At 36.1% G+C, this 72089-nt stretch overlaps 1 protein-coding gene and 1 pseudogene across 1 annotated transcript; one reads left to right on the top strand and one right to left on the bottom strand.

Annotated features, from left to right (window-relative positions):
• The first annotated feature begins 52559 nt into the window (after nucleotides 1-52559).
• LOC118276580 (putative nuclease HARBI1) lies at nucleotides 52560-54694 on the top strand (annotated as a pseudogene).
• LOC118276966 (uncharacterized) lies at nucleotides 54690-59085 on the bottom strand. Its single transcript, XM_035595604.2, has 8 exons — nucleotides 58854-59085; nucleotides 58568-58764; nucleotides 57831-58016; nucleotides 57686-57739; nucleotides 57533-57607; nucleotides 57330-57458; nucleotides 57188-57254; nucleotides 54690-55189 (listed from the first exon to the last, which is right to left on the bottom strand). Coding segments are annotated over exons 1-8 (1032 nt in total). The 5' UTR covers nucleotides 58855-59085; the 3' UTR covers nucleotides 54690-54866.
• Nucleotides 59086-72089: the final 13004 nt, after the last annotated feature.

The raw sequence follows: 72089 nt of genomic DNA, 5'->3' as shown, positions 1-72089 counted from the left end.
TGAATAAAATTACCATTAAAACCAAATCCAATCTAAAAATACACACACATACATTTCTACGACTTCCAAAGAAAACATCACAAAAGCAATAACAATATCACAAGCAATAAGTATAAACATTTTCCGAAAAAATTCAAATGAAAACCGAAAACTTCCCCATTTCTCCGAATTTTTTTTAGCCTGGCAACTCTTAACACATTACTAAGGCTGCATGCCCGAGAGAAAAAAAAAACAATATTTCTCAAGTCAACGATTCTTTTAATTCATCCGAGTCCCTAAAGTTTCTCTCATAAAGCTTTCAAAGCATTTGATTAAGATTCTCAAAAGGTTGGATAAACATGAAATGAGAAAACTTTTGTGAACAAGTACAAATTACTTGTGCAGTGGACATTTGAAGAAACAAAGGGCAACACTGAACTTATAATTGACGCTTTCGAAATTTAATTTCGCTGTGACGGAGATATTGTTGTGGTCTCATTCCGTTTTCGCGACATTTTGGCTTATTGTCATTTCGGATAGAATTTGGTAATAATAGAACGGCTTCCATATTGTTAAGCTTTGGTTTCTAGCTGATATAAATTATGTATTTTATTAGACATTTTTTTTTGGATAGAATGGAAGAAGAATAATATGTTAATTAATATACCTACCTACGACTTTGGATTGGAATCTGTAGGGGACAAAGAAGCGTGGTCGAACCCGTCAAACCTGGCGTCGCATAAAGTTGGCAGAAGCGGCGGGCATCACAATAACGTGGAGCCACATGAAGTCGGAAGTTCAAGGCCAGTCGCAATGCAGGACTTCTATGGACGCCCACTCCTCTATCCAGTGGACATAGGACATTATCGCTAAATGTGAGAGAGACATGCTTCGGCATGAATGGGTTGACTCGACCGAAGTGATACCACGGCCTCACAGTAAACCGACGTGAAACAACGCTTACGTTGTTTTTCGTTGTGTGACTGAGGTTACTGTGGAAATCTAATTATCTAACTTCCCCAATCTTCCCAATCCCCGATTCCCCAACAACCCTTTTATAACTCCTAAACGGCCGACAAACACAATTTTAATGCTCCTCGGTTAATGCTTACCATCAGGTGATCCGTTTACACGTTTACCAATTTGTACAATGACGAAAAAACTTTCTCGCTATATTTGTCCGTAGCAACTGTTGATAGCTAACAGTTTACACGAGAGAATTTGTAGGTAAAATCTAGCATATAACAACAAACCTGTAGGCGTAGTTTGCTTATTAAATAGAACACCCAAATAGGACTTTAGAAATTCAGAAGTCCCAACTGAGTCTAGAAAATTAAGGTTGTTTTAGTAAACCCCAGTAAGTTTTGTTTATACACAATTTAACGTGAGCATTGTTTGTTTGGTCCAAATTAAGTTTTTGTCGTAATTTCCAAAAACCGTATATAAACTGAATTAGTTAGTCTAAGTAATGTTAGTTTTGATTGTAGTTGTGAGTTGAAAGTTTCTTTGATATTTTTTTAATTGTTGTCGGTCAAGGTTACTTGTATACACGAGGCAATTACAAATAGTATTTGTGGGCTTACTTGTAGTTGACTAATAAATACACATCCATTTCTCAAATATAAAGGCGGAGGTGCGCGTCACGTTCTGTACTTACCTCAAAAAGCCATCAGACCACCACAGATGGTCTGATGCTGTCCCGGAACTGAGGATTGGCTACGGTTCGAAAAGACGAGTAAGAACGGGGTGGTTTTTAGTCAGTGAGAGTCTGACATTACCTCTTCTGCTCGCTCAACCGCCGACCACAACCATAAGGACACATCGTTGTTCAACCCATGCAGGGCACACCCTGTCTTCCTGACGATCCTAGCAGTGATGATACCCGAGCGTTTCGAAACAGTAACCTCACTCACACAACGAAACACAACGCAAGCGTTATTTCACGTCGGTTTTCTGTGAGGCCGTGGTATCACTCCGATCGAGCTGGTCCATTCGTGCCGAAACATGGCTCTCCCACACGTAGTGTTCTGTTGTTCTATAGAACTAGTATATAGATACATTTATGTGTATAAGCCTGGAACAATGTAAGGATATCTTACGCAGAATCAGTATAAAATAATGGCCAGATAAACTTGATATATGATATCACGTATTTTAGTGTTGTATATGGCTAATATTCTAGTTCTAGATATAGTGTTACTATATTATATGTATACTGTATTGTATTCTGTGAATAACATGAATAGTAGTTGAATCTGATAGGAGTACTCACTTCTACTGTCTGAAGAGCGGACTAAGATCTACACAATAATTTCACAGTCTAAGGCTGCTTTTCCACCAGAGATGTGCTATGCTACGTTGCTGTGGATGCGTTTGGCTTCCACCAATCGTATTCATTGGTACACACACTGTTAAAAAGGGTCTCAGCGAAGCTATGTTTTTTATATGGAACTATGCGTGCTATGAATGTGAGCTATGGATGGCTTCTCTACTATCAATAAATCGCATATTTAACCTGCACATCTTCCTCGCACACCTACTTTGCGACGGCGCATCGTAACTGTGCAAGTAAGATGTGTTATAAACACCCATACATAACTTAGTATATAATTAAATACATAACTTAGTATCAGTGGAACATAGTCACATAGTTTCACAGCTTAGCTGTTACGTCTTCGTAGCAAAGCTACATAGCATACTTCTAATCGAAAGCACCTTAAACCTCATATTCAATGGCGTTACTACCAATAATCAATAATTATAATAAAAAAAGCATTTGATACGTACTGCAAATCGAACGTGAAGTTTCTTACTCAATTAAAACCTCTGACTAAATATATAAATAAATAAATACAAAGTGACATACATATATATATTGATGTATGTATGTCATTAATATATTATTGAACAATAAGAATAAAACAGCATTGAAACTCTGTTTTCACTTAAATTACAAGAATCCTTAGAATCAGTTTCAAACTACAATATCAAATAACATCTGTGGTGTTGCAACATCTCAGAAATCTGTGTAAAGTCTTTGGAAATCCCGGAAATGCTATTAAATCCCGGAAAACGGGAACTGCAAGGCCGGGATTCTTGGTCGTCTAGAACAGCACCGGGTGTACAGTTCTGATAAATAGAAACTACATTGATTGCGCTCATACTCTGTAGGGGATGGTTTCATGCAAGATGTAGCCAAACAATTGATATTAAAATTTTTATATCGCTCTTTTTGAACAGTGCAATGTTGCAAATATACGCAAAATAAATTGGAATCGAAAATTTAATGGTCGATGTTAATTGTATTTTTCGTTAAATTACCTAGCAATATCATATTTTATTGATATCGTGAACACTCCACACAGTCTCTACTGTGTGGAGAGAGTATAACTATAGAATTCAAGAAAACATATCCTCAGGTATGATGAATGTAATTTGTTTAGGAAATCATCCAATGATTTCTCCCGCCTTGGGCGAGGTGAAAGAGAGTGTCAGACTCTTATTAACAAAAAACCAGCCAGTTCCTACTCCTGCTTTTCAAGCCGAAGCCCCGGTAAACCAGCTAGGTAATCCGCAGCTCCGAAAACCAAGAAATAGTACAACTATTTGATTGCTTGATAAAATAAAAACCATCATTTCATCTTAAAAAACAATACTTGAAACGTCAATTCAAAATTTATTACCGTAATAAAACTTACAAAACTGTACTCAATTCTCAAGACAATAGATTTGACATCCCTCTACCATTAATTGACAGGAAAAATCGAACTATATACACACAAGTCCACAACTTTAATCAACAGCAACATATAATACACCATTGCAATTCAAATTTCATTCCTACAAGTTGAAAAATACCAGCCATTATTATAGTCCAACACAAAAAGCCGGACAATAAATTAAAAAATCCCAACAATTGACCGTAAATCGCAAGAATGTCGGTAAATTCGGAATACCTGTGAATGCCGGTCCGAAACTGCAGTGGAGTGCAGCTATAGTAAATATTTACGACATTGATTACAACGCTCACACCGCCTATGGATCGGTTTTTGTGGAAGGGGACCAAGAATTTAGTATTTCAATTTTTTTTTTTATTTAGTTTTCAACAAATGTATAATATGTGTTTCTGCGCGCAATATGGTTTTGTTGAAAATATTGTATCAACTTTGTTTATTAGTAGTTTTAACGATTTAATGTTTAGATTAGATGATTATAATTGTTAAAAGATATCTATACATACAATTTTTTAACGTAGCGCCTTTTATTCCCGAAGAGGTAGACAGAAGTGCACATCACATACATAATAGTGAAGTGAAGAAGTGCATATACAGTATACGGGTAATGCCGCTATGTCACCGACTGCCGACAAGGGGTCTCGGGTCGGATTCCCACAAAACCAACGAGGTAGTCGTAAACACAATTTCATTGAAAGACATTGATCATTTCTTGACTAATAATATCCACGTGTATAAAACATACGATTCATTTCCAACTTGGGATAATAATACAATCACGAAATTAGAAGATCAATTTACCAGAAATAGTCATCCATTTTTACAACCTACTTATTTTTAGACACACATTTCCAAGAGAACAATACTCGAATAAATAAAAAAGCAATTAATGATTTCTCGAAAAGTAATCCTATTCGATTAGAATCGATACTCGATTGTCAGTAGCCGAAACACTCGATATAATGACTCCGAGAACTATGGCATACAGAACCACGATCTATGAAAGTTCGACCTATTAATATCACAATAGCAATCCCCAAATTGCTTCACCAATAACATCGGAAAAACTACTTTTATCCTCGACTTTATGTACCAAAAAAAGTTAGGAGAACATTTCACCTTGTTAGGAAAATATATGAGTTTATTTACTTGTTGATGTGATAATGTTTTGAACATTTTTGTAGGTGTTTTTGAGATGCATACACGTGTAGGAGTCCTTTTAGAGTTGTTTTCTTTAAAGATATGATATAATATTTTTTTAAGGAATAAGGAGTAAATGAGTAGACGGATCACCTGATTGTAAGCAATGACTGTCGCTCATGGATATCCGAAACACCAGAGGCGTAACAAGTGCGTTGCCGGACTTTTAGGGGTTAGGAATTTGAGGGTTGTTGGGAAATCGGGGATAGGGAAGATTTGGAAGAGAGCGTAATTGGGCCTATGATAACCTCACTCATACGATAAAATAGAACGCAAGCGTTGTTTCACATCGGTTTTCTATAAGGTCGTGGTATCACTCCGGTCGAGCCGGCGCATCCGCGCCGAAGCATTATACTCCCACATTTGACGTTAGACGTGACTGGTTTCTTGTATAGGTTGACAAATAATAATGATTATATTTAACATGTACGTTTTATAATGGGTGTGTCTAACAAAAACTCTTTAGTTTGACCTGGTAATTCTTGAAATGAGATAGAAAGATTGCTCCTTGTCACAATTACCTTATCATTTACTTGACTCATTTTTACCAAAACGGTGCGTTAATGATATAAAAAGAACTCCTTTTTTTATAAATAATGGACTTCCACATAACACCATCCACCTCAACAAATAGGTAGGGAGGAATCGGCCAACAAATATTAATTGTGTTTAAACCAAACGCAAATATTCCGAGTGGAACGCATTATTTTGTGTGTCCAATCGATTCTAATGGAAATGAATTTTACTTCTGCATCCATTATTGGTTTTATTTGAAAATGTCGTATAGAAATGATAATTATAAATTATCGAATATATAGAGTGATTTCATTATGAATGTGGTTCATGTCTATAATTGGCATAATAGGAAGAAAGAAAGAAACAAAGAAAAAGCATTTCTTCGGCACATTACATGAACAGTGGTACAGACAAAAATAATAATATGCACATTACCCTGTGTCTTCTTAGTAATAAATAAATAGTGTGTATGAATACTTAAATGACCAATTTGAACAAATCGAGACTTTTCAGTTCTGTGAGCTCAGTAAGCTTTTGGTCTCAGATAATATACCGACCCTTTGGACAATACTTATGGGCAATTGCGAAACCTTAGTCTCACACCATAAGTTACTACACAATATACATAATTGTGATGTCTACTTGTAACACAAAACTAAAGGCAGATAGCAGTTACTGCAACTAAAATACTAACTATAATATCATGCCAAATTTGGTACACATATTTTTTTAAATAAGGATCTCTTTTTACAAAAGGTAGCAGTCGCTGCAACTATATCTATGCTATATCATACCAAATTTGATAAAAATATTTTTAAATACCTATCCCTTTCTGAAATTCCAGGAATAAGGTAACATACATATGCCATATACATACAAAGGTAGGCAAACAACCAAACACACACAGTTACAAAACTTTTCAACAAAATAACATATTAAAACAGTTCAATTTAGAGTTGGGATCCAATTTGCACCAGTTCAATTAAGGCCTGCCGAATGTGCAAAAATAACTGAACTTTTCAAATATGATCCGTTGAATATAACCTTCAAGGTGGGACGTGGGGTATCCCAGTTTTATCTGACAGCCATTCTGTCCCACCTGATCGTAAAAAATAATTGAATGGCACGGGAAACGGTCCGTTATGGCTCTTACCTCCCATGAAGGTTATAGTTAGGTTCAGAAATTGGGTACTGTTTCAATTAGATACAGTGTTAACTGATTCGGTTTTGGAATGGGGTAGGCAGAGGTGTAGGTGGTTGGTTTAAATATAAGATTGATGTTTGTCTTGAAGTTTGTTTTTGAGACTTGTTATACTGGTAGAATTTAATAAAGTATCGTTTTGTAAGGCAAGGTGTTTTTTAAGGACAAGCCCGCGACAACTTCCCAAACCGCTGCAACTCCTGTAAGCCAGAATCTACAGTAGATACAACCATGAAAAAACCGGAACACTAAAGTCCGTTCTAGGGACATGAATAACTGTATTAGATCCCGCATTTGTGACCATTTTATCAAAGAAACATTCGCCGAAAAAGTATTGTCTGAATGTACAATTCGTTCCATAATCACTTTTCAATACGCCGCATCAAATGTGACAAAACAACAAAAAATCTAAAATCCTCTAATTTTGTCCCTAGAATTTCCACTTACAAGAACAAGAAGAAAAACATGGAAAACAAAAGAAAGTCCTACAAGAGAGGAACAAGAAATCCACAAGTTGATAAGTTCGTGATAATAATGGTCTGAATTAAGTTTTTATCGTGAAACTCGAGTTCAGACTGTAGAGGTATTTAAGACGAAGTTACTCGGATGATATTACATGATTATGTGGGTTGTGAGTTGGTGAAAGGGACGTTCATGATTGGATAATTGTTGAGCTACATAGATAAAGATGTGAATAGTTTGGGAATCGATTTCAGAATTATGTAAAGAGTACACATACACATGGCAGGCTTGTAAACTAAGACAATTTGTTTTAAAATGATTTCATTTCGCTAGTGTCGGTAATAAGTATCTTCTCACTTTTCTATACAAAATGATGCCCCACACTAGGATTTTCTCGTGTCTTGTCAAACCTTCAAGTTCATATACACATGATATGACCAAAAAATTGTGGATCATACAAAAAGTTGCTTCGTGCGGGAATTGAACCCGCTACACCGCACTGACCGTGCAATCTTTTAAGTCAACCACTCGTCATAAAGATGTTTAATAATGATCAAATTTAATTTATTGAATCGGCACGATATCCATATATTATGGCTAATTAGAATGGATTTTTTGTATAGTTTCGTTAAACAGCTGAACATCTCAACATATCTAATAACACATCATTATGCCCAATACACAAAGTAACCAAACAAACAACATAACGCCCAAATAAGAAGCTAATACCAGCCAAAAACAACCCAAACAACGCCGCACTCCGTAATTCATCCCCAAAAATCTTGCACCTGAATCCACGCCCAGACAATATAGTAGGCGTAACGCACGCAATAGGCCCCAACCGTCCAAAATTACCTTAGAAACAAGGAAAGTCACTCCGGCAAATTTCCTCCAGTCGACATTTCCCTCAATTAGACAGTTTTAATGGCAAATTATGGACAAACATAGACCCGACTCCCGTCTTGTTTAGTTGACACATTTTTATAGTGGAATTAGGGTGGGAGCTGTCGAAAACTTCTCTTCGTAGCTTAGTTAAGGAGTGTTTTAAGAAGTAAGTAAGTTGTTGTTTTGTTTTTTTGTTTTATTGGTAAATTAAGTATATTAAATTTGAGGAAAAATAAAGGTGGTGTACACAAAATAACATACGTTTTGGGAGTTATTATAAAAATGTTGATTTCGGTGGCTAAGGTAAAATTAATTATAAGTTGTAATAAATCTGAAAGTGTTGTTTGTTTGGATGTTTGTGTATCAATCACTCTAAAACATCAAATCACGTTCAAGTCTTGGGTGATAGGATACTTATTATCCCATGGCAACGCGGGCGAAGCCGGTGACAGAAGCTAAGGTGTAATTTTATTTAAAACATGCATCTTTTAATTTTTTGTTTACGATATAAACCACATTCTATGTTACGGACATTTATTTATTACTAAACTTTAAAAGACACCCAAAATATGCTCAAGAACGGACTAACAAGATACCCTTAGCAGTAAGATCTCATTGGCACCCTCTATACGGCGGACCCTAAAAGGCTTTGTCGCAGCAACAACTTTGGATCTTAGATAAGGGCCTGTAATGTCTCTTTCAGGACTTTTTTCCAATTTATTTGAAAGTTGAAACAGTTCATTCCAATTTAGATTCTGCTAGCGTTTCATTTAGATATTAAATAGCACTTAATTGATTTTATCTTCAAACGCAGCCACAGTTTTGAGGGGACTATCTTTTCTTCTTTAATATGACAGTTTTACGTTAAAATTTGATGACTGGGTTTGTTAGTTAATTGGCTTTTGAATGATATAATTTGTACCATCTATAGTTTTTAGTTTTAGGTCTTGTTTTTTAAAGAAGGGGGGGGGGGAACATCCAATGACTTCTCCCCCCTTGGGCGAGGCGAGAGGGTGTATCACACTCTTACTGACTAAAAACCACCCTGTTTTTTGGTCTACGAATGACAATTTGAAATTAATGCTCAAACTTTCTTCGAGTCAGAAGAAGCCTTTGCTCAACGGTGACCATTGATAGGCTGTTGATGCGAATATTTTGATATAATTACTCCATTCTATTCCATTTTCTAAGTTAAAGTCAAACGACTTAAATGACCTTCAGATGCGGTTGGACACAGTAAAAAAGATGAAAAAAATCTTCCTGGAAAAATAAAATGACATGACCAATTCATTTTTAATAAAGGTTGGTCCAAGGAAATGTTGGACTAGCTTACATTTGACAAGATTTTATTTTTTCATGAAGAAAATTCAGACAACGTCGATGTTAAGCGCTTTTCCAGGAGAAACAATAATTGCTTTATTATATTAAAAGTGGATGTGCGTATAATTTCTTTTCTAATGTTAATATTTCTTGGATGACCTTGTAAGAGTTTATTTTAATGAGGTTATTAATGCCTTGATCAGCAATCAGCGCCGCCCATGGACACCCGCATCACCAGAGGATTTACTAGTTCTTTGCCGGTTTTTTTTAAAAAAAAAAACACATACAAAAATAGGAATTAACCACTAGTCGGACGAACGATTGAATAAAAACGAATGCACAAAATTGAACATAATTTTTGAGTCCTTTTTCTACATGTCCTCTACACAAGAGAGTTTGTCATGATTACCATGCTTACGGAAGTTCCGGCTCGAAAAGCAGGAGTTGGAACGGGGTGGTTTTTAGTCAGTAAGAGTCTGACGCTCCCCCTAGTCTTCACCCAAGGCGTTGTGAGGACCGCCCGGAGGACACGGTAGAACATACGGTGGCGGTGTGCCTTGCGTGGGCTGAGCACCGCCAAGTCCTCAGGGATGTGGTCGGCGACGGCGACCTCTCGCGCCCGGCACTGGTGCCGTCTCCTCCTTCTGCGAAACAGTAAGAGATTACAGTCTCAAGGGTTCAGGTTTGCGTGCGTACGGCGCATGCCTCAAAGAGACATAGATCACCGCAGATGGAGCCTAGTAGGGTTGATGCCGGAGCTACGGACTGTCAAGCGAGTTTCCGAGGCTCCGGCTCGAAAAGCAGGAGTAGCAACGGGGTGGTTTTTAGTCAGTAAGAGTCTGACAGTCCCTCTCGACTCACCCAAGGCGGGAGAAGACATTCGACGATGTTTTCTCCTCAAAAAATTTTTTTCAGGTTCATTACTAATCGTCAGTAGTTTTCGAAAGATTAAGATTTATTAGTGACCGCTAACACCACAAAAATCACAATAGTGACAAATAAAGAAACAAATCATTCATTATTACATGCTTTTACTATTGGTAAGGATTAATACAACATTTCCAGATTTATTTCGATAACGTGAGATAGAATGTTCTCTACTCTTTATTATCCGAAAATGACTTCGGTAGCCATATTTATTATGTCTTCAGTAATTTAGATTGGAAAGCGAAATATAACGAGTATCTTCATTTCGTGTATTGAAAGATCTAAATATATCTTCTATCGGAAATAAGGCGTCTTATGCTCGTATATTACGAAGAACTGTTTTGATCAGTTTTGATGATGGAAATGTTTTTTCGTTAGATTATTATCATTATTTTCTCGAGTTTTCTCTTTTTGGATTAATGTTAAGATGATTTTTCTTTTGACTACAAGTAGACAGTTGGTCAATGGGCTTTGCGTTTGCTTTTAGAGTATTACTGGATGTTTTTCGTAATTAGAATGCTTTTTCATCAGAGATATGCTATGTAGCTATGCTATGAAGATGCGCTGCCACAAAGTAGTTGCACGAGGAAGATGCGCAGATTGAGTCTGTGATGTACCGATAGTAGTGAAGTCGCATCGCATCCATTGCAATCGCATCTTTCCATATAAACAACAGCTCAGCTGAGCCCATTTCCACCAGTGATATCCTATGTGTACCAATGAATATGATTGGTGGAAACGTCAAAAGCCAAACGCATCCACAGCAACGTAGCATAGCATATCTCTGATTGAAAAGCACCCTTATACCATGTAGTTTAGAATCGAAATTTGGCAAAGTACTCCCTCTGTTGGAGAAAAAGGGGTTATCACTAAAAACAATGAAGATCTTTTATCTGACCTAAACATCAAACCCCCATGCGTCCACTGTGCAAACAAAACAATAATATACTTCACCAAAAATAAAAAATAATATCCAAATTTATATTCCAAAATACAAAACATTCTTATCGACTTTTATCTCTCATCCGCGCCTTCAGACGTTCCTTCGATAATAATTTCGTTTTTCAACATTATACAGGGATAAACGATTGAAAAACAAAATTTTGTGAACACGAACGACTCTTAATGGCGTCCCATTATAAATCGTTATTATAATTGGCTTATCGGGAGTAACTGCTATTGAATAAGGTATTCTTTAGGGAAACTAATTGGAGTTCCCTCTTTGTTATGATATTTCGAATGTGTAATTATGTTTTTGCGTTTATTGTTATTCAAATGCCTTGGAAATGGTGTCTTGTTATTCTGAAATAGTCTTAAGTGAAGCCTAGTTAATTGCTTGTCTGGAATACAGCAATAACCTCGCTTTCTATTACGTTAATGACCTATCTGTATAACAATTAGTGAAGCATTAATGCGACCGTCTGTGTGAGGTAGAAGGGAACGCGAAGCGGTGCGGTAACACGTGAATTTAAGGAGATGCGGTGTGACGCGTTTGCTATGTTCTATGTGCATGTGATTCATGTGAATCGTATTGTTTTGTTGCAGTTTTAGTAATTATAAACAACATCGTAAAAATATCAAATCAATCACCGGTCGCATACGCGCCGCGCCGCACCGCGCCGAACCGCATAACGCTTTACGTTTTACGAAATCGAAACGAGAGCGCGCTCGATGCTGTGATTGGTTGGTTTATTTGCTGCGGCCAATCGGAGCTCTGAACGCGCTCTCGTTTCATTTTCGTTCAATATAAAGCAAAGTCGTACTAAGGGTACAGAGCGCCTAACGCGCTCTCCTTTCAAAAACATTAATCGCAAAACAAACTCATACTAAGGGCTTTGGTAGTATCAGCATTTCTATCTTTTATCTATCTTTTTAAAAAAAAACCTTGCCCCACATTAGGATTTTCTCCTGTGTCGTGGGTGCGTTTACAAACATACAAGTTCACATACACATGACACCCAGACCCGAAACAACAATTTGTGGATCACACAAAGAGTTGCTCCGTGCGGGAATTGAACTCGCTACCCGTTGCGCGGCAGCCAGTTGCCCAGCCACCGCACCAATCGTGCAGTCAAATTACAGCATTGACAATGAACTCGTCTTATAGTACTATAATGGAATTAATAATATTGTCGGAGAGTTTGAAAATTTTAAGTAATCCTTCACACTGTTACCTTTCAATCGTTTCTTTGGCTCGGCACTGAACCCGAGTCTTCTTCACCCGTCGAGGCAATTCAGTTTCAATTTTCTTTTTTTTTTTCAAAGAGAAACTTCGTTTGGTTAATTTTTAAAGCTTTTTTTGATGTTAAACTTCAGATGGGGCTCGATAAATTAGATTTGGACACGTTTTCATCTCTTTTTTTTTCTTCCAAATTAGGTGAATGAAAGTTGTGAGTTCATTTGATGTAGCAAAGTTGATGGGGAAGTTTATTTTGAGTATAGCGGACTGTTGAGGAGATTTTTGTATGTATGTGTTCTCAAGTAATCTTAAACAGCCTATTAATGTCTACTGTTGATCAAAGCCTCTTTTCACACGGTGAAGGTTTAAGCATTAATCACCACGCTTGTTCAATGCAGGTTGCGGATTAAAACTAGTAATTAGACATTTCCTACACCGTTTGTCAGTGGTCTGTAAATAATCTTAGAAAGTACATACATATAACTCGAAAGAATTCACATTGGTATTTACCGTTGGTAGGTTTCGAACCAGCAACCTCATGCATGAGAAGTGGGTGCCATAAACCTATGGGTCATCACGACATTATACTTGCGAGACATTTATTACTTTTAAGTCCAATATTTCGTCCGTATATCCTTCATTTATTATTTACCAGCTTTCCCAAAAAAAAAACTTAGCTCTAGTGTATCCTAAATACTGCTTCTTCTTCTTCTTCTTTTTAGATACATTCTGAAAAAATAAGTCTTAACTTGTGTCATAGTAAAGATAGTTATGTGTAACACTAATAAACTAAATCTAACATAATTCCCGTGACCAGCAGTAACAATAGAATCTGACACAATGTTATTATTCTCATTAATATTTATCAATAGTGCATAATTCATGAGGTCGCCGTGAATTTGTGCCATAAAGTTAATTGACCATACACTTATGGTATACTTGTGTTGTCCCCTGGCGTTGGTCTGATGTTTCAACAATATTAATATGGGATGATAATATATGATAGTTGTGTCGGCCAATGCGCTGATCTCTAAAAGCGTCAACAACAATTTAAGGAGGTTTTAATCATCTAATTACTTCTCTCGCCTAAGTCGAGGCAAGAGGGTGTATCAGACACTTACTGACAAAACCATTTCGTTCCTACTCCCGCTTTTCAAGCTGGAGCCCCGATAAACCCGCTAGGTAGTCCGCAACTCCGGATTAGGGATTTAGCTGGGCCCCATCTGTGGTGGTCTGATGGCTCCTTGAGGCGCGCGCGGATCTCGACGCTGATACAGAAAGCGTATCTAGGGAGGCTGGTGTTAGGCGGATGGATCAAGGACCTGATACAGAAGACAGATCTCCTTGAAACGACACTCGACAAGACGACTCCTTAAGTCGCATTGATTTTTGTGCCTAATAAATCGTCTCTAATTTTGACGACTCTGTTTGCAAATACACAAAAAATTTAGCAACTAGTTTCTGCCCGCGGCTTCTCTCGTGTTCCCGTGGGATAAAAATCCTATCACCTAAGTTAGCTCATACCCTGTCTGTATACCAAATTTCATCAAAATCCGTTCAGTAGTTTCAGCGTGATTAACGGACAAACATCCAAACAAACATACTTTCACATTTCAAATAATATATTAGTGTTATTAATGTGATTTAGTAGATTATAACGAACAGACAAATTTTACTTACGTGCCTATATTACTAGTTAGGCTTAGTAAGTGTTATTATGACATGTTTTAATGAAACATACACCTATGTTTCGGCAACATGTTTTGAATTAGAATTAATCATTTAACATAGTTAGTTCCTATGAGTTTATATAAATTTGTACTTGTTTTGTTAACATTGAGATTACATTTTCAGTACCGTAGTAATTTAAACAGACAAATGTTTGTATAAGTAAAAAAATAAAGAGATGTATAATTTTCAAACATGTACGATATGAGTCCTAGATGGAAATATATCCGGAGCTGCGGACTACCTAGCGGGTTAACCGGGGTTCCGGCTAGAAATGCAGGAACGGGGTGATTTTTAGTCAGTAAGAGTCTGACACTCCCTTTCTCCTCGCCCAAGACGGGAGAAGTCATTGGATGATTATACCCTCTCAAAAAAAAGCTATAGCAAAACCTCATTCATTTCCCAACAACGGATCAGATAATCACGGAACAATTTAGTAGAAACCATTCTTATAGAAACAATCGACCAAAAAACGGCAAAACACTGAAATGATCGCTTCATTTTCAATTTACATAATCTTACCTTAAACTCGACGCGACTCAAATTGATAAATTTTCCTCTTAATAAGACGAAAAATTGTTTGTCGAAGGTTCCTTTAGGGCGGGACTCCTCACAAGCGGAGATGAGTGAAAATATATTTTTATTAGACAAAACATCTATAGGACTTGACTGCCTTATTTGGTCAAGTGGTCACAATTACGACTGACCGGGAAACGGGTTTCAGGTTCGATTCTCGTGTTGGCCAAATTCTATCATAAAACATTTCAAATAACAATTTTTTCAATACCGTAAAAAATCGGAGGCCCAGTTCCCTTCTTCCCAATCTTCCCAATCCCCGATTCCCCAACAACCCTTAAATTTCTAACCCCAAAAGGCCGGCAATGCACTTGTAACGCCTCTCGTGTTTCAAGTGTCCATGGGCGGCGGCGATTGCTTGCCATCAGGTGATACGTCTGCTCGTTTACCGGCTGGTTTACCGGCTGGTTTACCGCATGTTCCATAACAAAATAAATATCCGCTGTCATCGATTTTCATCAAAAAGGTTATGTTAAAATTCTATTGGTTATCGCAAAAAATCTTTCCATTCATCTCGTCTCTGCTTTAGTACAGTACAAGCCTTAGTCCATTTTGAAATATGGGAACGTACTCATTGTTTGATTTCAAAAGAGAAAAGGTGGGAGTGTTTTTTGTAATTTTGTTTTGAACTCAAGTGGGGTGCAATGGGTACAGTTGATTTATATCGTTTGTAATTTGATATTAGAATTTCGAATTCTTGAGATTTCGTTTTCTGAAAATTTAATTTTCGTTGTCCGTTGTAATTTGTGAAGTTACGTCGGGCTGAATGTTATATTGGTTGTGTGCTTTGCTATATAGTTTACTTTAAAGCTATTTACTGGCTTCGCCCGCGTTTACGAGGGATAAAAAGGTAGCCTATGTGTTATTCCAGTCCATAATCTACTCCTTCTACAAATTTCATCACGCTCTCTTCAGCCGTTTTCACAAACTTTCGCATTTATAATATTAGATATGTAAACCTACTGCCTATTATCACATCGTATTTGTTTCTAAAGGCTGTCAGAGTTGAAATTGTTTGCCACAAATGTATTCGCAGTCTCTAGTAATATGAGAATGCAGTGATAGGCTGATTTCTTAACACATTGATCGCCGTGGTGGTCACCGGTGACCGACGTTAGCGGAGGATTTGCCTTCAACAGTTTTCTATTGGCAGTCAAATACTTAAGTACCTACAATATTATTGACCACGAGGTATCAAACTAGAATTAGAGATCAGGCACTTTTTGGTACATCCAAATCCTCATACTTAAAGTATTTTCTGAAACGAAAAAAATTAAAGTCCAAAAATTAAAACATAAACCCGAAAATTTCCATTCTCTATTACACCACTTTTGGCAGCGACAATCAAAAGCTTGGAGCGTACTTGTGACACCATCCGAAAGGCCGAGATGTTGTAACCGCAGAAAAAAAAATTAAGAGCGTGGCGTTGGCGATCCTTACCGTGCAATCTGCTACATGTACCCTCGGTCCAAGGGTGCTCGACTCAAGTGCTCATTGTTCTATACTATAATAGGGAACCATTTTGTGTAGCCGGTAATGTTAACAGTTTCTGCCGCGTAATACTTTTTTTATGAGGTAGTTCGTTCGTATTAACATTACGGTCATGAATGATGCATGTTTTTATGATGCTCGCTCTGATTTTATGGCGTGTTCCCTGTGAGGAGACCGTGTTTTGTTTCGTTATATAGGTTTGTTTGAATATTTTTTTGTCACTTGCGATGTAAGGACTTGTGCGCAATTGTTTTTGAATACTTAGCGTGCTTTTCTACAAGAGATGTGCTATGTAGCTATGCTGCGATAATGTAATAACTAAGCTGTGAAACTATGTGACCGTTTTCACTGATACTAAACTATGTAGCTTAGATGTGCTATGAAGATGCACCGTCACTAAGGAACTACTGTAAGTAATCTGTTCTGTACGTAGCTTTACCATACACGATCATCAATAGCATATTCACAGGACTCATCTTTAGCACTTAAAAAAAGTCTCTTTATTTTTCAGATGATAAAAAACAAAGTCGAATGCTCTGCCTCTACAACTAAACTTTCACTCAAAACTTCCAAAACGAATAACCAGTCACTCAAACAAGTAAAGTGTACAAAAACAAAAAGAGGCTACTGAGCCTCCTCTCTCGCTGTAACGAAATAACTGGTTGCAGAAACGTTGTAACCGTTATAAATCACAACAACGCAACGTGTCGAGCTCCGGTACCTACTACATCGGTACACAGCCTCATGAAGCTAAACAAAACCAGTATATCATGATCTCATTTTGTATAATCTTGCTACGTATATTCAAAGGTCAGTTTATATTGGTTGTGTATAGCCTGATGTATGATGATGTACGCGAAATATCGGAACAAACTTGATTGTGTCGGTAAAATGTGTTGTAACGACACGAAAAAGTCAGTTTGGGGTGCTACGTTTTTGTTGGACAGTATTTCTGGTCTTTTGGACATCACTATTAAGTTTGGAAATAAAATAACAACGTTAATTAGTTATTTTTATGGTATAAGCCGGTTAACGAGCAGACCAATCACCTGATGGTAAGTAATCGCCGCCGCCCATGGACAACCGAAACACAAGAGGCATTACAAATGCGTTGCCAGCCTCCGGTAACCTCACATAACGAAACACAACGCAGGCGTTGTTCCACGTCAGTTTTCTGTGAGGCCATGGTATTACTCCGGTTGAGCCGACCCATTCGTGCCGAAACAATGCCCTCCCACACTCTTTAAACACTTCAGCAAAATTTAAGAGCACAGCCGCAAAATTTATGTTTAAAACCAGTAATAAGATTCGAAACTCAATTTATACTAGCATTTCACCGAAAATAGCAATCAGATCAAGTACCTTAGTCTACATAGCTTTACAAAAGAAATATCCATTCTAATTTTCCGTAACGTCATCCAATCTTACAGACAAAGCCTATAACGAAGCTTCCGCGCCATTATTTTTAACTCATTCCTTCCATATGACGTCATCAACCCACATTTGGCCCAATACTGATCTAAAAAGTGTTCCATTATGGAATCCATGACGGTTCCAGCCTCGGAAAATCCAATTCCAAATTTTCCGAGTTTGGAATTACTGAGTACGTTTTCGTGAAAGAAATTGATACTATAATTGTGTAAGAATATTATTCTAAGTGCTATTTTCTAAGGGGATATGGAGGGGTGTCGATTTTTATGATTCTATAAAATGCTACACCGCAATTTTATGGTGGATTCAACTTTTTTGATGCGAAAAGAGTAAAAGAGTTATTGGTGAGTTTAAGATGCTGTTTCGAGATGGAATAAAATTTAAATGTCCGTTTCTTTTACACTAAAATACGTCAATGTACCTTAATCGGTACTTTCGAGGTCCGTGGGAAGAATACGGGTAGTTATTGACATATTGTTCTCACCGTCACTACGGTACAAAGCAAAGCTCATTACATAATTATGACTAGCTATAATCAGAATAGCTTGTTAAACATTCTAACTAATATTATAAATGCGAAATTTTGTGTGTATGTTTGTTACTCAATCACGTCATAGCGGCTGAAAGGATCGGGATGAAATTTGGAAAAGAGATACATTATAGTCTCTAATAACACATAGACTTTATTCCCACAAGAACGCAGATGAAGGCGCGGGCTGAAGTTAGTGTTACGTACACTTTTCACCAATTACTAGGGCCCTTGTAATAACGACTACTCGACCAACGAGGCAGCCAATATAAAAAAAAAGTTAATATAATTCGTTCATACTACTATCTGTCTCGCCAAACAAATTTATGAGCACTGTCTAGTATGTTACGCTGGGTTGTAAGTGATAGCTACCTATGAAAATATATATTCCTTCTTATTTATTATGTTTTACTACAGTACAGTAACATATATTACGTTTTTCTGGCTGAGACACTTCAAACATACATTACATTAGGTCGTATCCAATTATATGTTTTGTAAGTAAATATTTTTGACGTTCAAAAGTGTTTTTGACCTTGACTTTTAAATACAAAGTGAACTGTAATGATTAAATTACATTATGATTATTAATTGATTGCACGGTTAGCGGGTTAGGTGGCAGGGCAACCGGGTGCCGCGCAATGTGTAGCGGTTTCGATTCCCTGGAGTTAATTTCAGGTATGTGTGTCATGTGTATGTCTTGTATGTTTGTAAACGCATTCACGATACGGGAGAAATACCAAGTGTGGTGTATCTAATGTAAAAAAAATGCTGTAAAATTTATTAAAACATTTATTTGATTAAATTTAAAATTACAATATAATCATTAAAAAACTTAGAAAGGAAATAAATTTACGGTTTCATTAAACTAAATTAATTACCCATTATGATGATGATGATGAATGGCCCATTATATTTTATCGAAAATATTGTTAGTACTTATTCCCTTAGTCGATCATTTACTCTCATCCTACACCACAAATGAAACATACTACGTTATTAGAAAAAGCGTAGCGCACCTATTTCGTAGCAATGCGGCGTAGCGAAAGCGTAGCAGGCCGTGCGTGTAGCGTCGTAGGCCTACGCCTACGGAGGCTACATGTTTCAAATACAAATAACATTTCTGGGTGTTATTATGTTGGGAATGGATATACGAACATAACATTATTAAGTTATCTAGCTGATGCCCGCGGCTTCACTTGCGTGGGTTACGGACTTAATAAAAATAGCCTAAGTTAGTAAAGTTGGTTCAACGATTTCAGATTAGCCGGAACAAAGTCACCGACAGACAGACAAAAATTGTAAAAAAAAATATTTTGGTTTGTACGTCAATTTGAATTGTCCGTCAGTCTGTCTGTCAGTGACTAAGTGCTTGTTCCAAAGTGTAGACTTGTTCTTAAGTCGTTTTTTCTATCCTTATTTCCCTTTGTAATCTTAAATCTTTAAAACTACGCAACGGATTTTGATGCGGTTTTTTTTAGTAGATAAGAGTGATTGAAAACGAAGTTTAATCTATACTAATATTATAAAGCTGAAGAGTTTGTTTGATTGTTTGTTTGTTTGTTTGTTTGAACGCGCTAATCTCCAGAACTACTGGTCCGATTTAAATAATTCTTTTTGTGTTGAATAGTGCATTTATCGAGGAAGGCTATAGGCTATAAAACATCACGCTATGGCCACCAGAAGCCAAGCAGAGCGGGTGAAACCGCGCGGAAGTAGCTAGTATTATATATAATGCATGCATAATATATCACCATTGCACCCATGTGAAGCTAGGACGGGTAGCGGCTAGTTAGAAATAAAACCATTATATTCTACTTGTAAGCGTTTTTAAGACTATAAAACTATTTTCAATAGACCAGAAACCAGTATAAAAGTTTAACAGTTATAAAATGTTGGATCGCATGTAAATTGTTTCAGACTCTCGAAGAAAACTCATAAAATATCAGTTCGGAAGTCACAAAACGTAAATGACTGACAAAAAGTACCATCGAACCTTTTTAACGCGAGTTAGGACGCTTGCTCACTGCGGCGTACTAAAAAATGACGTATATATTTTTTTCACTAACTGTCAGTATATTTTTACACGCAAACTCAGTCTTCACCTGGGTATTAGTCACCAACCAAAGTGATTTTAAGTGTGGGAGAGCCAGTTACTCACCAAACGACTGTTAAAATATTTGACAGAGATTAGACATGGAGTTTCTTGCTCGTTCTTATCCATTCGAAGCTGCACTTTGGAACGAGCACCTAGCTTCACTGACAGACAAACTAACGGACAATTCAATTTGACGCTTCAAAAGTGTCTAATTTAGGATTAATTGAAATAAATGCTGTGACGGGCAGCTTCCAAAAGCTGCGGAATTCCTAGCGGGTTACCGGGGCTCCGGCTCGAAAAGCAGGAGTAGGAACGGGGTGGTTTTTTTTAGTCAGTGACAGTCTGACACTGTTTCTCGCCTCACTCAAAAAAAAAAAAAAAAGTTACGGAGCTTTGATCAAATTTTGAAATAATTTCGAAATACATCCTTTATTTGTATTTCGCATCAATGGTTTAACGACTTAACCCTTCAAACGCGAGACATCTGTCCTTGGACATTCGCACCGACGACCGACTCCCCTCGAGTGGCCGTCGAAGGGTTAAGTTCGCGTCACGGGAATCGTTTTACTTTTCAAAAAGTTTCTTTTTTTCCTTTCTGTTGTTGCGGAAATTGTGATCTTTTTAGAATTTTAATGAGGACAGTTGATAAAGACGGGTTGTAATGGGTTAAGTGTATTTTGTTATTAAGGACATTTTATTACAGGATTTTTTCTTATATTTAATTGAATTTCGTGGAGTGCTGGGGGATTTAGTAATTAAGTGTTAGTTGGTTAAAATATTTTATTTTTGTATGTTGTGTAGCATTATGTACTTCTACATTCTGTACGATGACGTCACACTTATTAATACCTAAAGGGGAAAGCAGATCTGCACATGTGCTATGGGGCACAATAGGAATGATGACGGGGTATGAACAATGAACATTAAAAATCTGTTAAGTTCGTCAGTTAGATAATGAAAAAATATTATTTGACATGTACTTATTTTTTACTTTGTTATATATTATAAGATAATAATACTTAGATAAAATGACAAAAAGTTTAGGAGTCGGAGTAAATACGATATCTCTACGTATCAAATGCACTTAGAAGTGACACGACGCAATATTTCAAATCAATATATCTTTGAAAGCATATATTTCGTGGATGTGGATTAATAGGCAGTTTTCTGATCTGTAAATTGAATCCGAGACCTCTAACTTCACAATTGCTCTTACTAAAATAAAGCGTTTTTACTACATAAGGCTACTTGCTAAATAAAGCACTCAAAAACATGACTTCACAAAATAAAATCCCTATTTTAATATACATTCTTAACACTCAATTAATACGCAATTGGCATCACTGCTGGCAATCGCACCACATTATAAGAATAGTAACTTTCTGATCATCTTATACGTATTCTAGGAATCACCATCTGTTCTAGCTAACTGCACTCGATACAAAATGACTAACACGTGATAGTATTTCTAACTGCCTTCCAAGTGTGTTCTAGATCTCCTAGGAAGTCTAAATGGTGTGCTGGGAGTCTGGTTGGGTCTTGTGACTTGATATCGTTTTGTGGTTATCGGTATAGGTATTCTGTCTGTTAAGTTACTTTCGCATGCTTGTCGAGTAATTTTAATTCTTAATATTGTTGACAAGTAGGTACACCAAATAATAAAATCATGCAATGTCATATTAAAATGCGACACTAACTTTTTAGTGTCACATTTAATATACACAATTAATGTTATGTATATGAGAGAGTGAGTGTATAATGGAAATACTTAAGTAAAATGTCACTAATCGGGCATAATTTAAAAAAAAATATATAAACTGAGTTCGTATCATATTTAAGTCCAAAATACGGCCTAATCCAAAACATTATGTACATCATAATAATATCTCGCTAAGATGTATCTTGGCATCATATTTTGTTCTCTTAAGATCTACTGTGCTAAAATTGAACCCGTGACAAGATTCCTAGTAGGCGGTTTCCACGCCACTAATCCAAACATACAATTTAAAATTAGACTTAACTAAAACCAAACACAAAGTTAGTTACCAAAAAAAACATAACTCAAACCACTACAAAAATAAATACGACCAATTCCAATTCATATTTATTTTATGTGCATAAAAATGCACTGCTTCACTTCAAGAGGTTTATGGAACATTTCCTCTATAACTGCAAAACTTAAGGCTTCGAATGTTTTCACGTGAGTGTGCTAGTAATATCCGCTGTAGTACCACAGTTCCTGTGTTTGGAAATGGAAGGTTAGAGGAGCGTGGCGTTATTTATATTGTTTTAAATTCATATAGGGATTTACCTGTTAGATATGTTTATTGGGGAAGGTGGTACAAGATTACCGTTTCACATCAACAGCCTATAAATAGCCACTGCTGACCATAGGCTTTTTCTCGCACGGAGTAGGTTTGAGCATTAATCACCACGCTTGCTTAATACAGGTTGGCGATTTCAAACTTATAATTAGAAATTATAAGCTCAGGTTTCCTTCACCGTTTGTCAGTGGTGTCTAAATAATCTTAGAAAGTAAATACGTGAAAAAAAGTCCCATTCATACTTGCTATTGTTGGTAGGATTCGAACTCGCTCCTTCGTGCATGAGAAGCTAGAATAAAGAAGGGCCAAATTAATAGTACCCTTAACCGATGCCTCAAAAGACTGACGACTCTTGATGAAGTGGATATAGAGGTATGTAAGAATCGTAGCAATTAGCGTTCATAGTATCTGCCTATCCCCATGGGAGACAGACGTGAGGTTATCATCATTACTTAGAAATAAAAAATGGAAGATAGTCATCTCTAGTCTAAAAATCTTCTCCAAATATCCAAGAGATTTTTGAAAAAATAATACCGAACACAAAAGTCCACTTGATAAAAATGGCTTCAGAAAATTGCACTTTCCAAGTCTTTGGACGGATCTCTGACGGGAGAGCGACGGGGTCGGATTTGTCAACCCTCGATTGATGACTGAGGTAGAATAATCCAAGGAAGATTGAAAGGGTCTCGCAAAAATGTTGGATGCATTTTCTTTGCGGATTTTGCAGTTACAAGAGCTTTAATTGGGAAGGATTATTGTGTTGTTTGGTAAAGAATAATTCTGCTGTTGTTTTGTTTTGAAATAAATTCACGTCATTTAACCTCTAAAGGAGATGACATCAATGCGTGTATACAATTAGGTTTTGCGGTTTTGCTCGCGTTAAGAAGCATTATTAAAGAAATTCATCAATATCCTTTCTAAGGGCAAGCTATTACGACGTAGGCATCTGCGGATGCCATTTCAGCCCAATCCGTCCAGTGGTTTGGGCTGTGCGTTGATAGATCACTATGTTAGTCAGTTACTATTTAGATGTAAAACCCATTTTTCCCAGTTGTGTACCGTATTAAGCTGTTGTCATGTACTGGGCGTAGTTTTGACTTGGCTCTATTAAATACATTATTTTGTAAAACTATTTACTTCACAAGCCTTCATCGAATAAATTAAATCTTCAAAAAACTCGACAGTTAAGACATCAGTCTATAATAATCTACGTATGTTAAACGTAACTCAAATAGTTGAAGATAGTTTAATACGAACAACAAAACGAAAATCCTTCCGAATTACTCGGTCCAACAGTAAATTCAGTCCACGGTCCATTCATCAGCTAAATCGAATTTTAATTGATGTTCGCGAGCAAAAACACGATTCATTCCCTAAAATCACTGATTTCGAACACAGTGGAACCTCTTCTGCCTCATTGCACAGTGTTCCGAAATAGAATTATGTAAGGAACAAAAAATAATTGAATAGGTACTGCCTCGTTCTTAGAGCTTTTTATCATCATATCTTTTGAAAAATTGCAGTCATTTTATCATTGAGAACGGTATAATGAATTGAAAAGGGAAAGTTCTCGAAGGTTTCCTAAAAGTGATGGATTGTGTGTCACTGTGATTAAGTGTCCCATGGAAATGGCCTAGGTGAATGAATGGAGAGTGTTGACCTGGATAGGGTAATGTAACATGGCGCCCGCCGATAGCTATGCAAATTGGAACTTTTTAATTTATTTCTTTAAGTTTATTTTTGTATAAAGTTTATTTTTTTGTGTGTAGTGTTTTCGTATGGAGAATTTTAGTTTGTGTCAATGTTAATGGTTGATTATGATTATAATATCGATGGTTGAAAGGCTAATTGATATAAGCGACATTTTTTACGATATAAATTTATATACATATTCGGAATCACCGAATTTTTCTCCATCGAATGATGTATAAAACTCAATATCACAAAAAAATCTCTTAGATCAATTAGCCTCTCAACAGTCGACATATTTTTATGATTTGCATACAATTAATTGAATTCTACGTAATATATAAATGTACAGAAAAGTTCGTTCTTGGAAGTGCTGTATTTTATTTGTGGTGATATTAAAAGGTATGTATATATTTACATGTAATATGGTAGTGTATTCAGTTAAGCAATTATTTAATCGAAGATAATAAAATATTTATTACAACATGCTGAGTAAACCGTTCCGTTGAATTTGTAATAATGTAACTATGTATTATGTACTTGTTTTGTTTGATTCCATTTAATTATAAATTGATGTTTAGTTTCGTTAATATTTTCTCTGTACTATGCTTATACTATTAGCATTTTCTTTATAAAATATACTGTATGACAGAATCATAATAATATTTTACGAGTTAAGAAATACCGTATGGGAAAACCTCTTATGACTTAATTTAAACCACATTTTTGTCTTGACTGACGATGTACGAAAAATGAGCGAGGTAGGTAGTAGTTATATCTTTAGTTCGAAAATTTTCGGTTTTCGTTGAAATATTTAATTGTATTATGCTTCTGTGGACGAGTACTACTTGTACTTTCATTTAAGTCATACAAGTGATCCCCATACTGTATATTATACGACTATAATAACATTGTAGACAATGGTATTTAAACGTATCAATGACACGTATTTAAAAAAAATATAAATAACTCAACGCAGGCCATGAATCAAACGAAAACAAAACCGTACAGACCATTCATTATATGTAACAACAAAGAGATCAAAGAACTTCATCCCCTCGTTTTTTTCCAGACGATCGATAATTTGCACCACAGTTCATTATCAACTGCCTCGTTGGCCGAGTGGTTGCAAGTGCGACTGCCGGGTCGGGCGAAGTATTACTGGGCATTTTTCGGTTTTTCGAAAATTTCTCAGTGGTAGCACGGAGTCTGGAAATGCTCGGTATATGGCAATAGGCTCACACATGGGACTTACAACATAAATTGTCACATGTGGGTATGCATTTGACTGCACGGTTGGTGCGGTGGCTAGGCAACTGGCTGCCGCGCAACGGGTAGCGGGTTCGATTTCCGTACGGAGCAACTCTTTATGTGATCCACAATTGTTGTTTCGGGTCTGGGTGTCATGTGTATGTGAACTTGTATGTTTGTAAACGCACCCACGACACAGGAGAAAATCTTAGTGTCGAGCAACGTTTTTAAAAAAACATTGGTATTATGTGCCATAATGTGCACCTCTGCCTACCCCTTCGGGGATTAAAGGCGTGACGTTATAAAAAAAAAGTTCATTATCAAATAAACAGGGAACACAAGCGCAGTGAGATAAATTTTATCCAATCTGTAACCGCTTATCGTGAAAACGTTGTTTCACTGAATTACTTTCAATCTCTCTCTATAGATAATTAGAAGACTGCGTAAATCAATCCTGGTGAAGTGGTTGGATCTATTCCTTGAGACTCACAGGTCTGTGGATATTAAAGCCTACTACTAGTAGTTTTTCGAAGTTAAGTTAAGTTATTGAACCGGTAAACGAGCAAACAGATCACCTGATGGTAAGCAATTGTAAGTGTAAAGTGAATTTTTGACTGGGCTGATAATGGAAGGCATCCACTGTCAAACAAAGATGTATATCATATAATGGAATGTTTTCCTAATCCCCATGCTTGTCGTAATATGGGATGTCTAAGTATGGGATTGTATATTTTTATTATAACTTTTGTAAGACATACAAAATACACAAAAAAAAAACATTGTGACTCGAAACTATTAAAGTTTTTTTCCATTAATATACGTGAGTAAACCGTGATTTTTAGTTAATATGTGATTGTACTTATATCGTCGAAAATTTAAGGAACCTCTCATTAACTATTTTATGGTATAACTGGGTCGAAGAAATATATTTTTCTCGGTATTTTTACCTGTGGGATCGGACGAGGTAATTCAACTTTTAGTCCAATATATTATTAGAATTCTTCGCCGTTGGGTGTACACCCACTTAATCTGTGAAATGGCATTATCAAAAACAAGGATACCCTCTAGTCGTACACCAATTATAAATTTAAACTAGTACCTTTGACATTTATTTTGTGTAGTCTTTTAATAATATTTATTTATATTCCACTTAATAAATAATACAGTACAATAATGTAACACCCACGTTTTACCAGTAATGTTTTGTGACGTCATAGAAACAGTCTAATTACTGTATACTGAATAGAATTTTTCTTTTGATTATGGCTTAATAAACGAGCAGACGGATTACCTGATGGTAAGCAAATGCCGCCGCCAATGGTCACTCAAAAGTCCAGAGGCGTTACAAGTGCGTTGCCGGCTTTTTGGGGGTTAGGAATCTAGGGGTTGTTGGGAAATCGGAAAGGGGGGAAATTGGGCTCTCTGGTGTTTCGGGTGTCCATGGGCGGCGGCGATTGCTTACCATCAAGTGATACGACTGCTCGATTACCAGCTCATACCCTAAAAAAATTTGATGATTTTCCGCACTCAAAAATTCACATTCCACAATTTTCACGCACTCATTTGAAACGATACAATCAAGACTTTTTTCGAAACACAACACAAGCGTTGTTTCACGTCGGTTTTCTGTGAGGCCGTATTGTATCACTCCTGTAGACTCTCCTACATTTAAAATTATATTTTTTTTACGTTGGACATTCTTCTGATCCGTATGTAAACATCAAACTTCATTAATTCCGATGTAGAAAGGATTGCCAGTTCATTAATTATAAAGACTTTTCAGTACTTATCTACTAGTCATTTGTTATAGAATTTTCACTAATAATTTTGATTGTTTGTTGTTCAATGAAAGGGATTCGCGGATTACGTTTCTGAAGACCGTTTTAATGGGTACGGCTTCAATCTTCTTGGATTGGTTTTGTTTTAATGTTGTTTCGTTAGGAAATAATCGGAGGGCAACGTGATTTTTGGAGTGTTTCGTAAATGTTTTAGTGTTAAGAGGTTTTGAGTGTTGTAAGTAGTGTACAAGTCTTAAGAATAAATGAATAATTCGTATCGTCATGCCTTTTATCACCGAAGGGGTAGGCACAGGTGCACCACTTTTTACCGTTTTTGTTATAAGTTCCATGTAATGGGGGTGATCCTACAGCCAGGGCAAAATTCCAGACTACGTGCTACTACTGATTCATTTTCGAAAAACCGAAAACAGTGATATTTTGCCCGACCCGGGAAATACCGTGAAATACCGAGACCGCTAACCCCGAAACATCATTTATTACAAATTCAAAGTCCAGGTTCTTTACGATGTTTTCCTTCACCGTTTATCAGTGGTCTAAATGATAGTCTAAATAATCTTAGAAAGTATATGTAACTCGGAAAAGTCACATTGGTTCTTGCCGTTGATATGATTTGAACCCATACATAAGAAGCGGCCGTCTTAAACCTCCGGGCCACTACGACACATATCATGAAACATACTTTATTTTATCTCCTAAGGAATATAAGGAACAATACTAGCTAAGTAAGGTACGCATCCTTTTCTTGCCTCTGTTCCATCACATAACATAGCTCGTATAAACTTTAAAACCGTGAATATTACCGTAAACTGTGCCAGTTGACGCACATCAAAGTTCAGAGCGCCCTCTAGCGGGTGTAACAATAAAAGTTACTTCAACGCAAAGAATGGATTATACATGTTACGCCCCTTCACACAATGGCTCTAAATTTTACTTAGCCTGATTTAATGTGCAAGAGTCCAAGAGTTAGAATGCTGGATGGGTTTTGTTAAAGTTTTTTTGATAGTTTTTTAATAGTTTCTTAGTTGAGTGAAAAAAAAAGTTTATTTAAAGAAAATAAAAGTTTATTTGCCTCTAGGCAAATAAATTTTTATTTTCAAGATTCCAATTTATCCTTGGGTTCAATAAAATATACGTATTTATTGTGATTTTTGGTATTCGCTACTTTCATTCAAGTGTGTATTCAAGTCAGTATTGTGTCCCACAGTCCTTTTTTGTCCGATTAAAATGCCTTTAAACCATTTCATTACAACTGCTTCATACGTGTTTGAATATAAAGAAACTTGTCCACGTTCAAAATTTTCACCTGTTTTGTTTTATTGAGGATATCCTCACGCCTGTCTCTCATAGGGATAGGCAGAGACATTGGAACGCCAATTGCTACAAATCTTACATACCTCTTTCGCTTCATCAACAGTCCAGTCTTTTCATGTAAAACAAACATATTTAATTCCAAGCACCATCCACGATCTCTACATCCACGCCACACTTGATAACGCCAGCATGTCAGTTGCTTCGTGTTTTAGTGAAACTTTCCTTTCTGAAGCCACCTCGAGCGTTTCATACTATTATGAGAAATGTACGGAAGACTTCCTAGCTTAAGACGGTAGGTAATTATAGTGTTGTTAGTGAAGTGGTATAAGGAGATTGTTTTGGTCACATAATGTATAAAGAAGGTTTTTGGTAGTATGATTGTAAAGCAAGTGTGGGAGAGCCATGCTTCGGTAATAATGCTCCGGCTCAACTGAAGTGATACCACGGCCTCACAGAAAACTGACGTGAAACAATGCTTGCATTATTTGAGTGAGGTTACTGGACGCCTAATCACTTTCCCAATTTTTCGATTCCCCTACAACCCTTAAATTCCTAATCCCCAAAAAGCTAGCAAGTCACTGGTAACGCCTCTGGTATTTTGGGTGTCCATAGGCGGCTGCGACATACGTACGTACACGTCACCGGCAAGTGCAGTGTAGGACGTCCACCCACATTGTGGACAGATCACCTGATTAAGGTTGCAGGGAGCCGCTGGAAGCCTGCAGGTAGCCCATGTTCAGCAGTGGACGTCTTATGGCAGATACGATGATGATGACATAAAAGAAAGACGTTTTATTAATACTATTTATAAGTCAATAACGACTTAACCAATGTGGCTGAAAATTGATGGGGAGGTAGCTTAAAACCAGGAGATTTTTATTCAAGCATTTCCCTAAAATCCTACAAAGTCACGGACAGAAGCTTGTTATAAATTAAATACAATCATTTGTCGCAAATGAAGACTCACTTAACAAAATAAATCATCAACAAATAGAATATGATTGTATACGTTCAACCTCAACACTAATGGTATCTAATAATTTCTTTTACACTTAATATTTAACGACTTCATTCATCATGCGCGATATACCCAAAATATAAACGATCCTATTCCCCAATCACTTCTAATAAAACGGTACAAGGCCATAATGACGAGAATCGCTTGCGTTCGAACCTAATCGGCTCATCAAACAGAACGGTGCTGCTGATTCCGAGCTCATGCGAAATAACACTTTATGGCGCATAAGCTTGTCCATTACTACATTTTATAGGGTTATGCACTACGGAGAATATAATGCAAATTAATGCTTCGTGTGAGAGTCTCAGTAGTGTAGGGCTGACGATGGTTATAAAAGTTCATTACAGTACACGAGATTAAAAATCTAATGGAGAAACGTCCTATGTGAAGGAAATTGCGTTAGTGAAAATTTATTCTTTGCTTTCTTAATTTAAAGTTGCAAATCGAATGTGATTTAGGCACGTTTTTAATTAAAGGGGATAGATAGGTGTTTTTTTTCTAAGACCTGAGATTATTTTACTTGATTTGGAGTCGGTACTGTGTCCATTTTTTAGCTGGTTCATTTCGGATTGAGTAAATTTTAAGGAATATAATAGATACTCTAATAAATGGTACTTTATCGGAAGAATCCACAAACGGTGATATCATATTTAATTTTGTTTTATGGGATAAGAGGCAAACGAGCTGACGGATCACCTGATCACAGAAGATGATGAAAGAACAGTTGCGTTCTGTTGCTTTACCATAGGTCCAATTAACCCGACCCAGTCCTCGATTTCTTGACAACCCTGAAATTCCTAACTCCAAAAAGGCCGACAACGCACTTGTAACGCCTCTGGTGTTTCAGGTGTCCATGGGCGATGGCGATTGCTTACCATCAGGTGATCCGTCTGCTCGTTTACCCGCTTATACCATAAAAAAAACTTCAATAGCTTCCATTACATTCATGCACCTGATCATGTATTACAATCTACAATTTCTTCCAAATTAATACATGTATTTTATAAGGAGTTATAAATAAAAATTCTTACATTGTTGTTAATATGTAACAAGAACACGCATTTGCATTTTAGCAACGGTCGTATGTCAAAATTTTAAAGTTATTTAGCTTATACGCTGACAAGTTTCGCTGCTATTAAAAACAAAGTTGCTAGTTTTATAACCAGTATTACCGAAATATGCTTGTAACTAGTGATTTAATCTTTTGTTACTTATTCTATCTTGCTATTATAAGTCATATTGGTAAGACCAATTTATAAAATTTAAGTGCCTGTTTGTAATATTGAAATAACCGGTTTTACTACATATACAACATAAATATACCATACAATAACGTACAGCGAAATCACATTTAAAAAAAAACTGTTTGTCCAACCCGCATTGAGCAAGAGTGGTGATTAATGCTCAAACTTTCTTCTTAAGAGAAGAGACCTTTGGTCAGCAGTAGCCACTTATAGGCTGTTGATATGTTTTGTGTTAATTTGTGGATAATTAGTATCAATTTCATACTTTTTTTTACCTTTGTTACATGTTGTAATACAAATTCTATAACTTATTCTACTTTAATCCTTATTACAATGCATTTACTCACAAAACAAAATTACCTACAAAAATCACAATACACGTACACCTCCTATACATCCTTAAAATTAGTTTTCCCTCTATAGTTTTCATCAGCCAACCCTACAAAGTACATGGCGCTAGGTACAGTAAGCTCTAAGGACCGGCGTGTTACTCTCGCGATCCAATTAAGCCTAGACTAGACTATGCAAATACTATGACTCACTTTCACTCGTTAAGCACCAAGCTGGATAGTTCATTTGGAACTGGAGACGTGTTTTCTGTGTAGATGGAGAATAGGTTTTGTCATCTGTATTCTTCGCGTGGGTATAGTTAGAGCTGGTTGAGGGAGGACTAGATTAAGACTAGGCAACAGCGCTGTAATAAACTTGAGCAGTTAAAATAGTGACTTATAATCCACATGACAAGCGTAAAGACTATTTTAGAAATAGAGGGGACTCATAGTCCAGCACTGTACTTTATTGTATTTTTAAAAATCGTTGCTCTAGACTACGATTTTTTCTTAGTCGTGGGTGCGTTTACAAAGATATAATTTTACATACACATGACATACAGTTGCACCGTGCAAGAATTGAACATGAACACGTTGTGTTGAGTTTTTAACCGACTTTAAAAAAGGATGTTCCCTATCTGACCTGTAAACTTCGAAAGCATGTGACCGTTTCCACTGATACTCAGCTATGATATGTGATATGTAGCTGCTGTGCGAGGAACATGTGCTATGAAGATGCGCCGCCGCAAAGATGCTCGAATATGCGATGTATCGATAGTAAGGAAGTCATCCATAGCATCTTTCCATATAAAATAAAAAGCAAAAGGTGGAAAAGCACAGTTACAACGTGATTATAGGTATGTGAAACAAAAAACAAAATGACGTAACAATTACCTAAGCCGTTTGCAAAACAAGTAAGTATAATGTAGAGTTACGTAATGTCTTTGCAAAACCATTAAGTAGGGACAAATCTCGATAAACAGGCTTAACAAAGAAATTTCATTTCGTAATAATAAAAGCTCTGAATTATAACAAAAGGTATTTTAATTAAATTCAATGAGAACTGACGAAGTACTGAAGAGATTGTGATGCCGCGTTAACTGGATAATTACATTTAATTTAACCGTTTAATAAATTGTTTAACATAAATTTCTGTTAACTATTACTTTAGTTTTAGTTCAAAGCAGCATTTTCCTAACATCGGAATTTTTCATTAGACTTTTCAGTTATTTTCAGTGATTAAGTAAAAGGGTGTGTTGGAATTCCTGGACGTCTGAAATCATGACTTTAAAAGGCCTTTTCTAGAAATACTCTAAATTTTCAATTTCAGCTGTAGTACAGAGTCTAAAATTAGGACAAAGTGTAGCTTAAGACTCCGAAATACCGCACCATTTATGCATCACACAAAGAATTGCTCTGTGCGGGAATCGAAACCGCTAAACGTTGCGTGGTAGCCGGTTGACCAGTCAAAGTTTAGTTTGAATAAATATAAGTACTTTGACTTTGACTACCTACAAGAATACGGGCGAAGCCGCTAGCAGAAACTTAGGTTATACGGACAAAATTACTATGGCATTTAATCCTGTAATATTAGGGTGCATATCTCCCGGAGCTGCGAACTACCTAGCGGGTTTTCTGGCGCTCTGGCTCGAAAAGCAGGAGTAGGAACAGGGTGGATTTTAGTCAGTAAGAGTCAGACTCCCTCTCGCCACGCCCTGGTGAGAGAAGTCATTAGATGATGTTCTCCCTTTAGGGTGCATTTCTCCCATAAAACAATGCAGTCATATAATTTTTCTATCGACGATGTAGGTACCATTGAATTATCTAGTCCGTCTTTTACAATGTGAACAATAGGCATTGTGAGTCGGCCGATACTAGTACTATTGTAGCGTCAACAATAAGCTTGTGCACTAGAAATGTACTACACATGGGTATGAATGTGTAAAACTTGATGGATATGGTGTACAATTATAGGTTTGTAGTATTGTACTGTTTTAGAGTTGTTTAAAAGTGTTTAAGGAGACATAAACATAGAATAATGTCCAATTTTGTTAATCTCTGAAGGAATTATTAGAGGTACAATAAAAAACTCGAAACAAATACAAAAAGTTAATGTCATAACTGAATTTCCTATGATGATTTGCAAATCATGCCACTCTTTATTTTCCAAAATGCAATCCCATCCTTACTACAAACTCGTTGCTTTGTTTACATTTTAGTGTACACCGCTTTACTTATATTTAATTTTATTGGACAGGGCCGAATTTCTTTGTCACAGTGCACAATCATATTATCTTGTTTGTTCTTGCTTCATGATTGAAATTCCCACTTTGCTCTAGTGACGTCACATGAGTCTTACTTGATATAAATAGAAGATATTTATTTTTACAAGTCATAAAATCACTTAGGATTTCTTATAACTTTTTCCTTTTTCTAATATTTGTTTTTTTTTCTCATTCATTTTATTCCTGTCAACTATGATAAGTTTCAAACTGGTAGGACTTCCTCAAGATCTTTTATCCTTAATATCTTAAAAAATATCAATATCATTGGAACTAAATACCTGCATGCCTCTCTCCTTTTCTGTAGTCGTCAAAATAACATAATTCTCACACCAGACGTAACTTCACTTCACACAAAAACTAATAATTCAATATCTTGCATCAAAAATCGAATGAAAATCTCTTTCGGAATGAGTAAAATCAACTGTCATGGCTGACACCCTGTCTAGTTCGCATAGTTACATACAGCTACGCAGAACCATTATAAACTGACCGTCGAATGTATGAACAGAACATAGAAAGCGAGACCAAGATAAACTGGTAATGTATAGCTAAGAGTAACTGTGTGTACAATCACATTCAAAACACGTTACACAGGATCGACGTGACTTTTGTTCACAACTGTACCTCAGTGTTCAAAAACATTTTTGGATTTTGATTTTAGTATTGAAATGTTAGTGAGAGGCTGATGAAAACGTGACGTTGTTTTTTGGACATCTATGTAGGTACATATAAAAATTTGGTTTTTATGTTACAAGGATTGAAAAAGTGTTTTAAGTTGAAGTGTTTTATAGCGGACGGATCTGATAGTAAGCAATGCTGCCGCCCATGGACACCAGAGGCGTTACAACTGATTTTCTGACCTTTTGAGGGTTAGAATGTTGGGGAATCGGGGATTAGAAAGATTGGGAAGGTGGGATATTGGATCTCGGGTAACCTCACTCACACAACGAAACACAACGCAAGCGTTGTTTCACGTCGGTTTTCCATGAGGCCGTAGTATCACTCCGGTGGAGCCGGCCCATTCGTGCCGAAGCATGACTTTCCAACACTTACCATAAAATTAAAACTCAATTTAAAAACCCAGATCAGCAAAAGTACGGTATCTAAAAACGGCATACAAATCAGATACTCATCAAAACGTTTCATACGAGTATGAGAACCGAATCGTTTTGAAACGTCAGCATAAAATACTTTCAGGTTTAACGAACATGAAAATTAAGGCTGCAATGTGAATTTAGGTCGAACAGTTTTTCCTGTAATTATTTTCAGTGTGCGGTTTTCAGGTTTTAAAGGCTTGAATATAATTTTGTTTTGATATTCATGGAGGTAGGTGTTAACTAGTAGTAGATGGTGATTTTAAGTGTGGGAGAGCCATGCTTCGACACGAATGGGCCGGCTCGACCGGAGTAATACCACGGTCTCACAGAAAACAGACGTGAAACAACGTTTGCGTTATGTGAGTGAGGTTACCGGAGGCCCAATTACCCCCATTCCCGATAAACGATTCCCGGTAAACTATCAGGTGAATCACCTGATGGTAAGCAATTGGTGCCGTCCATGGACTCCTAAAACACCTAAAGCGTTACAAGTGCGTTGCCGGCCTTTTGGCGATTATTAATTTTAAGGTTTGTTGGTAATTTGGGGATGATGGGAGATTAGGAATAATTTGGCCTCCAGTACCTTTACTAACGTAGAAACACAACGCAAGCATTGTTTCACTTGAGTTTTCTGTGAAACTGTAGTATCACTCCGATCGAGCCGGCCCATTCGCACCAAAGCATGGCTCTCCCACACATAAATATACTTTTCAGCAAATAATAACAATAAAAACAAAAGGTATATTACTCGTATAACCAAAAATTCCACAATAAGTCGAACCAATAGCCAATTAAATGCGAAGTGAATATTACATACCTGAAACTCATTTGTATTGTAATATTATACTGAAATTGTGTAACTTCACAACGCGAAAGTCATACAATTCGCTACTGTTCCACAAAACATAATTAATTATTTAAGTCTACGAATTTGGCTTTATTTTAATGTTTATTGTTTTGTTTTATTTATACTTATTATTGTTTGTGTTTTATTATATTTGGCTTGTACGAGTATGTGTAACAAAATGTCAAGGATGTTTCGTTCAAAGTTTGTCAAAAATATTGTTGTTAAAACAGATTTCGTATAAAAGTCTAAGACTGCTTTTCCACCAGAGATGTGTAGCTAAGCTGTGAAACTATGTGACCGTTTCCACTGATACTTAGCTGTGTAACGGTGCAAGAAAGATGCGTAGCTCGAGTATGCGATAGTTGGGAAACCATCCATAGCACGCATTTTTCTATATAAAAAACATAGCTATGTTTTTCAACAGACTCAGCTAAGCCTAGCTGAGTCTGTTTTCACCAGTGCTATGCCATACGTACCAATGAATATGACTGGTGGCCGAGCGGTGGTATGAGCCAAACGCATTCACAGCAACGTGCCATAGCATATCTTTGGTGGAAAAGCAGCCTCATAAAAGTTTATCATCAAAAATCTCTAGCCAGAAAAAACGAGTGTGTAAACCTATGAATCGGGAATAAAATCTTCATTGTCTTAGCATTATTCATCTATGCTACTACAGAGAACATTTGAAAACAACTCAATAATAATTGAGCTTGGCAGTCACGCTTATAGCAACTCAATCAAGACATCGAGGCAGTCAATCCCTAATTATTTTAGATTTCAAACACTGATCACTATTTAAAGGAAAAAAAAACAGTTCAATCAAAGGTTTAAATTTATAATTTCATCGTATTTATACCCACGTAGCGATTCCCTACCTACTTTACTCTTAAGTAAAGCCTTAGCCTTATTAAAATGGCATTTTATATCATTACTGGATGGAAAAGGTAAGTTCAATTATGGTACATCCACTTTTACTCGACTTCTTCTTAACGGACTTACTACATAAATAAAATTGTGAAAAGTGGGTGTAAATTGTACAGTGGCACTACGTGCTATAATGTGCACCTCTGTCTACTCCTTCGGTGATAAAAGACGAGGCGATTCTTCATAAGCTTTTTTTTAAGGGAGAAAATCATCCAATGTCTGCTCCCGCCGTGGGTGACGCGAGACCGTTCCTTCTCTTCTTTTGAGCCAGAGACCCAGTAACCTGTTACGTTGCCCGCAGCTCGGAAACCTCTTCATAAACTGGTATTAAGTTTTTACGATTAACGAATCCCATACTTACCAACATGTGATCTGTCTGCTCGTTTGCGCGTCCATAAAATATATACCAATTCTTTTTCCCGGATCCGCGGACTACCTAGCAGGTTACCGGAGCTCCGGTTCAAAAAGCAGGAGTAGGGACGGAGTGGTTTTTAGGCAGTAAGAGTCAGACATTCCCTTTCACCTTGCTCAAGGATGGCTGATTTTTCGATCTCAAAAATAATGCAGTCGTTTTAGCAACCACACGACCAACAACATCATTATAATATGTATATAAGTTTCATAAAAATATACCTAAGAATGAAGTCAGAAACTTGGTACTCACTTTAATCTGAAACCCATTTGCTATGATGCAAAAACAATAAAAATATTGTTCCAGCGAAGTAAACCGGGAGTAATTGTTATTCATGAGCTACAGATGTGTGGAGGACTAGATATGGCACTCAGATAAACGTAGCTTCTCATATATTATTATTTATGTTCTACAAACATGATATTTATGTTGATTTATTATGCAAACATTGAATGCCTATTAGGTTTCTTGAGAAATTGTTGCCCGTATATTGAACAATGAGGGCGTTTCTTTTTTGTTTAATACAAACCTGTGATATAAGTTAAATGGCATTTAAGTGGTAGTTAACGTTAATATATAAGGCGCTTTAAAAGTATCTGCCACAGCTTTAATGGAATGTTAAGTTCAGAATGGGCTTGAAATGGCATTTATTTGTTTATAGTTTATTTTTTTTATATGTATTTGTTTTGTATGTTCCATTTTTTATTTTATTTTTTTCTCTTGTAAAATATGGAGTGTAAATTCTGAAATAAAGATTTATTTATTTATTTATTTAAACGTCAAAGCCTGCATTCACTTACCTCGTCATAGTATCAATGTCACATTAAGGGTGCTTTTCCACCAGAGTTCTCCTATGCTACGTTGCTGTGAATGCGTTTGGGTTACACCAATAATATTCATTAGTACGTATGGCATAGCACTCGTGGAAACGGACTCAGCTAAGCTATGATTTTTTACATGGAAAGATGCATGCTATGGATGGTTTCCCAACTATCGATACATCGTATACTAGAGCTCTTCCTCGCACAGCTACATAGCTTAGTATTATTGAAAATGGGTGTGATTAACACATCTCTGGGGCAAAAGTACCCTAAGGCTTTTGTATACAGCATTGCAGTATCCCTTCTAGTATCACAAGCCATATCTAGCGAACCTAACTCCCGAAACTGTTACATAACCATTACTACATGAAGACATATTGTCATGAATCGTGTGGCCATGATACAACCCTGATTATGTTAGGTTTGTATATTACAGTTATAATATATTGTGATGTATGTATATAGTTTAGTTTATTGTGCCCGTATGTGTATTGTCTAGATCAGATTTATGTTGATACTAACGTCTAATGATGTTGGTAGATGTTTGTGATTGATTTTGATAATTGCTGTGTGTACTTGTTATATTATTACCTGTTTCATTAACTTCATCAACAGCCTTTGGCAGTAACCTATTCAAAGATTCTTCTTTTTTAAAAAAACCTTGGTTGTGTCGTTAGTGCGTTTACAAACATACAAGTTCACATTAACATGACAACCAGACGCGAAACTACAATTTGTGTATTATACAATGAGTTGTTCCGTGCGGGAATATAACCCTCTACACATTGCACGGCAGCCAGTCACCCATTGTGCATATTTCATACCCTTATTGGTTAAAGAGAATGGAACCAATAAAAGTCTTCACGTTAAAATAAAATTCAACTACCACTTAAACATCCTAACACAAATCCCATCCACAAGATGACTAGCTCATAAACAAACAAAACACAACTTCATACATTCATAAAGAGGAGAACTAGGAAACAAACATTCGAATAATCGAGAAGTGGAATCGATTAGAACAATCGTTGTCTCAGCGAATCGGCGCTAACTCGTTATTTACGAGTGGCAGTTGCGCGCTCCGCTCTATAATTCAGTATCGCGAGGATATTCGATTATCGAGAGATATGTTTCGAATAGTTTTGTATCGATTTATTTGCACAACCCTCTCTGAGGTTTATCCGTGTGCAATGTTCTTGGAATAACGATGTTGCTGAAGATTTATTTTGTTGTTTAATGTTCTTGTCGAATTTTGTTAAGATGTTTTGTAAGATTGCTTAATTCGGTACGGAATGTTCACATTAAGTATTGTTTTTTAAGGTATTGATTTCAGTTTTAAATCAATTTCACTAATTAAGTATCTGCATGAACAAATAGATATTAGCTGGTTTATTTATTAAAAAACAAAAACATGCACAGTTTTAAGCTTAAGTCAATACAAATACAGTTAAGGTGATACAAAACTACTTCACATTTTATAGTTAACTATTTAAAAAAGTACAATAATTTTAATTCACCACATGATTACAAAGATTAATCGGATCAATCATTGAAATGCAAAATATAATTACCATTATGATATTAGGTGCAACTGGACGCAACACTTTTATTATAGTTTCTTTCCATTGTGTTATACATATTTAGTTCTACATTTTTAAACTTCATCTATTGTTTTTTGTTAGTCTCGCTATAACTCGAGAACAGCCGCACCAATTAGACAAAGTTTGGTGTTGAATTATTTGTGGAAGATTTAAAAGATGAGAAAAAAATCTTTGAGGTCGTATGAAATGCTGGGTCAACTTATTTGTCTAATAAATTAGATTTCTTCTCACAAAATCTCATTACGCAAGCCAGAAAGTAGTCGTTAGCATAGCAATAACTTAAGGCTGATGAAAAGTAAATGCATTCACCAACGTAGGCAGACGATAATGCAAAACAAATCGAATGTATGTACATTGTACATTGCATTTGCAAAATGACAAATATTTCCTCGCGTGAATCGATGAACAAATAATTCACAAACATCCATATATATATAGAGATACACGTTGTGTGTCTGTGTTACTGGTTTGAAGATGGAAATAGGGTAAAGTTTAAAACCACTAGGTTCTAATAGTGAGAGGTTCTTAACTTGACTGCATGGTTGACGCGGTGGTTAGGAGACTGGCTGCCGTGTAACTTGTCGATGCCGAAGGTTCGATTCTCGCATGGAACAACCCTTTGTGTGATCCATAAATTGCTGTTTCGGGTCTAGGTCTCATGTGTAGGAGAGCCATGCTTCGGCAAGAAAGGGTCGGGTCGACCAGAGTGCCCACGGCCTCACAGAAAACCAACGAGAACAAACGGTTGTGTTGTGTTTCGTTGTGTGTGTGAGGTTACCAGAAGCCAAATTACTCCCCCCCCCTCCCAATACTCGATTCTCCCACAACCCTTAAACTCCTACAACAAGGTATGACCTTAATGTTACGGATACGTAGATTCAAACAAACAGCAAAGGCAATTAAAAAGAATTCTTGTCTTTTACCATCAATTAATATTTGTACAGCCAATGCGGAAAATGTATCAAAAGAAAATTCAGTATCAAATTGCAAGAGAAAAATTAATTTTAGTATCGCGTATTCTGAAAACTGATTTGTTCCAATTAACTTTATATTATTATCTATAATATATTTCAATAAACAGAAAAGGGAACATATCTCACATACACATACGAGTAACACAAAACTACGTCAATTAAGTCTTTTTATCAGAGAAAAAGTGCAAAAGATTTTTCGCAGCATCTGTTTTGGTTTACAGACAAGCACAAAATAAATGTTGAGCATCAGGTTTAGTATGCTTTTTCACCAGAAATGTGCTATGTAGCTATGCTGCGAGGATATAATAGCTAAACTGTGAAGGTATGTGACCGCTTCCAATGATACTAAACTATGTAGTGAGATTTGCTATGAAGAAGCGCTAGCCCAAGTAGCTGTGCGAGGAAGATGCGCAGCTCGAGTATGCCATGTATCTAAAGTAAAAAAGCCATCCATAGCACATATCCCAAACACGCAGCCATAGCACGCATCAAGCACGCATCTTTCAAAATGATGCTACACGTTGGTAGGTTTCGCGCCCGCACCCTCATGTATGAGAATTGGTCGTTTAAAAACAACTCCAACACAGATAGGTCAATTTTAATTCTGTTGTTTTAAAAAGTTTATCCCCAACTAATCTTTTAGATAGTATGCTAATTATTAAAATATCTAGAAAGTTTACAAACTGCCTTCTATTTCACACACTACCCGTAACCCAATAGGTACACAACACATACATTGTACGCTATGTGCCTGATTGACAGTTCACGTGCGTGAGTGGGTCCGTTTGTCATCCTAATACATATTTTAAATAGATTTGTTCGATGTCCATTTTACATGGAAACCCTCTTTCAGATTTATGTTAGAGTTTAAAATGTATCGATTTATTTTTGGTTTAGACGATATTTTAATGGAATTGGTTTCTGTGATATAGGTAAGAGGTTGTAGTTTTAAATTATTATAAATATTAGTTTGACGTGATTAGACTTAGACTTAGATGTCACTTAAAGTTTGGTGAAAACCAAAATGTCTATAAATGACACCTATCTTGGCATAGGAGTTCTTTAAAGTTTTGGTGAAGTTGGAATGGGCGTTACTCTCTCTACCCTAAATAAAATGGAAAAACATGTCGCAGTAGCCGGTCAGGCAACAACCAATGCGTCAAACAACACTGTTGGCTATCGATAAGAGATTGCTGAAAGTACTTATTCCTTTGTATAAATCTAATCACTATGTATCCATGTATGATCCACTTAATAGATGTTCCATTCCAATATTATCTACAATACCTTCATTCATGAGTCTATTTAGCACATCACCACACAAATAAAACTCAACTAACGTCTACATTTCACATGCAAATGAGTTAAAATAATCCCAGAAATAAAGCAAAAGTTTTCTAGAAAATATTTCTAACAATATTCCCACTAAAAGCTGAGGTAGACTTAAAACAATTTTAATGTTTTCCTACAAAAACTACTTTGAGATAATTTGTGTCTCTTTCTGCAGTTTATATTTTTATTATAATCTACCAAGCTAGGCTTTTAAATGTGGCTTCGTCTGCAAAGTGAATGGGAACTAACTGTGAGTGACGTAGATGGACACAATGATAGCAGGATTTAAAACTATAGTGGCGCCATTTGTTTATCTGTAAATAGAACGTTACTATGCATATTTTATTCTTGTATGCTTTATGAGGATTATTAAAAATTTTTAGATCAGGAAAATGGTAGGGAGGCCTTTGCCCTGCAGTAGGACGATCTTGGCTGAAATCTAAATCTAAGGAAAATGGTAGGTGTGACCCAATCTTCTATCTATATTGACATCAACGTTCCGTGACAATCCAATGCTAGTTGGAAGCCATCCATTGCACACATCTTTCCATATAAAAAACATAGCTTAACTGAGTCCGTTTGATCCGGAACTGCGGACTACCTAGCGGGTTTACCGGGTCTCCGGCTCGAAAAGAAAAAATAAGAACGGGGTGGTTTTTAGTCAGTACGAGTCTGACACTCCCTCTCGCTTCGCCTAAGCTAAGCTGTGAAACTATGTGACCGTTTCCACAGATACTAAGTAACGTGCTGTGCGAATTGCTGTTCGTTATAAAAAACATAGCTTAACTGAGTTCGTTTCCACCATTGTTAAACTATGTGTACCAATGAATATGATTTGTGGCAGCTAAACGCATCCACAGCAACGTAGCATAGCACATCTCTGGTGGAAAAGCACCCTGAAACCTTTATTCAGTATTGACGTGTTAGACAGACAAACATACATTCACATTTACATTATTAGTCGAAACGTACATCGCAGGTACGTACCGCTGGGAAATAAGTCGTATGTGTAAAACTGTTGTCGATTTGTTTCTTACAAATTGTTTCTGTTAGAATTTATTGTTCATATTACTTGGTGAGAAACCAATTAATGTATTTTAGTTTGTGGATTTAAGGAGTTGTGAGTTTGATGTCTGAGTTAGAGTGCTTTTCCATCAGAGATGTGCTATGCTAAGTTGCTGTGGATTGCGTTTTGCTTCCACCAATCACATTTATTGGTACAGATAGTTTAACTACAGTGCTAAGCTATGTGTGGTAGCACTGGTAGAAACGGACGTTGACCCACGTTAAAACACGTCGACCCATTAAATGTAAAAAAACGGACTTATTTGAGTTTTTTTTTATAACGAAAGATGCGTACTATTGATGGTTTCCCAACTATCGATACATCGCATACTCGAGCTGTGCATCTTCATATCAGCTACATAGCTTAGTACCTATCTGTGGAAACGGTCTCATAGTTTCACAGCTTAGCTATTACATTCTCGCAGCATAACTACATAACACATCACTGGTAGAAAAGCACCCATTAGATTAGATTAGATTTCAACCATGATCATCCCACTGCAGGGCAAAGGCCTCCCTACCTTCCTTCTACTCCTCTCTGTGCACCAAAAGCACCCATAGTGTTAAAAATTTCTCTACAAATTCTCTCTTTGTCCCACTTTCTGGTCTTCATAATTTATTCCCAAAACTGTTTATCGGCTACAAATAACTTGAAAAGTCCAGTATTATACCTTCAACCAATTACGTCCAAAACTTTAGAAATAATGATATGCTGCGTAAGTACTTTAATTTCACCTCATCGAGCATCGCATTAGTTACCCGGACGGATTATCCTTTAAGATCAGGGTATCATATTTTACCCAGTTTCTTGTAGACACGGCTTCAGATCAAGCTATACATAACCATTATAAATTGACCTTTTTGTATGAGGAATGGTTATACAATGCGAGACCATGATAAGTTGGTTTTGTGTAGCTCAGTGTATTCAGTGTGTACGAAGCTAATGAAAGCGTTTGCAGTATGAGGTGATTTTTCATCGGTCACGTCAATAGATACATCAGGGGTTGCTATCACACCGGAGCGAGCGGTTTTTGTAGGATTCGGATTTGAGTTGTGAAGAACTTGTGTTTTTTTTATAGAATAGGAGGCAAACGAGCAAACGAGTGATTTGATTCCCAAACCAACTTGTGTTTGGTTGTTTAAGTCATAGAAAAAACTAAGTTTCAGTGGAGAATCAGTAGGTAGATATAATTGTTTTCTTTCTATTTAGAGGTCTCAAAATGCTACAATAAGTCTTACCTGATTTCTTAAATTAACCTTAGGGGATCATCTGAATAATAATTTTAATGAAATGAAAAAAAAGTGACAATTTTATTGTAACACTGATTTTGTTTTATTATTCGAGATCTCTCACACGCGCCGTTTTTATTATGTCAGATTTATTTTTTTCTTCTATATTAAAATTGATATAGCATTATTTTGCTTTAGTAATCCTAGTACAAGTCTCTCTCAATCTCAATGAAACTCATAACAATCTAAAATCACCTATAACATTTATAAATTAAAATCCAATTTCCCATAATAACCACAATTTGCTGCTTCAGCTTGTTGCATCGCTAAACAATGCGAAGATTAGCAAAATTGTTACCAAGTATGATACCCTATGTACTAAAGAATGTTGCTATCGCAAAAATGTATGGTGTGCGAGGGTAATTACATTACAACTTCATGTTCTTACTTAAAGAATGTTCTGGCAATACTTTGGAAGTGTAAAACTTGGCATGTGATATAAAAATTCTTGTATGATGGATGGGGATTTGTAATATGCTTTGAGAAAGTGGGTATTCTTATATATTGAGACATCTCATTTGTGTAATTGGATCGATGTTTTCATGGTCTACATGTAAAAGTTTGTTTGTTTGAATATTTGTCATTCAACCAGTGATAAATTGAATAATTTTATCAATTACGTACGTTCTCCAGAGTAAAGGTATAAGGAACCTCAAATGTGCCTGGCGAAAAAGTGGTATTATTATTTTTTCTGTCTCCGAGCTAAAGATACTACCGATGGCCATTATTGTTTACATTTACATTAATATTCACTCGAATTACGAGGTTGTTGTCAATAATTGAGTACTATCCTCGGTCAAAAATAAATTATTACAACTTTTCAATACAATAAAATATTAAAAAATAATCACACTCTCATTCATAAATTTGATGAACTATTTAATTTTCGATTTTTTCTAGCTAAATTTCTAGAAATAAGTCTGCTATTTGACGTCAAAAACTTATGACGTCATAACGCACTATTTCATACAAAGTTCATAGAAAATATCGTTTTTGACGTTTCGAAAAAAGTATTGAATTTGACTAGTAGGAAAGTAGCCTATTTAAAACGTTTTAAAAGTTAAATACATTATACACACGGAACGGGCTCTCAACTATTAAGTCCTTTGTACCTACTACTTCAAGAAATAATTCACAAACTATTGCAAAAATAAGACGCTTCGAGTGTTACACAATGGTGTGACTAGTAGCCATTTTCTTACCTTAATATCAAAAGCATTTTGCTCAAGTCATCACTTAAAATGATGATGTAAATAGGACAGAATGTTGAACGACTGGAAAAAAGTGTTTTCAAAGAATCTTATAAGTACCTCAACCAAGAAGATTGACGTGAATGATATTAAACCTTATATTAAATTAGATTAGAATCAATTTAGCTTTATACATACGTATAACGAGTCACCTGGTATACCTTTTCTCGGTGTAATTGAAAAGCTTTTAAAAATATGTCCTCGTAGATTATTTTTGACATTGATTATAAGGGCAAGTATTGAAAATGGATACATTAAAGAAAGATGGTTCTAATTATTAAATACCATACAATCATATACAGTATGGAGATTACTCATATGATTAAAGAAAACTACAAGTAGTACTCTTCCATAAAAGTATAATATAACTAAATATTTCAACAATAACCGAAAAATTTAGAAATTGAATTAATTAAATATGAAATTAAAAATGCCTGTGGCATCATGTTCACCTTTGTACCATTACCTATTGTGCAATAAGTTGAAATAAATAAACAAAAAAACCTTTTATATATAACCAAATACATTTTGTTATAATCAGCAATAGCAAAATAAATAAAACAAAATAAAAAAAAATTGTAAATATGGAGCCCTAAAAATTGAGGCAATTGAGCTAGTTACATTTATCTTTCAGATATGGAAATTAGACTTAGGAAATCACAATGTAGGGTTTCCTCAATCCGGAGCTGTGGACTATCTAGCGGGTTTACTGGGGCTCCGGCTCGAAAAGCAGGAGTAGGAACGAGGTGGTTTTTAGTCAGTAAAAAGAGTGATCTCCATAGGAAAAGTGGCGATTTCAGTAAAATGGCTGGATGAAGTGCTGATGCTGATTACAAAACACATTACTCATCCCATTTCGACTCCTTCTTCTTAACACATTCTACATCATTTTCCACAGCCACATACATGCCCTTCGCTTCAAGCTTCGACTCATTGTACTCTATGTAGGCTAGTGAGATGCCAATGGAAATTAGCCCAAAAGTTAAAATGTATACATTCGGTGTAGCACATAGATGAAAACCTATAAGCTTCAGCAGAGATGGCGAAGGTTTCATAGCACGGTAATTGTTAGCAGGTCTTGCAGAAGACATTTTTTAATGTAATGGACTTTGGCAGTTGTATTGATTTCTTTTTATCTCTTTATTTTTTTACATATCACTATTTCTTGATAGTTTAGATGTTTGGGAGACGTCTTCTGAATTATATTCTTGGACGTCAGTCTTTTAGTTTTGTTCGATCATCGGATTATGTAATTGTAAATGAAAAATAATAAAAAACCTTAGATAAAGAAAAAGTAAAAAAATGATAAATATTATCTGACAATCATAGGAGAAATTGATAGGTAACTTGTCAGATGAAGTAGACAGAGCAAAGAGTTTAGTATATGTACATAGAGGTTTAGCAAAGAGTATTAAAGCATTTTTGGTAGAAACTTAATAGAATAAAAATGTATTCAGCAGCCTACCTATACTATACAACGACAAAATTAAACAAAGATTTTCCCTATAGGGTAGATAGAAGATGACTATACGGAGCTGCGGACAACCTAGCGGGTTTACCGGGGCTCCAGCTCGAATAACAAGGGGAAGAAACGGGGTGGATTTTAGTCACTAAGAGTCTGACACTCTCGTCTCAGTCAAGGAGAGAGATGGTCATGATTTTCCCCCTTAAAAAAAATAGCTGACTAATTTTTATTTTAATGTCAATTTAAGTCAAAGTCAAAGTCAAAAGTCAAAGTCAAAGTCAAAATTATTTATTTCAATTAGACCAGGAAGGCACTTTTGAACGTCAAAGCAAATTTAATAATATTAATAACGTCTGTCTGTCGGTCAGTCAATCCTCTAGTGAAGCTATTTGCTCGTTCCAAAGTGTAGATTCCTATGGAGAAGAACGAGCAAGAAACTCCATAGGTTACTCTTTTCCAATCAGATTCACAATACAATTCATGGTTACATTGTTTCGATTGCTTCAACTATGTGAGAACAATGTAAAACTAATATTTAGTCAAAGTGATAGAAAATAACCCTGAGGACAACAATCTTAATGCAATCTGGAGCTGACCAGTCCCAGTTGACAGCGCCCATTTACGAGCATGACACGTACACCAGCACCGCCCAACTCATCCATGTTGCAGGAATCGAAGCGATCCAATGCCCGTGCCACCGCCAATGAGACCTTTGAGTGAGCATGACAACTCCAAGCTGACATAAGTGCATTCTACTAGTCTAATACAGTTTTAGCTAATTACAGGGCTCTCACATTTACAATGATTGTATCGAATTTAAATTTAGTAGATTCAACTGATTGGCCGATGCGAACACCGACCAATCAGACCGCCGCTGCCGTTTTTATTTTCGTTCAACGTAAAGCAAACTCTGTTCATTCGCTATCCCTAAAAATATACTAACTAAACTTCAACTGACCCCACACTCAGCACTTTTAGTTAGCAAATGAATCACCCTTATAACAAAACATAAAAAAAATAGTTAACCAACTACATTAGACAGAGACAAATAATCCAACAAGCGAAAACAGCGAAATGACGTCACAATGTAGGTAAGTAATGGCTAATATTAAGCGATATGTAGAAAATGAGTTGAGTTGATAATAAATTGCTTGAATAAAACGTGTGTACAAAATATATGAAGGTACATCAGTCAGTTAAAATTTAAGCTAAGCCCATGAGACGTAGAGAACTAGACGCTTCATCATAGCTCTGTACTGTCACATCGAGGTACGAAATTGCAGAAATAATATTTCCATATTTTTATAAGCCTCGTTTTTTTAAAGGAAGGACGGATTAAAGCAGATTTACGAAATAAGAATACAGAGCAAATATTAACAGGACTACATTTTTATAATGACAGCTATCGTGAGACATACTAAATTAACTAATAATCACGGTTTACACACGTAAATTAATGGAGAAAAGCTCTACTAGTTTCGAGTCACAGAGAGACTATTCCACATGAACAGAATGCGTAGATGCGGTGTCGTCACGCAGTCTACTCCTGAAAGTGAATCGAAACTAGTAGAGCTTTTCTTCATTAATTTACGTGAGTAAACCATGTTTTTTAGTTAATATTGTTTTTTTTAGATTTAATAATGAATGCTGATTTACGAAAGAAGTATACAGAGCGGACCAAACCGAGAACGACTATTCTTTGAAATCGTTTAAAAACAAAGTAGTGCAGACGACCTAGACGTACTACCACCAAACCGCCTTCCTTTTTCTAGTACTCAAACTAAAAAATAAACCACTCATACTCACAATATACAAAATAACCCTTTCCAAAACCTGAACGAGGCATCCAAACCACCCAATTCTTAGCTCCACGTGCTCGACATTTGACAAACGACCTTTAGAAATGGGATAAGGACACCAGTTGACCTCTGCGCCTCAGGGTCCTGCCCAAGTCTACTCGAATGAAATATTCAGCACAATTGTAACGCCTGTACATCTGTTTCTGACATACAATCTTGCTTATTAACATAGTGTATGCCTTGGCGATATTATATGATGTGGGGTAGGTAGAGACCTATACTTATATTAAACGTTAAACATTTATATGATGTTCGATTTTGGATATTGTTAAGGAGAGCAAGCAATGTATGTAACTAATTTTGAACCAGCAATGCTGTACGGTTGGCGCGGTTGCTAAGCAACCAGCTGCCGCATAGCGTGTAGTGGATTTGATTCCCACACGGAGCAACTCTTTATGTAATCCACAAACTTGTATGTTTGCAATCGACACGACGACCCACGACACAGGAAGAAATCGTAGTATGGGGGCAACGATTTAAAAAATGCAATGTACTTAATAAGTCGTATACTGCTAACTGTATTGGACACAACTGTATTGCGATTTTATTTTTGAAAATATAAGAACCCTCTGCTCGACCTAGGAATCAGACCCAAGACTTGTTATTTCTGCTTTGCAAACGTAGCTGTCAGACTATCAAAGTATTAAACGTGTTCACGAGATTTTACACGACGACTTTCAACTAACGTCCACCCAACCAAAAAGGCAGTCAAAATTTTAGACGTTTTTAAATCTTAATATCCTTTAAAAAAACAAGGGAACTGCCTTCAGAAGTTTAAGTGCGGAACTCCATGTTTATATGTGCCTAAAACCCTCTCCTAAAACTGGAAAATACTGTGCTTAAACCGCATCAAAATCGGTTGAACCAACCGCGAGATAATCGCACACCTACATATGTACATACAGTCAAACAAAGAACCTTCTTTTTAAGTCGGTTATAATCTAAAATGATACTTAATCCAGCCATAATATGCTTCAAAATCGTACAACTACAACTTGATAAACCAATTATTAGAAATAACCAACAATTTATGCCTCGATTCCCTACTTTACAAACTACTTGGCAATTGTGTAAGCTTACATTTGAATTTAATAAGGCCATAGTTCAAAATGTAACAGGTGCACTTCGAAATTATACATTGTTGCATTTGAATTAGAGTTGAAGTTTGTTTATTAGTATTTCTGCGTTTGTATTCAGAGTCTGTTCTGAGTGGCAATCAAATAACTATTGGGAGAACTTAAGATGCCTAGTTATTGGTCTTGATTCTAGAATACTCTAGAGGTATATTATTTAGATTGTGTATCGATAAATTCTTCATCATAATCAGCCTATTGATTGGTTATTGGTTTTGATTCTAGAATACTCTAGAGGTATATTATTTAGATAGTCTGTCGAAAAATTCTTCAATATCATCAGCCTATAAATGGCCACTGCTGACTAAAGGCCTCTTCTTACATGGAGAAGGTTTGAGCATTAATCACCACGCTTTGTCAATGCATGTTTCATCGTCTGAGTGAGGTTCTCGGAGGCCACTTTATCCCTCTCTTTAATCTCCCGAATCCCCGATAGTCCTCCAATTCCTAACCTCCCCATTGGTTTCCATAATGTTATACATCTGTTTGTTTAGTGGCATATCTCATAAAAATTTGGATAAGTGGGCGTTACATGCCGTTTATGTGCACTCCTGCTTACCTTTTCGGGGATTAAAAGGCGTGACGATCTTAGATCAAAACGTTAAGATCTTATAAATCACTTTCAAACGAGAAAACTGAAATAACTCTTAAAGCAACTTCACAATAGAACCTAAAGTCGGCTAAGTCCGTTCAATGAACTAAAACAATAGGGTTGTCAGACACTAAACTTTCGTCCGATTAAAGTATAAACAGGCCCTCACGTTTCAACCTTAATCTACATAATTGTAACACGTACACATATAAATTTTATCTACGTGCAACGTTTGCGTAAATAAATAAAATATAAATAATCATAAATAAAAGGATAATAAGTTTTCTAAAGAAATTAATGTTGTGTTAAGATTCTTTTTTTAGTTGGAGTCCGTTGAAAAATGTCTTAATGGACAACCCTAGAGAGAATTAATTTTGTATGCGATTTTACTAAATTGCTTTTAATATAATTATGTTATCATTTTGCGAATATTTTGTAGAAGTTTATACAATTTTTTTATGGTAAACCAGCAGACAGATCACCTGATGGTAAGCCATCACCGCCCATGGACACTTGAAACACCAGAGGCGCCGCAAGTAGCTTGACGTCCTTTTGAGGGTTAGGAATTTAAGGGTTATTTTGAATTGAGAAGTTTGGGAACAGAGGATAATTGGGCATCCGGTAACCTCACTCACAGAACGAAATACAACACACGTGTTGTTTCACGTCGGTTTTTTGTAATGCCGTGGTATCAATCCGGTCGAGCCGGCCCATTCGCACTGAAGCATGGCTCTCCACAATTTCGTTATATTTAACAAAGTCATGCGTTGCAATCGTAAAGTTTCTATAAAAAAATCAAGCCACAAAAAAACTAAAAATATAAGCAACATCCCATAGTAATTTCCATATGAAATCCTTAGCTATAAACAAAAATACAGCATGAATAAAAACTGTATCCAAAATGTAAATTGCTCAGAAAAAGGGGAGTATAACCGATAGACTCCCCCTGTCCATTCGTCCACAGTGGAAAATCCCATGTAAAAAATAAGCTACTCAGATGGGAGTATCTGTATATTATCGTGAAATCCTAAATCCAGCCAATAAAATTAGTCCATTCTTTGTTCGGTGTAGTGCTGTGCAAGTGTCGATGAAATTGTTTTAAATTCTACGCTATGTTTTTGTGTTGTATGAACCAAGTTACATAGAAAAATTTGTTTCTTTCTTCTTCCCAATCCCCGATTTCCCAACAACAACGTAAATTCTTAACCCCTAAAAGGTAAGCAACGCACTTGTAAAGCCTCTGGTATTTCGTGTGTTCAATGGCGGCGATTGCTTATCATTAGGTGATCAGTCTGCTTGTTTACCGGCTTATACCATAAAACAAAAAAAAAGAAAACGGAAAAGTTTATTTGTTTAAAATCAACAAATAGTTTTTATTTATTGTCTCGATATGACGTAAACACCACCGCCATCAAACGTAACAGTTTGGCGAGTTCAAGTTTGAACTCGTCGATCTTTCATATTATGATAAATAAATAATATTCGATCTTGCCACATACAATTAAGTATATCGTTAGTAAACACTAAGAATAATATCAATCACTATAATCTTTACCAATCTCTCTTTTCAATCTATTTCAATTAAACACACATCGAACATAAAACAAGAAAAAAGAGACTCAATATATCGATATTTTCTTTAAAATTCCCAATACCCAACACTATTCTTTTATCGAAGCGCAGCCAATCGGCACAACGTCAGGGTGACGTATTACATTACATTCTTCTAGCTCAAGCCTCTGATACCTATTTATTTTGGACATCCAAATCCAAGAAGCTTTTAGGCCTCATACGCTTATAGTAATTTCGAATGCATAATCTAAGGGGAAACATCTTCACAAAGGGAATGAATTGGGGCAATTTTACTAAAATTTATTCTTCTTTCGACGTCGCAGAAAATTGGGGAGCGATAAGTAAATTGTTGCAGTTAATTTACTTAATTAAGCACCGTATTTAGTGGTGGATTTTTTGCTTAATGCCGTCTTAATTGAAATTCTTTTTGGGTGGTCTTAATTATTATTGAGAATATATTTTTTTGTAAAATTTTTCGCTCATGCGAAGAAGAAAATTTTAATTACAATTAAAAAAGCAATATGCGATGCAAGCAAATTGGATTTCGTATCCATTGTCTGTATTTCTAACACATTAAAGTTTTGGTTTTAACCTTTTGAGTACAATCGCTTGCAAAAATCTTAACCACGCCGTGTTATTAATTTATGCCAGAAATGAAATTTTACTACGTACAGATGGGCGGACAAAGGATTAATAAGCATTTTGGTCGGTAACCTTGGGTTGCGCCTGAGGGACCATAAAAAACCGCAAGTACTAGCCTACGGGGACTAGTAAGGAATGGAGGCTAGAGGCAAGAGGACAGAGGGAAGAGGGGCAGGAGTGCGATTCTCTAAGGCAAAACATCTTTACAACGAGAAAATCGTCAGTGAAATATTCGATGAAATAAAAACGGTATTCTATAGTTATAACTACCCGATCGCAGCGCTTCGCAGATGTAGACGGCGCGACATGGAACTAATATATGTTTCCAAATGTATGAAAAACGGTATTCAGCAATTCAAAACATCCTCGCCTTCGATGAAAATGACACCTTCGTCTTCGATTTTAACTGTCAAACCGAAAAGCTAGTATTTTGTGGTTGTTTGCTTGTTTGTAGGCTTCTAGACGATTAAAATGTAAGTAAAACAAGTTATTTTTTAAATTGGATACATAATATTTATTAGCTTTTTCGTACTTTAATACCCGAAACGTTTATAATTAATGTTTTAGATGGCTGTTCGTGGATCCTGTATAACATTTTCATTGGAAAATGCTAAGCGTCGAGATAATTTAGAAAAAAGACGTCAAGCGTACACAATTCGTAATATGGGTCTTCTTGCAACAGATATAAACTATATCAAGATATTCAGGTTGAGTGAAGAACTAATTGCACAATTAGAAGAAGATATTTCCCCATTTTTAACACCGGCAAAACGTCGAGGAGGAATTAGCAACCGAAATAAGGTATTACTAGTAAATTAATATACCTATAACAAGTAAATCACCATACAGAGTAATATAGCCTAAAACTTACTTTCATTCCAGATTTTATGTACTCTCGCATTTTTTGCCAGTGGGAGTTACCAAAAAATACTAGGCGAAAATGTAAGGACCTATATCTCCCAAGCATCTGCCTCGAGGGCTATTAGAACCGTAGTAGATGCCATCAACCAGCCAGATATTATTAAAAAGTACATAAGATTTCCTGGAAACGCAAGTGAAAGGGAAATTCTTAAACAAAAGTAAGTATGAGTACTAGGTATCTATTTCTTAAGTTTTATATTTTAGTTAGTTTTTTTTAAGTATGTAGTATAGTAAGAATGATACTTTCATGAATCAAATCATATGTTTATATATTTTTGTTACATTCTTAAATACATTAATCCGTAGTAGTATTCCCTTCCCTTACTATGTCTATATTTTATTTAGATTTTATGAAAAGTTCAAAATTCCTGGGACCATTGGTTGTATTGATGGTACTTTGATAGCAATGGTGCGGCCCAAAGAACATGAAGAATGATTTTACTGCAGAAAAGGGTATCATGCTCGAAATGCTGTAATTGTAAGTTTTTTATTCATTACTTTATGTGAGTTGTAGTAGGAATAGGAACCTATCTGTTTCAAACTACAATTTTTTGCCTTTTCAGATAAATGATCCTGACTTAAATATAATGCATGTGGATGTAACTTTTGGAGGGGCAACTCATGACAGCTTTATATTTAATAATTCATATATAAAAACGCATTTGGAGCAGCTGAACAATACAGGAGAAACAGTGTACCTGCTTGGTGTGTATTCTTTGAAAATGTTTCTTTACTTTTACCACCATAAATTGCACCTATTTCCACAGGCAATTGAATATTAATGATAAATTCGAATAATATTATTGTAAAATTAAATTCCTATTTAATTTATTTCAGGGGACTCAGGTTTTCCTCTCAGGCCATACATGATGATCCCTTGCAGTAACCCTGAGCCTGGATCGAGGGAAGAATTGTATAATAACCTGCATGCAAGTGCTAGAAATACTGCAGAACGAACCATTGGCATACTTAAAGGCCGCTTTAGGTGTCTTTTAGTTCATCGTGTTCTGCACTATGATCCTGAGATGGTGGGGAAAATAATAAAAGCATGTTGTGTACTACACAACATATGTAATCGAGCTGGAGTACCTCCAGTAGAATTACCAAGTTATCTACAAAGACAAGAAGATACTTTTCTCCAGTTATTACAACAAGGAAGCCAGAACTCCATTAGTGATTTAGACAGTGGACGCCTTGCTAGAAGTCGCCTAATTAATAGACTGTGGCGCGGGCAAAATAGGCAACAATAAAACTAAAAATACTAACAATAGAGTTAAGATATTACTAAATTAGATTAAGATACAGTTTGTTTATTAAAAATTATAGTAGATATCTATGTTTAGTAGTATTTGATGTATTATTTATCATAAAATAAAGCAAGTTAAAGGTTTTTTATAATGTTTTACTTAATATATAAGATAAAATTAATATAAGTAATCTAACAAAATAGGAGAGTGTGGAGGTACAATAATTTTATTACAATTAATTAATTAATAAAACAATCTTAATATAGTGTATTTTATCATAACTAATAATGTATATATCAGTCCTTTGACACACATTTTATTTATTAGCTAAATCTCTAAGAGCGCTACCTAATTTATCCAGCGCCTGAACCATAGCTTGACCGACTTGACCTAAAACCTCAACAGTAGCTTGGCTGTTCTGTGCTTGTTTATTGATCGATTGAGCAATCAAGAGTTCTGCGTCTGCTCGGCGTTCTTCAATTGCAATGAACCGCTCTGTGATGCTAACCATTTCAGAGCGGCGTTGCGCGGGAGGTGACCTTCTTAATAGACGCCGGCGCGCGGCAGATTGCCGCGGAGACTGTTGGTGAGTCCGTCGGCGACCATGTAAGGTCTCTCTAGGCAAACGCTGACTGGGAGCTGCAATTGAAATTGAAATATTGTACTTATTACAGTCATCTTATTAACCTATTTGTCTCTATCCTATATAAGCCAGAACAGGCTGTTATGTTTTATATACAACATTCACAGTTTCTGTAGTGTATTTAGTATCAACATTGCACCCGTGCGAAGCCGGGGTGGGTTGGTAGTATTATGTATACAGGGTGTCCCTGAAATCGACGTCCAACGGGCACTAGATGATCAGCAAGGTTCCAACTGTTATCAGAAAAATATAAAAAAAATTCTAAGTCCTATAGTTTTTAAATTACAGTGACTTATGTGTTATCCACGAAAAAGTACACCCTGTGCCAGTCTTTTGACTCTTGTTGCTACAAATCTTTATTTTTTCGGCTGCAGTCTTCCTTACATTATCCTGAATAGTGCTCCAGTAATATGGAATCATAAATTCTTAGCCAACTGCTTTAGATTGGAAAACATTGTTAGTTTTAGAGGAACCAAATGCTCTGAATAAATTTTTCACCTTACTTTAAGTGACTGTACTGAATAAATTATGTATGGCGCTAGTAGTGGCAAATTTCACCAAAGTTGGCGCATTTAATAAGGATTCTAAAATGGTATAGCACTTTGCACATTATTTCTTAAATTCGACACAAAAAAAGATTTTTCAACGAAACTCCGTTTCGATGAATTTATTTAAACTTACTAAAAAATCTTCTAGTGTACTCAAATCATACGTTATAACCTCGTATGCACTAGACAGCACTTTGCACGCTATTTGTTATCATCATGTTGAAAATCAGCGAGGATCTCTTGTCAAACAACATTGTCTGTTTACCCGTGATTTCGCTTGCAGCTTTCGTCGGCAATATTATCGCTAGACGAACTGGTGTTGTGCATCTCGAGCCATCGTACCCGGGCTTCGGCATTTTAGCAGAGCACTGGCTTTTTTGCGCAGTGTTGATTATTTATTCCTTGTAACGGTGCAAATAACTCTTTCTCGACAAACTAAAGAATATTTGATGCTTCATCCCGCATTTGATCACAAGGCATGAACACGTAACTTAATCGGACGATTCACCCATTTCTTTTTTTTTTTTTGATGGGGATATGACGAGTAATTGTGCGTAAGGGCTCATGTACACCATACCACTACCGCGTCGATATGCTGTGTACATGAATCTGCCGCGTCCGTTCCTTTTGATTTTACTACACATTAATTGATAATGTGTTTGATGCACTATGAACATCATATTGCAATCATTCAATATTATTTAGTGAAACATGATACACAACATCAGTTCCTCTAGTAAGTCTAGTAATATTGCCAACGAAAGCTGCAAGCGAAATCATGAGTAGATAGACAATATTGTTTGACAAGAGATCCTCGATGATTTTCAACATGATGATAACAAATAGCGTGCAAAGTACTGTCTAGTGCATACGAGGTTATAACGTATGATTTGAGTACACTAGAAGAAATATTAGTAAGTTCAAATAAATTCATCGAAACCGAGTTTCGTTGAAAAATCTTTTTTTGTGTCGAATTTAAGAAATAATGTGCAAAGTGCTATACCATTTTAGAATCCTTATTAAATGCGCCAACTTTGGTGAAATTTGCCACTACTAGCGCAATACATAATTTATTCAGTATAGTCACTTAAAGTAAGGTGAAAAATTTATTCAGAGCATTTGGTTCCTCTAAAACTAACAATGTTTTCCAATCTAAAGCAGTTGGCTAAGAATTTATGATTCCATATTACTGGAGCACTATTCAGGATAATGTAAGGAAGACTGCAGCCGAAAAAATAAAGATTTGTAGCAACAAGAGTCAAAAGACTGGCACAGGGTGTACTTTTTCGTGGATAACACATAAGTCACTGTAATTTAAAAACTGTAGGACTTAGAATTTTTTTATATTTTTCTGATAACATTTGGAACCTTGCCGATCATCTGGTGCCTGTTGGACGTCGACTTCAGGGACACCCTGTATATGTTTGGTTACAGAATGCAACTTACTTTGACTGCCTCTTTCCAAAACATCATTTCGCTGTAACATAGGTCTTGTTGGCTCAGTTGGTAGAACCTGAAAATATAATATGAAAGTTATTGATTTGTTTCTATGTATAATAGTTCAAATTATAATTTTCCAAAACTATACCCTGTTTTCTTCAGCTTCTAAACGATGAGCGTCTGATGCTGGTTCAATTACTGGCTGGGATGCTGAGGTTGAAGGTATCGGTGCCAGATTGTCTTGCACACTATTCCCATCAAAGGCAGGAAGATTAGACTGGAATTTAATGTTTTGTTAAGTTAATTATTCAAAATATTATTTAAAAAACAAAGTAATAACAAATCCTATACCCATAGCACTTCATAGCCTGGCTCAGATAATCTGCTTTGGTCAGCATGCTGTTGCTCAATTGGCAGGTCAATATTCTGAAAATAAAATGTTGACACAATCTCATATTTGTAATAGAATAGCCAGTAACTCATTAAACTGATAAAAATACTTACAAGTAAAATGCTGGGAGACTCTTCACTTTCCGCAACTCTATCTATCGGCTGTTCCTAAAAATTATAATAAAGTATAATATTGTATTATGTCCTTTTCAAAGAAATCAATAAATATGTAACATACATAGCCTTTATAATCACAAACCTCAAAGGGATTTATTGCTAAGTTCTGATCTCCGCTACCAAAACTTTCTCCTCCCATGATTGTTTGGATTTTTAACTCAATTTCACTGAGCTCTGGCACATCCTCTATACCACCACCAGTCCGCCGTCTTGATGCTGCAATTAAGCTGGTCTTCCTCTTCACTGCTCCTTTTTTGTCCTTCCAGTACTAAAACACAAGGAAGAATATTATTAAAAATATTGATATCTTTTAAATAGAACACTTGTTTGCTCAGTTTGCAATTTTTAATGCCATAATGTACCCCAATTTGAAACCTAACCTTAACACGTTGACTGTCCGTGCATTACATGTAATTCATGACATGATCTGGCTGTAACGTCCGTGCATTATATGCAATGCATTAGTCAGTGGCAACTGAACTGCCTTTACTGCGCTGGACGTGTGAGCTAGAACTTTGAATTTACTAGGGACGTATGAACAAAGACTTGATAAAATAAGACTTTCCATCGAAATTTTGTACACTTTTAATCAGTAGAATATTTTAAGTTCCATTGGACGCACCAACGAGATTATCCAAAATAGATGGGACAGTCAACGTGTTAAGTTACAGCACTTGTTTGTTATTTGTTATCATTAATAATTAATGTGCACAGGGTCAATGTAAAAGGATACTTTAACGTAGTCTATACTACTACAGTACTAACTCATTGCAACAATATACACATAACATAATCATATTATTATAATTGGGTACCAACCTTACACCACTGTTCCCATGTTTTCGTACACCCACCACCTTCACTGTTCAAAGCTGTCGTTATTTCGGACCATGCCTGACGACTGCGATTGCGAGCATTCGCAGTACGAGCATGACCCATAGCCAGCCATGGATTGCTTTCCAAAAAGTTTACTAGTTTTTCTAGCTGATTTAAGGAAGGCGCTGCGTTGCGAGACACTAAAAGATAAATATTTTGGTTACACAGATAGTAGTTCAAAGTAGAAACTGTTGTATTTTATAAATAGAAAGGTGAGATGTTTACTTACTTTCGAAAGGTTTTGAACCAAACTAAAACAAAGAACAAGTAGAATGCCATTGCTAAGGGTGGAGAATTCCACTTACGAGTTTGAAATCCACTTAGCCACACTTAAAAAAAACACTCAGAACATTGAAATTTCGTATTTATATATAAAAAAACTTTACGTGAAGAACTCAAGTGGCAGGTACCTAGTTTGTTTTGAAATTTGAAATACCCAGAATGTTGCCGTTAAAAAAAGGCAAACATTTGACTAAAATATAATCATAAATGATTGAAATTAATTAAATTTTCGTTACATAATAAACAAAATAGGTTTTGTAGATACGTATTGTGTATTTATATCAACTTAAAGTGATGAAATAACCTAAAATTAAGTTAGTCGAGATTTTCTCGATTATACTTTAGATAAATCATAGCAACACTGTTAACATCGTACGTATAATCGTTGCTCGGCAGATCGTCGACGAAGTTAGGTAGCTTAGTGAATACCGTTTTTACCAATGTTGTTTTAAAAAGCGTTATAAACGACGAAGCCTCCGTTATATCGTCCTTATTAATATCTGTGATACGTTTGTTAGAGAATCGCATGGCAGGGACCTCTGAATATTTTACGTTCGACTAACATCAGAGAAAATTTATAGTTGAACAAAATGTTTCACTTTTAATATATTATAACCGAAAAAAAACATGTTTGCTTTGAGGACTCAAAGAAGAAAAAATACGAGTATAAACAAATGTTTTACGAAGAATAATTTAGGTTTGGATCGGATTCGAGAGAAAATAAATAAAATAAAAGATGGCTGACTTTCAATTCTAGACCTAAGTAAATTAAACTAATTGAATGTGATTTAAGAATTGTAACTGTGTTTCTTTTCAATTTGTATCGATTCTCTTTCTATTTTCAGACACCAGATAAATAATACTTTAATTGAGTATACTTCAAAAATAGATGATTGAATTTATTGAGAACTGGTTGTTTGGTTACGACTGCGCAAATCTACGGTTACGCTCTGATATTGTTTAGTTACATTTATAAAAATTGGCTTATGATAAACCTATTACATGTTATCTAAAATATCATTCATCATCATTGGTCAAGTGATCATTTGGCTTGCTGCAAATAGCATTTAATTTTAGTTTCATCTCTTAACAATCACGGTGGACACTATGATCCCTATAAGTTAATCACCAATCGCCGATGACGACAAAATAGTAGTTGTTTTGTAAGATGGAAAGAAAACGACCACATGGCCTATCACCTAGCCGAGAGAAGCCGAAAACAGGACATGATGGAGGGAAACAAGAGCATGACCTTCAAAATGAAATCATTAATAAAAAAGTAAACTTAAACAAAAAATATCCCTTCGAGCATCAAATTTATATAAACATCTTGATTAACTTTAGCCAATAATATAGAACTTATTATAGTCTCACTTCATCAACTTCATACATATACATATATTCAAATCACCAAAACGTTTCACCTTTACAAAACCTAGCTCCACCAACACAAATCCACCATCTTCAAAAGCATCAATACCATCCTCATTTTCTTTCCCAACATGAATGGAAGCAAAAACAGTTTCCAAACGATCTTTTACACTGAAAACTTCAGTCCTACAGGTATTAATGGCCATCCTTTCAGACTAACACTGGGTCCGATCATTAAGGCAGTCCAAATCTTCTTGAACTCTAGTATCCAGTACTTTGTGCCCACCGATTGATGGGAGCTAGCAGTCACCAAACATTCTCCGTAGAAATATTGAGGCCATTTATAAAATGGGATGGGTTGAGTCATGGGAGAATGGAGTGGGAAAGTGTGTAGATGTGTGGACATTTTATGTGAGTTATTTTTTGATGGTTTTGTAGTAACAGTGATTTGTAAAAAAGATCTGCTTCAATATGATCTAATGTAGAAATTTTAATCGACAGACATACAATGGAATAAAAATGTCTGATTAAGATAAGTATTTGATTGTAATTTTGCGATGAATAACATTTGTGATACAACTAAACAACAGAATTACGGAAAAAGGTGTTTCTTGGTTCACTTTTTTATGCCAAAATCTAGAAAGGAAGCATTCAATTTGATAATATTTACGAATCAGACATTCTTGAGCTCAGAGTGGTATTTATGTTTCTAATTTACACAATTACCTTGGAACTAATATTCATTCATCTTGTGATATGTTATAGTAGGTATATTATATGGTATACTGTTGATGTGCCTTTAGTTAATAAATATTAAGTTGACAGAGAACCATACAAAACTAACTAAGAAAATTCCAACCCCGCTACCGCCTATAAATTAACCCCCAGAAAAATTTCTCCACGAAAGGGTTCAGTAATCCGGTGCGCGTGTGTTTTATTTGATCGCATGTCACACAGCTTATGGCTTATGTTTTACAAATATCGGCGTTAGCTACTGAGGGTTCCGTCGTCCCAGTTGTTAATGTGGTTGAGTTTGCCTTTTGAAAAATGGCCCTAGTCCGTTCACAATGTTTTTCTTTCGACTTCAGCCCATATTTCAGGTTAGTGTTTGTTAGGCCGTTCTTTGGTTTAGATGAATTGAGTAATTTTGAGTGATTTATTGGCTTGGGTGGTTAAGTTTTTTTTTTTGGTGAAGATGTCATTAACCTTTTGCCTTTTTTATGGTATGAGATGGTTAACGAGCAGATGGATCACCTGATGGTAAGCAATCGCTGCCGCTCATGGACACCTGAAACACCAGAGGTGTTACAAGTGCGTTGTCAGCCTTCATCGATGTAATTACCGTACTTAATTCCACTGTATAATGTACACACATTTTCACAATTTGGGGTATAAGTCCCATGTAAAGGGTGGGAGCCTATTGCCATATTCTGAGCTTGCATAATTCCTGGCTCCGTGATACTCAAGAGAAATACCGAAAATATCCCAGCACTATTTTACCTGACCCGGGAACCGAACCCAAAACCAGCTTGCTAGAGTTATACTTATCAACCATAGCACTGACTAACTTTTAATAATTTTTGAAGGGAGTACTTAAGCCTGTGGTAAGACAAGTTTTTTAATCCTCTCAATTCAGAACTACGTTTAAATCGGATGCTCAGCAATCCTACCACTACCACCAAGCAGTATCTCTCTAACCTTGACACCCAAAACACTCACAAAAGGTAACAAAGCAACCAGAATAATGATTCTATAAACAATCCCAGCTTGTTTAGTTTAGCAATAACAACTTCACCGGAATATTAGCAGCTTACAGTACTTATAGTAACGGCAAACAATTTATCGCCTCCAATAGACCCAAACTAGAAATCCAGTTAATATTAATCGCAGCCACAAATTTCGACTTAGATCTTAAGTCTTTCGGGTCTAATATCAGCCGAAACTAAGATCTGAAACACGGTTTAGACTATAATTTACGAGTTGAAATAGCTGACGTTTTGTTTAGTGTGTAGTGAGTTTTAGGCAAAGAATTGTTGGGTCTATTTTTTATTTATTATTTGTTGCGTATTGCTAGTTCAGATGTTTGCTTTCTGTATTTAGAATCTTAATTGTTGTAATTAGGAGCTTAGATTTTTGCTGAACAATTGAGTATAGTCAATAATTGATTCAAATAATGCTTTGAGTCTGAGGTTTGGCCTAAAAATGTCCTTTTTATGAGCTGATGGTAAGCAATCGCCGCCACTCATGGACACACTAAAAGCCTTTTGGGGGCTGGGAATTTGAGGGTTTTTGGGAAATCGTGGATTGGAAGGTGGGTGATCAGGCCTCTGGTAAACTCACTCACAAAACGAAATACTACGCAAACGTTGTTAAGATATTTGAGATTATTCTATTAAATTATCAAACATTAGTGGAAAAAAGTGTTTGCACTTAAAGAATTTCATCAGCTTTACCTCCAGTACTTTGTGATATTATATTATTTACTGCCATCAACATATAAACATCAGACACTAATTCAAAATCACCATCTTACCAGCCCTAACGACGACACAAATAAATAAAAAAAAAACAGACACTTCACTCCAAATCCTCATGATCATACCTCACAAAGTCCACCACTCAATTTCCCGAGGCTAAAAAGTAAAGTCAGGTTTTTGAGTATGTTAACGAAGGGAAAAACAAAGGAGTACCGATCACTATTGGGAGGATAAAGGGGAGGTATCGTCTAATTGGTCACGCGTTCCCTCTCAATACAAGGGGTCGTGTAGACCATGTACCGTGCAATTAGAGGTGTAATGTTTATGATTTTATGTTTATTTTAGTTTTGATTGCGTCGTTGATCGAGTAATCTCAAGTGTAACTGCGGAGTTGATTATACAAAGCATTAAAGTGCTTTTCCACCAGAGATGTGCTATGTAGCTGTGCTACGAAGATGTAATAGCTGTGAAACTATGTGACCATTTCCACTGATACTAAGCTATGCTACGAAAATGTGTCGCCTCAGTGATACTAAACTATATACCTGTGCGAGTAAGACGGCTATGAAGATGCGCCGCCGAAAAGTAGCTGTGCAAGGAAAATACGCAGTTCATGCGATGTATCGATAGCAGGGAAGCCATCCATAGGACACATCTACAGTACACATCTTTCCATATAAAAACATAGCTTAGTTGAGTCCGTTTCCACCAGTGCTAAGCTATGAGTACCAATTAATATAATTTGTGGATTTGTGGATTTTGTGGATGCCAAACGCATCTACAGCAACGTAGCATAGCCGGTGTTTGATGGAAAAGCAACCCTACTGTATTTATTTCAGCTTTCGTGTTTTTTCTAAATTTACTTCTGTGTTTAGTTTTATAACAGAACAGCCTGGCCTGGTCTCTATTTTAATTTGAAATTTTACGACACCCGCGACAAGATTAGGGGTGGTTACAAGTGTATTCTACCCTGCTGTCTACATGGCTAGAGGCTAGAGGGTAAGTGTGGAGTATCAATAGAAAATCACCGAAAGTCACGTTTTGATTTGTCATGGGGTACGAAGAGTACTACGGTTGCTACTTATAGCCCCAATAATTTGAAGGATTTTGTGTTTGGTGTAAGGTTTAGGAGAAGAGCGTGTGAATTGTGAATAACATTTTTTTTTTGTTTTGCTGTAAAGAGAAAGTTTTTTTTTTGTACTGATATTATTCTGATTATTAGTTATCACCGCCAACCACCAAACCAACCCTGTTAATGATATGACTGCCAATATAATACTATTGAAGGCATATCCTTCGCTAATGTCGGTCACCGGTGACCATCGCGGCGTTCAATGTGTTAAACGTGCCACGCTGTAGATAATTTATAGTTTTCTTTACCGTTTCTATTTTTTATCTGTTCTTTAGGTATATTACTGCACTCAGCGACATTTAATGATTACTTAAATACGTTCTTAGTAACGATTTCATTCTAAAAACAATTGCTAAGGTCTGAGTTAAGTAACCATTAAATGTATCAGTTTTTTTGAGAGAAAAAATAATATTAACGCATTTTTTATAACTTGTTCCACAACTGTCAAAGATCGCTGTTTTGTCGGGGATCCTGTTTGCGAAGCTACGGTGGCTTTGCCGCTGATTAGTACAGCCACGGGTACCCCCCTTTTTATGTTTTTTTTTTTTGTGCAGGAACATTTTTGATTGGCTCGTACTTACGCTATTGATAGTACATTTTCACGTTAAATTAAAGTTATGACTGTCTCGTGATCATTGAAAACTATCGAAAGAGTAACCTCAATTTGCAACATCATCATCAATAGCCTGTCATGGCCACTGCTAAGCGAAGGCCTCTTCACTTACGGAAAAGTATGAGAAATTATTTAAATAATCTTTTATTTAGACACCACTGACAAACGATGAAGCAAAACACCGTCAGGAACCTGTTTAGTTTAAAAACGCCAACCCGTATGGAGCAAGCATGGTGATTAATGGTCAAGCCTTCTCTGTGCGAGAAGAGGCCTTTGGTCACCACTTATAGGCTGATGACGATGATGATGATAATGATGACGATGTTCTGTAAAAAAATCTCAATTTCAATAAATATTTTGCGAATTAAAATTTTCATTTTTACTACATTAAACTTTATAGTCGGTTTACCCCATAATGATTACGTATGCAGGTTCTTTTACCCTAACCGCGCACCAAATTTTTACCCTTTCAAATCGAACCCTTTCAAAGTGGAAGGGAACATAATCCGTTATCAATCAGCTTGAAGAATACTCCCCATACTTGTCTATTTACGTATGTACTTATTTCTATAGGTACTAATATATTACAAGAGAAAATAAGCTTGCTTGTACTGCATAAGCTCTGAAACTACTGAACCGATTTAAAAAATCTTTCTGTTTTAGAAAAGTTTTTAGGGGGCACATTTTATTCTCATTATCTCATTGGATATGCCTGAATTATATTTTATACCTATTTAGCTACCTAGGAATAAGTAGCAGCATTGAGGACAATGCCGCTGAGGGCTGGTAGGCACCAGCCTCTTTCACCAGATGTCTTTTTTGATGGGAGAAAATTATCCTTTTATTTGTCCCGTCTTGGGCGAGGTGTAAGGAAGTCTCTTACTGGCTAAAAGCCATCCTGTTTTTCAACCCGGAGCCCCGGTAAGCCCGCTAGGTAGTCCGCAGCTCCGGATCAGGCATCTGCCCTACTGGGCCCTTTCTGGTCCTACCAGCCTGTGTCGGATTCATGGTAAAAAATGAGGGCTTCTTTCACAATGGATGTTTTAGGCTATCAAGCCTAAAACATCTATCATCATCAGATAATACTGATGATTTTTTCTATAAGATCATGATATGTTTAGAGATAGTAAAATTAGAAAACTAACTTTAAGGTCCCTGCGATTATCTTATAACAACTGTTGGCAACTCAGCTAAAATTAATCTCTGCTAGCACCCACTAAGGAGCGTGATATATCGTCAGGTAAACGTACTTTGGTAAAAAATAAATTGTTACATAACATATTTTAATACAGTTTTCCTGCTTTACAAAAGCATATTAAAAAATCTAATAATGTACCGCCATTTACCATAATACATTTTGTATTCGTGAAAGAATTAATTTCGCTAAAATATTGTCATAAAAAACTAATAAAAAAGATAATTTATTCCCATACAAATAAGTTCCATTATAGCATACATTTTATTCTGAAACGGCCATAAAAACGTTAAGCGTCATATTTTTTTATTTAATTAGTTTAGCTGCTTATTACTTGGCATATTAAAAAAGATTTCATTATTTAACTGCAAATGTAACTAAAGATAACTACATATGTTCGATTTTAAAGGTTTTATTAATATCACCCACTATGGGTTTTATTATAACTTTCGTGAGACATACTGAATTAATTATTATGTTATCAGCTTATTCATGTAACTGTTTGACAAGGAACTCGACCAGGGGGCCTACTCTAATTCAACGAAAAACGAAGTTTCGTGGAAAAAATGAACGAATAAAATAAAGATAAATAAATAGGTATTGATATGAAATTAAAAATAAAACGTTATTTTAAGTAATTCTATTAGTAAATCAACAAAACCTACGGCCGAAAATTAAACGAAACTTCGCATTCGAGAACCGGAATAGCCCTACAGGAGGAAATTATCGCGCCTAGGCGAAACTAGTCGAGTTCCTCGTCAAAGAGTTACGTAAATAAGCCGATAACATAATAATTAACCTCTATGGGGTTTAATATCCCTAGCATTGATTATCAATATTTCCTATACAAACATTTCTAAAATAACCTGGACAAACTCAACTTTGTACCAACTAAATAAGGTCTATAAATAGATATTTAACGTTAAATATGTAGCGTTTGTAGTCAGCCTTCGAGTTGCTACACGTCAGTAGCGTTCAAACTTACGACTACTTTAGCTGAAATATACAAGCGCAGTGCATATACATATTTAGGGTTTCTTGTCTGCAGTATAGTAAGGGGTTTAGGATAAATAATATTTGTAACAAGTCTTCTCTATGATGTTATCTTCTACAATGTATTTGACAGCTAGAAGATACCTTTTGTTGAAGATTAATCTTATTAATTGCAAGCTGTATTTTAATTTTTGGAGTGATGTATATTGTGTCGTCGTGGCCTCAAGGCTTTAGAAGCCTGCTTCTCATCCATTGAAGTGCGGGTTTGAAGTCAAACAACGGCAAATACCAATGTAAATTTTCTGAGTTCTATGTACTTTCTAAGACTATTGACTGATTATCTATTAACAAACGGTGAAGAAAATCAACGTGGGGAAATCTGAGTTAATTTAAAATCGTCCGAAATGAGCAAACGTTGTGATTGATGCCCAAACCTTCTCCGTGTTTGGAGAGGCTTTTGGTCAGCAGTGGCTGGTACTTATAGGTTGTTTTATTGTATTGTGGTTGGCAAAATGCAATTACTGAAATTATGAAAGATCTGCAGAAATAGGTATGCTTCTTGTTGAATGCTAATATCTAGAAGTGATTTATAGATTGCTTTATGATTCAAGTAAAAGTAGGGTAGTAAAACATGGTAAGTAATGGTAAAAAAACCTGTACCTACCTATTTCCCATAGTATAGTTACAACATAGTTAAAAATAACACAATTTTTAACTCATTTCGTTTGAAACACGTAAAGAAAATTCATTTCACTACTTTCATTAGCCTCATTACATAAACACCATCACAGTAAGGTCTTAAAATAAAACCCACGGTCGGTAGTTAAGTTCCATTAGCAGGGTAGTCAGTTTGATTCCACGTCAGGCCCACAATAACATGTTCCCAACTAACTTGACACTTTTGAACGCCACTCTAAAACTAATATCGAAGTTTATTACCTATTCTGGCGAGCAGAACCGAGGTACAGGCTGTCTATTCACTGTGGCGGAAAAAATACAGATATTTTTGACGAAAAAAATTTGCGATTTCTTTTTCTTTTTGTTATGGTATAAACTGGTATGATGGTAAGCAATCGGCGCCGGCCATGGACACCTGAAACACTAGTGGCGTTACAAGTTGGGAAGATTGGAAAGGTAATTGAGCCTCCAGTAACCTCACACACACAACGCTAGCGTTTTTTCACGTCGGTTTTCTGAGAGGTCGTGGTATCACTCCAGTTGCCAGCTCGACTAGAGTTACCATTAGTGCCAAAGCATGGTACTCCCACACTTTAAAATATTGAAATTAATAATTTCTATATAACATAGTGTAACTATTTATATGTTACATGTGGGTGTCAATCTAATAAGTATTATAAGCAATAAACTTATACTAGGTACACCTATTTTGGTTGTACACACAACCAACAGACAACTAGCCAGTTAGCTAGTTCTAAGAAAAAATACCAAGAATAAACTATGTGAACGTTCAGTGTATTTTCTTTTATATTAAAATATTTCCCCTTACTTTACTTAGTAGTTTATTTATAACTAAAATCTAAAAACTATTTGATTTAGATTTCAGCCATTATCGTCCCATTGCAGAGCAAAGGCAAACCCTCCTTCCACTCCTCTCTGTTTAAAGCTTTTTCCGCTCAATCCTTACGTGAAATCAAAAACTAAGCCAATTTAACAAAAACTATTGACGTCTTTTATAACTAATAACACAATGAAAGAATCTTAAAACACTACTTACTTCCATATTCCCAAGCACACTACCACACGACAAATACCCAAACAAACGCAGCGACTAATCGCAGCCACACAGGCAGCCTTAAGGATAAAGTCGGTATCCGGAACTAGGTCACCATATTGTGTAGTGATTGAAATTTAATGCTCCCGCTCTCAGTTAGTTTTATACCAACTTTCTTCCAAGTCGGTATATGTAAGGTTAAGTTTGAACATACCTTTGCGAGGTCGTAAGGTTAACAGGCACCTTTTGTTATGAGTTACGCTTTTGAGTTTTTTTAGAAGTTTTGTTTGAAAGTGTTTTTGGGATGACTGGGTCTGCTTTGATGAAGGAGTGGTCATTAGTGTGATTGCTGATAGGGATCTTGTGTGTGATTTTGTCAGATGAGAAAATTGTTATTAAGTTTTCTCTTTTGGAACGGACTTCCTCACGCCCCAGCTGTCGCGAGAGACACTCCGCGGTCGGGGATGAGGCGACAATCTCCGGTCATCGTAAGTGCAGGTCTGCGGACGGCGAGCAAGGGTAGTTCGCCGCCCGACCAGAACCAATATGTGGCTCGAAGAGCCATCAGATCACCTAAAATGGGAGCCCAGTACGGCTGATGCTTGATCCGGAGCTGCGGACTACCTAGCGGGTTTACCGGGGCTCCGGCTCGAAAAGCAGGAGTAGGATCGGGATGGTTTTTAGTCAGTAAGAGTCTGACACTTCCTTACGCCTCGCCCGAGAGAGAGAAGTCAATGAATGGTTTTCCCGCATTAAAAAAACGGTTGTTTAATACTGCTTTCATATTTGTACATAGAAATAGATAAAATATGACTATTTAATGAGGATTCTTTTCTAGTACTGGCACAAACTGATTAAAAATATTTTGTATTATAATGATCTAGGTATATTTAAGTACCCTTTAAGTATAAAGTTGTTATTCTTGTGATTGTTAGATACAGAATATTCTTAGTCTTAAAAACTTTTACTATAGTTTGAATTCTAAAATATCTTGCTGAGTGATAATGGTTCGGATTTAAAAGTCAAAAGTTGAATGCAAGTTCAAGAAAGTGCAAAGTTTTTGATCTTTGTTTTGCAGTTTATTTTTATACTAGTTCTACCACGCTGTTTTGCCCCTGCATTCTAAAGTACTAAGTGAGGTACAACATCACGCTTTTTATTCCCGAAGGGGTAGGCAAAGTTGCACATTACGGTATGTAATGTACCTACAATGTACACATTCACCATTTGTGTAGTAAGTCCCATGTAAAAAGTACCAAGGCGACTCTGTCCGAGTTACATGTACTTTCTAAGATTATTTAGACACCACTGACAAACTGTGAAGAAATGTGAGGAAGGAATAAAGACATCGTTAGAAAACCTGAGCTTATAATTTCTAATTATAATCCTGAAATCGTCAACCCGTATTAAGCAAGCGTGGTGATTAATGCTCAATACCTTCTCCGTGCGAGAAGAGGCCTTTGGTTAGTAGTGGCCACTTATACATATGTTGATGAGTTAGTTAGTATCCTTAAATATTCATACTATAAAATTCCTTGACATAAAATCAAAACTATGATTTGTACTCTAACATCAAAAACGATGTCTCATAATAGCTTTAGATAACAAAACGATCACAGTTTCCACGGTTATCGATAATTATAATCGATTGGGTTACTCGATTATTCGGTCTCGCTACGTGATTCGCATTCAGTAAACGAATTCGATAATTTAAGTGTAATTGTGTGTGCGTTAGTCAGTTGTTTCGATAGAATAATAATGTGGTACCTGTGTGATTTTATTACAGACTATTAAAATTATCTTTTTGAAATAAACTGTGAGATAGAACTCAATTAAAACATTTTATCATAACAAAGTATATTCATTTCTTTTTATTTACAACGTCACTGCTTTTATCCCCGAAGGGGTTGGCAGAAGTAAACATTACGGCTAATGCCGCTATACAATGTACACCCACTTTTCACCATATTATGTGGTATGAGTCCGTGTAATAGGGGGTGAGCCTTTTCCCATATACTAGGCACAATTCCTGACTCAGAGCTACTACTGAGAAATTTTCGAAAAACCGAATAAATCGGTTGAAGCAAAACGCATCCACAGCAACCTTACATAGCACATCTCTGGTGGAAAAGCACCCTCATACTTCAATTTGATATTGTATTCAGAATTTACTACTTATCTACTTAGTCACCCTAAAGAGGGATGAAGTAGCTTTAACTTTAGACCCTTAACTTGATCTAAACTTTATAACAACTAACTTTAAGTGTTTAATACAAGAATATGTTTAAACAATATAGGGATGGGCAGAAGTGTTGACACGTTTTCTGTAAGAAAAAAAAGGTAATATAACATCGCGCATTTTTAAAAGGGGTTTTCGAAGGGGTAAGCAGACCTATTGAATAATCTGACGGCAAACATAAGGAATGAAACAAAGACAAATAGATTTAAACGCAAACTAAAATTATATTATTTAGATACGTTAAGTTTTTAGAAATGTTTAACATAGTAAGTGACATAAGTTAAAGCTAATTAAGTGTGTTACAACACCTAAGATATTGTACTTAAATGCCTATAGTTATTTAGAAACTCAGAGACTCAATTGACCCCACAGTCAAACCATCATAAACAACGATTTTGTGAGCCTGAGTGTATAAGAATGTTACCTGTGTGTGAAGTGAAATAAATAATAAAAAGACATGATTTTCAGTGTAGCACACACTTTTAATCAGTTATGTTTATGTAACTTTTCATGTTAACAAGAAATTCATGCTTCGACTGCCTCGTTGATCCAGTTATATTTACTATAGTAATTTTCAAACACAACACTACCTCCCATTGAAGCCGTGTAAGATACTTTTAAAGCTCCTTATAAATAAATACAAGCAGAGTAGAATAGACACATTATCACCACAATTCTCTCTTCCCGCGGGCATTAGACTTCCACTGGCCAAGCGAAAAGATAAAAGAAAATCCTCTTATTATTAAATATCATATTCTAGAGTTAACTAACTAACAGTTTTATAGATTTATTGGATTCTAAACCTTACATCTTGGACAATAACGGTGGATTTCGAAATCACGATCTCTAAACTCAAAATCAATTAAAAGTACCCTTAACCAGTGAGTATGCATGAAAAGACCGATGACTGTTGATGAAGCGAAAGAGTTGTGTAAGACTCGTAGCAATTGGCGTTCCATTGTCTCTGCCTACAACCATGGGAGACAGGCGTGAGGTTATGTAGCTATGTATCCTTTTTTTGATGACGAGGGGAAGCCTTCAAAAGGTGCCTAGCTTTTTTTTACCTCACTAAAACCACCCCGGTGGCCACCTTCAGCACCGATAAGGGGCACCGAGACCTCTAACTAGACCTGCTCCGGAGCCCCTATGGTGCAATACCTGTTACGGCACATCCCTAGGGGAGGTTATGAATCCGGAGCTGCGGACTACCTAGCGGGTTTACCGGGGCTCTGGCTCGAAAAGCAGGAGAAGGAACGGGGTGGTTTTTAGTCAGTAAGAGTCTGACACACACTGTCGCCTCGCCCAAGGCGGGAGAATTCATAGGATGATTTTCCCCACTCAAGAAAAAAAAGGGGAGGTTATGTTTGTTCCTATGTCATCTCTAAGCTCATAACAGCAACATTTTATCAATCTGGAAGTATTTTCAACCAC

The sequence above is a fragment of the Spodoptera frugiperda genome, chromosome 17, assembly GCF_023101765.2.
Source record: "Spodoptera frugiperda isolate SF20-4 chromosome 17, AGI-APGP_CSIRO_Sfru_2.0, whole genome shotgun sequence".
NCBI lineage: Eukaryota > Metazoa > Arthropoda > Insecta > Lepidoptera > Noctuidae > Spodoptera > Spodoptera frugiperda.
The sequence above is the reverse complement of the archived record's forward strand: the minus strand, read 5'-3'. Positions and strand labels throughout refer to the sequence as shown.

Coding starts and splice junctions, on each gene's coding strand:
- LOC118276966 (XM_035595604.2), bottom strand. Junction 57,740..57,830: donor TAGCAATAAATCCCTTTGAG/GTTTGTGATTAT, acceptor TATAATTTTTAG/GAACAGCCGATAGATAGAGT. Junction 57,255..57,329: donor TAGAAGCTGAAGAAAACAGG/GTATAGTTTTGG, acceptor TTATATTTTCAG/GTTCTACCAACTGAGCCAAC.